The sequence below is a fragment of the Balaenoptera musculus genome, chromosome 12, assembly GCF_009873245.2.
Source record: "Balaenoptera musculus isolate JJ_BM4_2016_0621 chromosome 12, mBalMus1.pri.v3, whole genome shotgun sequence".
NCBI lineage: Eukaryota > Metazoa > Chordata > Mammalia > Artiodactyla > Balaenopteridae > Balaenoptera > Balaenoptera musculus.
In genome coordinates, this window is record NC_045796.1 from 223,630 (window position 1) to 294,321 (window position 70,692).

The 70,692-nt window shown below is 42.0% G+C and overlaps 3 protein-coding genes across 16 annotated transcripts; 2 read left to right on the forward strand and 1 right to left on the reverse strand.

The window, feature by feature from the left end:
• Nucleotides 1-15,894: 15,894 nt before the first annotated feature.
• PDCD2 (programmed cell death 2) lies at nucleotides 15,895-23,276 on the forward strand. Of its 2 annotated transcripts, XM_036872071.1 has the most exons (6): nucleotides 16,281-16,695; nucleotides 17,263-17,505; nucleotides 17,870-18,001; nucleotides 19,956-20,059; nucleotides 21,281-21,394; nucleotides 22,663-23,276. In XM_036872071.1, exons 1-6 carry the CDS (start codon nucleotides 16,413-16,415, stop codon nucleotides 22,819-22,821), a joined length of 1,035 nt encoding a protein of 344 aa, XP_036727966.1. In that variant the 5' UTR covers nucleotides 16,281-16,412; the 3' UTR covers nucleotides 22,822-23,276. The 2 variants fall into 2 exon arrangements, 1 of the variants encoding a protein (XP_036727966.1); XR_005022217.1 differs by lacking the exon at nucleotides 19,956-20,059 and having other exon boundaries at nucleotides 15,895-16,695; nucleotides 22,663-22,797.
• A 1,861-nt stretch (nucleotides 23,277-25,137) lies between these two features.
• Nucleotides 25,138-42,433, reverse strand: LOC118904973 (TATA-box binding protein). 13 transcript variants are annotated; one of them, XM_036871191.1, is made up of 11 exons: nucleotides 42,172-42,433; nucleotides 40,793-41,076; nucleotides 38,815-38,912; nucleotides 38,255-38,295; nucleotides 37,909-38,109; nucleotides 35,334-35,716; nucleotides 32,619-32,706; nucleotides 30,772-30,863; nucleotides 29,561-29,728; nucleotides 28,260-28,354; nucleotides 25,138-27,563 (listed from the first exon to the last, which is right to left on the reverse strand). In XM_036871191.1, exons 5-11 carry the CDS (start codon nucleotides 37,960-37,962, stop codon nucleotides 27,484-27,486), a joined length of 960 nt encoding a protein of 319 aa, XP_036727086.1. In that variant the 5' UTR covers nucleotides 37,963-38,109; nucleotides 38,255-38,295; nucleotides 38,815-38,912; nucleotides 40,793-41,076; nucleotides 42,172-42,433; the 3' UTR covers nucleotides 25,138-27,483. The 13 variants fall into 13 exon arrangements, with proteins under 13 accessions (XP_036727086.1, XP_036727087.1, XP_036727085.1 ...); XM_036871192.1 differs by having other exon boundaries at nucleotides 37,909-38,112; XM_036871190.1 differs by lacking the exon at nucleotides 38,255-38,295 and having other exon boundaries at nucleotides 38,846-38,912.
• Nucleotides 42,434-42,518: 85 nt separating this feature from the next.
• PSMB1 (proteasome 20S subunit beta 1) lies at nucleotides 42,519-60,111 on the forward strand. The gene is made up of 6 exons (XM_036871201.1): nucleotides 42,519-42,690; nucleotides 46,761-46,868; nucleotides 50,011-50,092; nucleotides 52,532-52,661; nucleotides 58,667-58,773; nucleotides 59,824-60,111. Exons 1-6 carry the CDS (start codon nucleotides 42,578-42,580, stop codon nucleotides 60,007-60,009), a joined length of 726 nt encoding a protein of 241 aa, XP_036727096.1. The 5' UTR covers nucleotides 42,519-42,577; the 3' UTR covers nucleotides 60,010-60,111.
• Nucleotides 60,112-70,692: the final 10,581 nt, after the last annotated feature.

Here is a 70,692-nt window from a genome sequence, read left to right on the forward strand (position 1 = left end):
CCACATTCTAGAGAGTTTTTATCATAAATGGATGTTAAATTTTTTAATAAGATTTATCCTCTCACTTTTGCTCATCTTAATCTTGTTCGTTCTTTTTTATTAAATTTATTTATTTATTTATATTTATTTTTGGCTGTGTTGGGTCTCCATTTCTGTGTGAGGGCTTTCTCTAGTTGAGGCAAGGGGGGGGCACTCTTCATCGCGATGCACAGGCCTCTCACTATTGCGGCCTCTCTTGTTGCTGAGCGCAGGCTCCAGATGCGCAGGCTCAGTAGTTGTGGCTCACGGGCCTAGTTGCTCCACGGCATGTGGGATCTTCCCAGGCCAGGGCTCGAACCCATGTCCTCTGCATTGGCAGGCAGATTCTCAACCACTGCACCACCAGGGAAGCCTAATGTTAAATTTTATCAGGAGTTTTTCCTGCATCTATTAAGATGATCATATGGACTACATTCTTCAATTTTTGATGTGGTTTATCACAGTGATCAACTTGTTGATATTGACAAAATTTTTTCTCCCTGGGATAAATCCCACTTAATCATATTGTATGGTCTCTTTAATGTATTGTTGGATTCCGTTTGCTGCTATTCCATTGAGGATTTTTGCATCTATGTTCATCAGTGATATTGGCCTGTATTTTCTTTTTTGGTATCTTCGTCTGGTTCTGGTATTACAGTGATAGTGGCCTCAAATAATGAGTCTGGAAGTGTCTCTTACTCTCCAGTTTTTTAGAAGAGTTTGAAAAGGATGGGTGTTTTCTCTTCTCTAAATGTTTCATAGAATTCACCTGTGAAGCCATCTGGTCCTGGACTTTTGTTTGTTGGAAGATTTGTAATCACAGTTTCAATTTCATTACTTGTGATAGGTCTGTTCAGATTTCCTATTTCTTCCTGGTTCAGTCTTGGAAGGTTATACCTTTCTAAGAATTTGTCCATTTCTTCCAGGTTGTCCATTTTATTGGCATGGAGTTGCTTGTAGTAGTCTCTTAGGATGCTTTGTATTTCTGTGGTGTCCATTGTAACTTCTCCTTTTTCATTTCTAATTTTATTGATTTGAGTCCTCTCCCTCTTTTTCTTGATGAGCGTGGTTAAAGGTTTATCAATTTTTTTTTATCTTCTCAAAGAACCAGCTTTTAGTTTCATTAAACTTTGTTATTGTTTCCTTTGCTTCAATTTCATTTATTTCTGCTCCGATCTTTATGGTTTCTTTCCTTCTGCTAACTTTGGGTTTTGTTTGTTCTTCTTTCTCTAGTTCCTTTAGGTGTAAACTCAGATTGTTTATTTGAGATTTTTTCTTGTTTCTTGAGGTAGGCTTGTATTGCTATAAACTTCTCTCTTAGAACTGCTTTTGATGCATCCCATAGGTTTTGGATCATTGTGTTTTCATTGTCATTTATCTCTAGGTATTTTTTGATTTTGTCTTTGATTTCTTCAGTGATCTCTTGGCTATACAGCAATGTATTGTTTAGCCTCCATGTGTTTGAGTTTTTTACGTTTTTTTCCTTGTAATTTATTTCTAATCTCATAGCGTCATGGTCGGAAAAGATGCTTGATATGATTTCAATTTTCTTAAATTTACCGAGACTTGATTTGCGACCCAGGATGTGATCTATCCTGGAGAATGTTCCGTGTGTACTTGAGAAGAAAGTGTAATCTGCTGTTTTCGGATGGAATGTCCTATAAATATCAATTAAGTCTCTTTTTTCCATTGTGTCATTTAAAGCTTGAATTTCCTTATTAATTTTCTGTCTGGATGATTGATCCATTGGTGTAAGTGAGGTGTTAAAATCCCCACTATTATTGTGTTACTGTTGATTTCCTCTTTTATAGCTTTTAGAATTTGCCTTATGTATTGAGGTGCTCCTATGTTGGGTGCATATATATATTTATAATTGTTATATCATCTTCTTGGGTTGATCCCTTGATCATTATGTAGTGTCCTTCCTTGTCTCTTGTAACATTCTTTATTTTAAGGTCTATTTTATCTGATATGAGTATTGATACTCCAGCTTTCTTTTGATTTCCATTTGCATGGAATATCTTTTTCCATCCCCTTATTTTCAGTCTCTATTTGTCCCTAGGTCTGAAGTGGGTCTCTTGTAGACAGCATATATATGAGTCTTGTTTTTGTATCCATTCAGCAAAACTGTGTCTTTCTGTTGGAGCATTTAATCCATTCACATTTAAGGTAATTATTAGTATATATGTTCCTACTACCATTTTCTTAACTGTTTTGCGTTTGTTTTTGTAGGTCCTTTTCTTCTCTTGTGTTTGCCACTTAGAAAAATTCCTTTACCAATTGTTGTAGAGCTGGTTTTGTGGTGCTGAATTCTCTTAGCTTTTGCTTGTCCTGTAAAGCTTTTGATTTCTCATTCGAATATGAATGAGATCCATGCTGGGTAGAGTAATCTTGGCTGTAGGTTCTTCCCTTTCATCCCTTTAAATATATTGTGCCACTCCCTTCTGGCTTGTAGAGTTTCTGCTGAGAAATCAGCTGTTAACCTTATGGGGGTTCCCTTGTATGTTATTTGTCATTTTTCCCTTGTTGCTGTCTTTTTTTTGGAATAAAAATTTTTATTAGTATACTTGCTATGCAATATTATATGAGTTACAGATATACAATATAGTGATTCACAATTTTTAAAGGTTATACTCCATTTATAGTTTTTATACAATATTGGCTATATTCTGTTGTATAATATATACTTATAGCTTCTTTTTTTTGAATTATAGAATTTTATTTATTTTTTTATACAGCAGGTTTTTATTAGTTATCCATTTTATGCATATTAGTGTATATATGTCAATCCCAATCTCCCAATTCATCACACCACCACCCCCTGCGCCACTTTCCCCCCTTCTTGTCCATATGTTTGTTCCCTACATCTGTATCTCTATTTCTACCCTTCAAACATGTTCATCTGTACCATTTCTCTAGGTTCCACATATATGCATTAATATACGATATTTGTTTTTCTCTTTCTGACTTACTTCGCTCTATATGACAGTCTCTAGATCCATCCATGTCTCTACAAATGACCCAATTTTGTTCCTTTTTATGGCTAATATTCCACTGTATATATGTACCAATCTTCTTTATCCATTCGTCTGTTGATGGGCATTTAGGTTGCTTCCATGACCTGGCTATTGTAAACAGTGCTGCAATGAACATTAGGGTGCATGTATCTTTTTGAATTATGGTTTTCCCTGGGTATATGACCAGTAGTGGGATTGCTGGCTCATATAGTAATTCTATTTTTAGTTTTTTAGGGGACCTCCATACTGTTCTGCATAGTGGGTGTATCAATTTACATTCCCACCAACAGTGCAAGAGGGTTCCCTTTTCTCCACACCCTCTCCAGCATTTGTTGTTTGTAGATTTTCTGATGATGCCCATTCTAACTGATGTGAGGTGATACCTCATTGTAGTTTTGATTTGCATTTCTCTAATAATTAGTGATGTTCAGCAGCTTTTCATGTACTTCTTGGCCATCTGTACGTCTTCTTTGGAGAAATGTCTATTTAGGTCTTCTCCCCACTTTTTCATTGGGTTGTTTGTTTTTCTTAATATTGAGGTGCAGGAGCTGTTTATATATTTTGGAGATTAATCCTTTGACCATTGATTCATTTGCAAGTATTTTCTCCCATTCTGAGGGTTATCTTTTCATCTTGTTTGTAGTTTCCTTTGCTTTGCAAAAGCTTTTAACTTTCATTAGATCCCATTTGTTTATTTTTGTTTTTATTTTCATTGCTCTAGGAGGTGGATCAAAAAAGATCTTGCTGTGATTTATGTCAAAAAGTGTTCTTCCTATGTTTTCCTCTAACAGTTTTATAGTGTCCCATCTTACATTTAGGTCTCTAATCCATTTTGAGTTTATTTTTGTGTGTGGTGTTAGGGAGTTTTCTAATTTCATTTTTTTACATGTAGCTGTCCAGTTTTCCCAGTACCACTTATTGAAGAGACTCTCTTTTCTACATTGTATATCCTTGCCTCCTTTGTCATAGATTAGTTGACCATAGGTGCATGGATTTATCTCTGGGCTTTCTATCCTCTTCCATTGATCTATATTTCTGTTTTGTGCCAGTACCATATTGTATTGATTACTGTGGCTTTCTAGTACAGTCTGAAATCAGAGAGTCTGATTCCTCCTGCTCCGTTTTTTTCCCCTCAAGACTATTTTAGCTATTTGGGGTCTTTTTTGTCTCCATACGAATTTTAAGATTTTTTGTTCTAGTTCTGTAAAAAATGCCAATGGTAATTTGATAGGGATTGCATTGAATCTGTAGATTGCTTTGGGTATTATAGTCATTTTCACAATATTGATTCTTCTAATCCAAGAATATGGTATATCTCTCCATCTGTTTGTATCATCTTTAATTTCTTTCTTCAGTGTCTTATAGTTTTCTGCATACAGGTCTTTTTTCTACCTAGGTAGGTTTATTGCTAGGTATTTTATTCTTTTTTTTGCAGTGGTAAATGGGAGTGTTTCCTTAATTTCTCTTTCAGGTTTATCATCATTAGTGTATAGGAATGCAAGAGATTTCTGTGCATTAATTTTGTATCCTGCAACTTTACCAAATTCTTTGATTAGCTCCAGTAGTTTTCTGGTGGCATCTTCAGGATTCTCTATGTATAGTATCATGTCATCTGCAAACTGTGACAGTTTTACTTCTTCTTTTCCGATTTCTATTCCTTTTATTTCTTTTTCTTCTCTGATTGCCATGGCTATGACTTCCAAAACTATGTTGAATAATAGTGGTGAGAGTGGACATCCTTGTCTTCTTCCTGATCTTAGAGGAAATGCTTTCAGTTTTTCACCATTGAGAATGATGTTTACTGTGGGTTTGTGGTATATGGCCTTATTATGTTGAGGTAGATTTCCTCTATGCCCACTTTCTGGAGAGTTGTTATCATAAATGGGTGTTGAATTTTGTCAAAAGCTTTTGCTGCATCTATTGAGATCATATGGTTTTTATTCTTCAATCTGTTAATATGGTGTATCACATTGATTGATTTGCATATATTGAATAATCCTTGTGTCCCTCGGATAAATCCCACTTGATCATGGTGTATGAACCTTTTAATGTATTTTTGGATTCTGTTTGCGAGTATTTTGTTGAGGATTTTTGCATCTATACTCATCAGTGACATTGGTCTTTAGTTTTTTGGGTTTTTTTTTTTTTTTTTTGGTAGTATCTTCGTCTTGTTTTGGTATCAGGGTGATGGTGGCCTCATAGAATGAGTTTGGGAGTGTTCCTTCCTCTGCAATTTTTTGGAAGAGTTTTGAGAAGGATAGGTGTTAGCTCTTCTCTAAATGTTTGATAGAATTCACCTGTGAAGCCATTGGGTCCTGGACTTTTGTTTGTTGGAAGATTTGTAATCACAGTTTCAATTTCATTACTTGTGATTGGCCTGTTCAGATTTTCTATTTCTTCCTGGTTCAGTCTTGGAAGGTTATACCTTTCTAAGAATTTGTCCATTTCTTCGAGTTTGTCCATTTTATTGGCATAGAGTTGCTTGTATTTCCGCAGTGTCTGTTGTAACTTCTCTTTTTTCATTTCCAAATTTATTGATTTGAGTGCTCTCCCTCTTTTTCTTGATGAGTCTGGCTAATGGTTTATCAATTTCGTTTATCTTCTCAAAGAACCAGCTTTTAGTTTTATTGATCTTTGCTATTGTTTTCTTTGTTTTTATTGCTATAAACTTCCCTCTTACAACTGCTTTTGCTGAATCCCATAAGTTTTGGATCGTTGTGTTTTCATTGTAATTTGTCTCTAGGTATTTTTTGATTTATTCAGTGAACTCTTGGTTATTTAGTAGTGTATTGTTTAGCCTCCATGTGTTTGTGTTTTTACATTTTTTTCCCTATAATTGATTTCTAATCTCATAGCTTTGTGGTCAGAAAAGATGCTTGATATGATTTCAATTTTCTTAAATTTACTGAGGCTTGATTTGCGACCCAAGATGTGATCTATCCTAGAGAATGTTCCATGTGCACTTGAGAAGAAAGTGTAATATGCTGTTTTCAGATGGAATGTCCTATAAATATCAATTAAATCTATCTGGTCTATTGTGTCATTTAAAGCTTGTGTGTCCTTATTAATTTTCTGTTTGGATGATCTGTCATTGGTGTAAGTGAGGTGTTAAAGTCCCCCACTACTATTGTGTTACTGTCGATTTCCTCTTTTATAGCTGTTAGCAGTTGCCTTATGTATTGAGGTGCTCTTATGTTGCATGCATATATATTTATAATTGTTATATCATCTTCTTGGATTGATCCCTTGATCATTATGTACTGTCCTTCCTTGTCTCTTGTAACATACTTTATTTTAAAGTCTATTTAATCTGATATGAGTATTGCTACTCCAGCTTTCTTTTGATTTCCATTTGCATAGAATATCTTTTTCCATCCCCTCACTTTCAGTCTGTATGTGTCCCTAGGTCTGAAGTGGGTCTCTTACAGAAAGCATATATATGGGTCTTGTTTTTGTGTCCATTCAGAGAGCCTGTGTCTTTGGTTGGATCATTTAATCCATTCACGTTTAAGGTGATTATCCATATGTATGTTCCTATTACCATTTTCTTAATTGTTATGGGTTTGTTTTTGTAGGTCATTTTTTTCTCTTGTGTTTCCCACTTAGAGAAGTTCCTTTAGCATTTGTTGTAGAGCTGGTTTGGTGGTGCTGAATTCTCTTAGCTTTTGCTTCTCTGTAAAGCTTTTGATTTCTCTGTCAAATCTGAATGAGATCCTTCCTGGGTAGAGTAATCTTAGTTGTAGGTTCTTCCCTTTCATCACTTTAAATATATCTTGCCACTCCCATCTGACTTGTAGAGTTTCTGTTGAGAAATCAGCTGTTAATCTTATGGGAGTTCCCTTGTATGTTATTTTATTTGTCGTTTTTCCCTTGTTGCTTTCAATAATTTTTTTTCTCTTTAATTTTTGTCAATTTGATACTATGTGTCTCGGCGTGTTTCTCCTTGGGTTTATCCTTCCTGGGACTCTCTGTGCTTCCTGGACTTGGGTGGCTATTTCCTTTCCCATGTTAGGGAAGTTTTCGACTATAATCTCTTCAAATATTTTCTCGGGTCCTTTGTCTCTCTCTTCTCCTTCTGGGACCCCTATAATGCGAATGTTGGTGTGTTTAGTGTTGTCCCAGAGGTCTCTTAGGCTGTCTTCTTTTTTTTTTCCATTATTTTTCCTTTATTCTGTTCCATGGCAGTGAATTCCACCATTTTGCCTTCCAAAGACAAAATGTCTTCTTTGTCTTCAGTTGTCCGTTCTTCTGCCTCAGTTATTCTGCTATTGATTCCTTCTTGTGTGTTTTTCATTTCAGTTATTGTATTCTTCATCTCTCTTAGTTTGTTCTTTAATTCTTCTAGGTGTTTGTTCTTTAATTTTTCTAACTCTTTGTTAAACATTTCTTGCATCTTCTCGATCTTTGCCTCCATTCTTATTCCGAGGTCCTGGATCATCTTCACTATCGTTATGCTGAATTTTTTTCCTGAAGGTTGCCTCTCTCCACTTCATCTAGGGTTTTATCTTGTTCCTTCATCTGGTACATAGTCCTCTGCCTTTTCATTTTGTCTATCTTTCTGTGAATGTGGTTCTTGTTCCACAGCCTGCATGATTGTAGTTCTTCTTGTTTCTCTCAACTCACCTTTTGGTCTGTGCATGAGTCATGGATCTTGGTGACTCACAGTGGATTATTGTGAGCTTCACTGTGTGCTGCTGACTCCAGTGAAGCTACTCTATCAGCTGTGATTTTATTGCTGAGAAAATTAACCTAACCCTGGTATCTTGTTTGTGGCTATTGACCTGGAAAATGCTTTCTTTTCTCAATATCTGTTAATGGAGCCATAAATATTAGAATGGAGTAATGATGATCCACATATTGTACTGATGCAAGGAAAAAATGTGGTTTTTGAGGTGTGCAATGGAATGAAACCTCCTGTGGACCCACCTGATGCTTTCACCACAGGACATCCTCTCAAGTCACAGATTCACAGGATGAATGGTGCACAAGGGTAGTCTGAAACTCAAGTTAGGAAACAACAAAACAATATAATAAGCACCCAGGATTGGTGAGAACCACATCACAGGAGAGATGATAGGGAAAGAAAGAAGGAAGGATGAGGGAAGCCTGACTCAGTCCCTCCCCAGTTGAAAGAACAGGCTTGCCCACATTCAAATTTACTTCAAGCTTGAGGGTAAAATCCACCCTTTATCTGTGGGAGCTCACAGCTCTATCCTCTGAAAGACTGAGGTCTTGGGGAGAAGGCAGAGCTGTGGTCTAGAAGAAGATGAGGCTGTGGGATCTTCTCCTCCGCCTGGTGACAGGTCCCCAAGGTGAGGGTCTCAGGTGTCAGACACAGGTCTATGGTGTTGGTTGTGACTGCAGGTGACTGACAGTGACTGATTCTCTTTGTTCACAGGTGTCCTGTCCCAGGTGCAGCTGCAGGAATTAGGACCCAGACTGGTGAAGCCCTCCCAGACCCTCTCCCTCACTTGTGCTGTCTCTGGATTCTGCATCACAACCAATGCATATGATTGGACCTGGATACGCCAGCTCCTAAGGAAGGAGCTAGAGTGGATGGGATGCATACATTTTGCTGGTGGCACAGCATATAACCCATAACTCATGAGTACCGTCTCCATCTCCAGGGACATATCCAGGAACAAGTTCTCCCTGCAGCTGAGCTCTGTGACCACCGAGGACACAGCCCTGTATAACTGTGCAAAAGATACACAATGAGGGTAAGTCAGTGTGAGCCCACACACAAACCTCCCTGCAGGGAGATAGGAGAGGGGATGTAGGGAGCGCTCAGGAACCACAATTGTGTGTTTTAGCTCCAGGAACATGTGCAGATATAAGTTAAGAGCTGGTTTCCTGTCAGGGTCTGCAACTTCCTATCCATGTAGCAGTTTTCCCTGTGGAACCTCTCTGGGCTCATGATTCTCTGCATAAATATTCAGTATCTCATAGAAGATTTGTTGGAATAAGAGAAAACTACTCTCACATGCACAAAAGGCAGAGTCAGTTACAGTCGCTGACTCCTGTCCCTAAATGTCAATCAATTATCAAATCTATGTTGAGTCAGCTGCATCTATAGAAGAGTCTCTGTGGAACTCAAAAATGCAGATCAGCAAACCCCAGTCCATCACCCCAGCTAGCCAGCAGGGAACAGCATAAAGTGCAGGCTGGGGTCAGGCAACAGAGGTGTTATAAGTCCGAAGCCATATAGGAAACATTGCTGGTGGCCATGCTATTTGTCATGACACCACACTCACAGCTTTAATAGTAGGTGACACCAAGAAACGGCACAAGGATCCCAACTGAAGCTAGGTATGGATGTCTCCTTTGATGATGAGACACACGCACACCCCAAAAGAATATGAGTGTTATCACCTCCATTATTAAGGTCTCTGTTGAGAGAATGTCAGGCCTTTCAGCAAGTCAGAAATGGCCTTATATAGAGAGGAGTGGGGACTGGTTCAGGGTTTTTACTGTGGTTCAGGAGTGGTGAAAAGCAAGGGCCCCTCTCTCTGAAGGGGCTCCTGTGGTTCCAATCTTCCACCAATATCAAAGGAGACAGAAGCTATGCTTTCCTACCAGATGTCCCATGTGTGAGCAGAATCAGTAGAGTGAGAAATGAGCCTTAAGGTTCAGCCATCAAACATCAACTATAGAGTATGACTACCTATTTCACTTCAAAACTAGAAAATGAGTAAAAAAAAAGAATAGATAAATGGGGGAGGGATCAAGATCCCTCACCTTCTCCCCACAGATACATCAAAGATACACCTACACGTGGATCGAATCTCACAGAACACCTACTGAACGTTGGCAGAAGACCTCAGACCTCCAAAAGGGCAAGAAAATTTCCATGTAACTGGGTAGGGCAAAAGGAAAAACAGAGAGAGAGAAATTAATCAGGACAGGTTCTGCACTGCTGGGAGGGAGCACTGAAAGAGGAAAGGTTTCCACACACTGGGAAGTCCTCCCACTGACAGGGACAGAGGGGGAGCTTTGGAGCCTTGGAGATGAGTGCAGCAAGAGGTGTGCAGAGGGCAAAGCAGATAGACACGTGCACAGACAATAGGTGCTGACTGGCATGCCCCAGCCTGAGACACTCTTCCGCTGGGGTGGGGGCTGGTTGCTGAGGCTTGGGCTTTGGAGGTTAGACCCTGTGGAGAGGACTGGGAGTGGCTGTGCGAAGACAGTTTGAAGGGTCTAGGGTGTGGTGCGCCACAACCGAGGGACTGCAGGAAAAAACCTGGGCCCGCCAGAGAGGCAGGATGCCATTGTTGGGAGGTGTGGGAGGAGAGGGGCTGGTCCACCAAAGTAACATCTTTCTCCGTGGCCTCTCAGCCATCAGGGCACTGCCTACATGAGCTACGGGAGCTGGCACTAGCCGCCGCCGGCATCTCGGACTACAGATGCAGTGCAGACCACTGCTACAAGTGTGTTTCCTGTGTGCAGGTGCAGCTCACTGCTCCCACCTTCCAGCGAGCATTTGCGGCCCAACAACACCAAGGGTCCCACAGCCCGGTGCCAACTGCTGCCCCCGCCTCCCTGGGAGTGCATGTGACCCACCACCACTGCCAAGGTTCCTGTGACCCAGTGCCAGCATTAACCCCCCACACCCTGGGGGTGAGCTCAATGCCCCACCACTGCTGAGGATCCCGCAACCCAGCACCAGCCACTGTCCCACCTCCCCAGGGGTGTGCACGGTACCCGCCGCCACTGCTGAGGGTCCATGAATCAGTGACAACCACTGCCCTCACTCCCCTGGGTTGTGTGCAATCTGCTACCTCTGCCAAGGGGCCCTCAGCCGTGAGCCAAGTGCTACCTCCACCTTCCTGGCAAAGTGCACACAGGCCAGCACATGCTGAGGAAAGAGACCATAAGCATCCAAACCAAGAACAACCCTCACGCCAAAAAAAATTAAACCCACACAAGCTACGTAGGGACGCTTCAGCATATAAATAGTCCTCCAAGACTACAGTAGATATTTGTTTCTCCTGAACTCACAGAGTAAGAGAAACATAAGCCTAACGAAGAAGCAGAAGAACCACTCTCAGTTAAAAGACCAAGAGAATTCCCCTGAAGGAACAAACAATGAAACAGACCTCTTCAGTCTAACAGACATCAAGTTCAAAAAGTCAGTAATGAAAATACTGAAGGCATTAAGAAAGGCTATTGACAGAAATGCAGATTACTGTAAAAAGGAACTAGAAACTACAAGGGGAAGCCAAGAAAAATTAGAAAATTCATTTGCCGAGATGAAAGCTGAGCTCAAAGCAATAAATAGCAGAATGAATAATGCAGAAGAAAGAATAAGTGACCTGGAAGATAGAATAATGGAAATTACCCAATCAAATCAGCAGACAAAAAGCCAAATGCAAAAAACAAAATGAAAGTAATATGGGATAATATAAGATGGGTCAATCTACACATAATAGGGATTCTAGAAGGAGAAGAAAGAGAAAAAGGGGTTGAACATGTATTTGAAGAATTTATGGCTGAAAATTTCCTAAACCTAAAGAACGAAACAGATATCCAGATACAGGAAGCACAGAGGTTCCCAAACAAGATGAACCCAAATGGACCTACACCAAGACATATTATAATAAAAAATGGCAAAAGTTAAAGAGAAGATTCTAAAGGCAGCAAGAGAAAAACAAAGAGTTAATTACAATAGAACCCCCATAAGGCTATCAGCTGATTTCCTACAGAAACTCTTCAGGACACAAGGGAATGGCAAAATATATTCAAAGTCTTTAAAGAGAAAAATCTGCAACCTAGAATAATCTACACAGAAAGGTTATCATTTAGAATAGGAGAAGATATAAAAAATTTCTCAGACAAGAAAAAAACAAAAACCAAATCCAAAAAAGAGGGGATATATGTATACATATAGCTGATTCACTTTGCTGAACAGTATAAACTAACACAATATTGTAAAGCAAATATACTCCAATAAAAATTTTTTTTAAAAAGGGACACCAGGGTCACAGGGCCTGCATGGCCCAGAGTGACCACTACGGGACACCGTCACCCCGACAATCCAGTATCTGCGCATCTCCTGAGTGTTGTCTTAGCAACTTCACTGGAGAACATTCTTTAAACTCCCACCACCCATCCAGGTTCAAGGGATCTATCACACTGCAAGTCAAGCTGAGAGGGGTGAATACCCTCCGCACTTTCATGTCTTGCAAGTTCCATTCTCTCTTTCCCTTGTTTTCATGTTAGTTCTGCACAAATGACTGTACACATTGCTCTTACTGGGATAAGGAACGTTCTCAGACATTAGCTCCAATGAATCCTCTTTATATCTCATTCTGCACAACCTCTCTGTAGGTTTAGTCCTCACTGGTCACTTCCATCTTCTTGAAATCACCCCTCAGGTGGTTTCTCCTGTCCTCTCTACTTAGCACGTCCTTTGATGTATCTTCCACATCTGCCTGACAATTAAATGTACAGTTTCTCAGGGATAAGTCTGCTTATCTAGGCTAAAAGACGCTACAGCAATTCACATTGTAAAGTCCAATCAAATGAATTAATCTTTGAGGTGAAACAGTACTTCATGCTTGGAAATGTTGGTCTCCTGGTCAGAGGGCAAAAGAAATCAGATTTCAGTGACATTAAGGATTCTAACACAGCTCTACCAGTTTTAGTGCCCTCTATGTTCATATCAGGCTTTTCCATCCTGTGGACAATAGAGGATGACCATTGTCTGATGAGTTTTTAGATAAAACATCAAAAAAAAGGATCCATTCAAGAAGATATTGATAAATTTGACTTTGTTAAAAAATTAAAAACATTTGTCCCACAAAAGATATCATTAAGGAAATGAAAAGACAAATGTAGATTGGGAAAATGTATTTCAAAATCATATATATGACAGAAGATGGTGTTCATAATGTGTTAAGAACTTTATATACTATGTGGGGAAGCCCTGGACCCTCTGACCACGGGGCCCAGCCCCAGGGACATGGGAGAGGGAGGCTGGGAGTGAGGGGTTTCCTGTCAGGGTTAAAGTTTACATTACTATGACCAAATGTATGCTATGAACCCTTTTCAATTTCCCACCCTGAACTCGAACTTCACAGATAGTAGTAGACAAAGACAGTAGATTAGTTAATCCTCTGCCATAATCATTTCAACCCTGGAAGAGGCTGGATTACACAGATGCACAGTCACTCTTTTTATTTTCAATGTTTTCTTTGTATAAGAGTGTGATTATTTCTGATGTGATTAGATTGGATCCTCTGCAATATGACATGAGCTGGCATAAGAGAGGACTTTGCCCAGGGTACCATAAATACAATAATAAAACTTCCAGCATCAGTAACCTATACCATGCCTCTGTTTGGAATGTAGTTACTCAAATTACAGTAAAATTGTAAATGGTTAAATTAAAAATATATATACTGGAAAGATCTGTTCTTTACATTGTGAGCATTTTTAAACCAATATAGACATCAAATAATTATTTGCATATGAAATTATGATTATAAAATTTTGACAGTTGTAGATATATAAATGTGCTGTGTTTCAGAAAATATCTGAACAAATGCTAAACCCTTTAATATCTATTTGAAAAACACATGAGATTTGAAATAGTCCACCATTTATTCTTATGCTTAGGAAGGAGATGCCTGGTTTTAAACTGATTTCAATGTATCTCTTAAACCAAGTGCTCCCCTAACCCAGATTCAAATACCGAGTGAGTTTGAAGGGAAGAGAACTCACAGGGGCCCAGAAAGATCACAGGGAGTGTAACCTCACTCCAACCCCACTTATAAGAACAGGGCTTCCCCACATGCAAAATTTCCTGCAAGCTCTAGGGTAAAATCCACCCTTGGGTAGTGGGGGCTCAAAGCTCGCTCCTCAGGCAAGGCTGAGGTCTCTGGGGAAGGCAGAGCTGTGGTCTAGAAGAAGATGCAGCTGTGGGGTCTTTTCCTCTGCCTGGTGACAGGTCCCCAAGGTGTGTGTCTCAGGTTCAGGGCAAGGGTCTATGGGGATGATTGTGGCTGCAGGTGACTAAGAGGGACTGATTCTCCTCGTCCCCAGGTGTCCTGTCTGACCTGACACTGCAGGAGTCTGGCCCAGGACTGGTGAAGCCCTCACAGACCCTGTCCCTCACCTGTGCTGTCTCCGGGGGCTCTGTAACCAGCAGTTACTACTGGAAGTGGATCTGCCCGCGCCCTGGGAAAGGGTTGGAGTGGATGGAGTACTGGACAGGAAGTACAAGCTACAACCCTGCTTTCCAAGGCCGAATCTCCATCACTGCTGACACGTCCAAGAACCAGTTCTCCCTGCAGCTGAGTTCTCTGACCACCGAGGACACAGCCGTGTATTACTGTGCAAGAGACAGTGAGAGGAAGTCAGTGTGAGCCCAGACACAAACCTCTCTGCAGGGAGACAGGAGGGGCTGGGCGGCAGGGGGAGCTCAGAGACTAGGCCCAGGAGCCGGTGCAGAGGGTGGCAGGGAAGGGGCTTTCCTTTGGGATCGAGAATTACCTCTCCAAAACATTCAGCTGCCCCAAGGGACATTTCATGTTTCTTCTGTCTCTGAATTCTCATATTCTCAGCACAGCCAACAAACAAGAAAGTTACATTGTCTATTTGCAGATGGGATATCATCAGTCACTAGGGATCTGTCCATCAAGTTCCTATATCTTATTTATTTTTCTTGACAAAGAGAACATCCAGAAGACTCTCAGCTTCCCTGTGATTCGAAAACATTTCCACAAAGGGAGGTACCAGCACATTTCATCAACCCTGTGTCCAAACCCAACTTCGACCCCCTCACGCACAGGTGGCCCACATGTAGGCCCTCCTGTCAGACAGGCACATATGACCTCAGGGGGTTATGATCAGTGCACCCCCAGGACCTCTGTCCACAGGGTCTCTCTACCCCCAGGATATGTTAACCTCCTGCTTCTGATTAACTGGGGTGGATGTTGAACCCACCCCAACATAACCCTCTGCCTTCTACCTTTTAAATTCTCCCTCTACCTGTCCTAGACCCTGAGCACCATGGGGTTAGGGTTAGGGTCAGGCTTAGGGTTAGGGTTAGGGTCAGGGTTAGGGTAGGGTTAGGGTTACGGTTTTAAAAAAGCACACAAGATCTCAGAAAACCAAGTAGTGTTTCCCTCTGTGAGGGGATTTTATGAGGTAAATCTCCATTTGAAAGGGTGTCTCCCTCCCTGACCAGGAATAGGGTGACTGAAGCTCAAGAAACTTTTACCTATGGAGAAGGCCTGGACTTAAATCTACATAACAAACATACCCTTGTTTACTATGCACTGCCCAATAACCTCCTTTAACTGGCTTCCCCCCTCTCCCAACACCTTTCTTTTTTTAACTGAAGATGGTATATAAGGGGGATTAGGTCATTTCCTGAGTTAGTTTTCCTGGTGCTGACCTGAAACAAACAGACAGCCAGCTATTTCTCCAGCAAATATGGGTTTATTCTCAGGATCGGGAGGAAATCACAACTTGGAGGGCTGCAACCACAGCAAGGCACATGCGCATCCCCATGAGTCAAGGGAAGGAGAACACCTCCGTAGAAAGGAAGAGGACACTGGAAAGCCTATAGCAAACAGAGTACACAACTTTTTACTGGCTGAGTCCTTGAGTCCTGGCTCAGTCCTTTCCTGAGGCCAGGAAATGAGAGTCTTTCTTCTTACTGTGGGGCTCTGCAATTGTGGTAACGCACGAGAGCTCTCCGTTCTGGTCTCCCAGTCCTATTTAATTGAGGTTTCTGCTTATTAATTTTTACAACACTAACCCCTAACTCTTAGCCCTTGGCCCAATCCCTAAACCCAAACCTAACTCCTAACCCTTAACTCTAGGCCCTAACCCCTAAGCTTATCCCTTCCCCATCATCCTAAACCCTCTCCCTAACTGCACCCTTCACGCCACGCTCCATCCCTTTCCCGGACCAACTGGGCCAATGACATTTCTGAATCCTTCAGCATCTCCACCCTGCCTCTCCCCGGCACCCTACAGCCCCACCTCCAGGGCTCAGTAGGCGACTGGGGTCATCCGCCCCTAGGTGAGCGGATATGTGCCCCCAGACCTAGAGCGCTCAACAGTGTCCGCAGGACGTGCCCAGGCCGTCAGGAAGTCAGAGAGCCCGCGCTCCGCTGCACGTAGCTCACCTAAACGCCCTCCTAGACCTCCACGAGACCCCCGAGGACTCAGGCGGCTTCGCACCCCTGCCCCAGCAACCAATCGGAAGTCAGGGACAACGAAGCGGGCCCACGCCGGGCCTCCCCATGGCCCCGCCCCCTCTCCACTGCCGTCCAATCCCTTCTGGCCCGCCGTCCACTGCGCTTCTGCGCCGACTTCCGCTTTCGGCAGCGAGGCGGCGGTCCGAGGGTCGTGCTGCCTGCGCCCATGGCAGCCGCGAGCGTCGGGCTGGCTGAGCTGGGTTTCGTGGAGGCGGCGCCGGCGTGGCGGCTGCGCAGCGAGCAGTTCCCCAGCAAGGTGGGCGGCCGGCCGGCGTGGCTGGGCGCAGCCGGGCTGCCGGGGCCCGCGGGGCTGGCCTGCGCGCAGTGCGGCCGCCCACTGGCCTTCCTGCTGCAGCTGTACGCGCCGCTCCCGGGCCGCGCCGACGCCTTCCACCGCGGTCTCTTCCTTTTCTGTTGCCGAACGCCACCGTGCTGCGCCGGCCTACGCGGTGAGCGGCCCGGGGCCCGGCTAGCGCGTGCGCGGTGAGCGGCCCGGGGCCCCGGTCGCGCGTGCGCGGCCTTGCTCGCGGTCAGGCCCCAGAAACCGTGCAGCCTCCTCTGCGCCCCTGCCGCGGGCCTCTGCCCTGTACCCCGCGAGCGTTTCCGGGGGTGGGGGGGCGTTCCAAGGGCTCGCGCCTTCTTCGCCCCCAGCTTTTTGTTAATCAGTCGGTAGTAGGTGTGGTACATGACGTTCAGATAATAGAACCTGTAATTTTTTTGGAAACCTGGGTTCCAACACGTTTCTCATATGTATGTAGTCTGACTTGATGTTACTTTTGTTACTAATTTGAACAAGCTCAAAGAGCCTGCTTAGTTGTATCGACTTTAAAAAGTTTCTCGTTTTCACTCTTTTTTCTTACTTTCCAGAAAATAAGCTCTTTGAAAGCAAAAACTTTATTCTGTTTTTCTTTTTAAAAAATGACTGTCTTTTCAGTCCTGTGTGAAGGCTCAAATATTTGAATTGCTGTGTTGTTTTATTTAGAACATGTATAACGTTTCTCCTTCTGTCTCCTTAGTTTTTAGGAATCAGTTGCCCAGGAGAAACGACTTCTACGCCTATGAGCCACCTTCTGAGGATCCCCCGCCAGAGACAGGGGAATCCGTGTGCCTCCAGCTCAAGTCTGGGGCTCATCTCTGCAGAGTCTGTGGCTGTTTAGGCCCCAAAACATGCTCCAGATGTCACAAGGCACATTACTGCAGTAAGGAGCATCAGACTCTCGACTGGAGAGTGGGACATAAGCAGGCTTGTACACAAGCAGGTCAGTCAATTCTGTTTTTATTTTTAAATCTCAGCTCAGTTTCATAGTGTCTATCAGGCCAAATCTTTCATTTTGAGGATAAACGTTAACATTAGAAAAGGTGTAATACCTTTCAAAGTTTTGGTTAACTAGTGACATAAACACCTTTATGAAGAAGGAACTGTGAGGTCTTGCCCGCTCACGTCCCAGCCTAGCTTTAGTGTAGTCATTTAATTTATGACCCATAATCTAAAATGCTGGAGCTACATATGTTAATTACTAGGGGAAACTGTTATGACATGGAATACGCTTCAGATGTAGGAAATTATTTGACCTTCCAAATTAAATGATTACAAATGATGCTAGTTACCTTACTTTGTTTCAGGTGATTTGGACAGTACAGTTCCAGACCACAGCTTCCTTTTTCCAGAATTTGAAATTGTAATAGAAACAGAAGATGAGATTATGCCTGAAGTTGTGGAAAAAGATGATGAATCAGAGATTATAGGTAGCATGGGTAAGGAATCAGTTTCAAAACTTATTCATTAAATATACACTACTATGTATAAAATAGATAACTAATGAGAACCTACTGTATAGCATAGGGAACTCAGTGCTCTGTGGTGAACTAAATAGGAAGGAAATCTAAAAAAGGGGATATATGTATAAGAAAAAAAGGAAAAAGGTGGGGGGAAGAATACTGAATCTAGTTGAAGCAGAGAGAAAGTAGAGGGTCCAGTGTCCCAACATTCCAGCCTCAAGGGACATGTTCTCACCCATTTCAGGGGACACTGAGGACCTGCCATGGAAACCTAGGGATTAGAGAACCAATTTGGAGACACCTGTCTTAGATCATTGCTAAGACAACGTTTTTCTTTTTAACTAACATATGAGAAGATTCAGTGCCAGATGTTTAAAAGCACCTAGGAAGAGGGGTGCTATGTTTGTTGGTGGGTAGCAGTGTTAGAGAGTGTGCTTTGGGGAAGAATTCACTAATGAAGGAGTCTGATAGAAAATTTCCAACAACAGGTGAGAGAGAACTCCCTGTATTGAGTGTCCAGTGAAATGAAACCACGCTCTATCTAATCTGGACAGTGCATGCCATTGACCCATGCTGTCTCTACTCCCTCAGACGTGGGGCCAATAAAGTAATAAGCAATAAAAGTGTAAAAAAAAGAAAAAAAAAACCTCTTTCATTAAGTGATTAAATATAATGCTTGAAAGGGAGGGCTCAATATGCCAAGAAGAGAAGCACTGATAGGAAAAGGCAACTCACTTGGGAGGCTGCAACCTATACTTTTCAAATATTGCCTCATTTGAAGATATCCTTTCTGTACTTCCCTCCTTGGCATATATAAGGTATGTTCTGGTTCCTGTAAAGATGTCAGAGGAAGTATCCAGGTGGTCAGTTGGGTGGGGCTGCACAGGATGCTGGAAACTTGGCAAGTTTATCTGGCTCCAGGATTTGTTTCTCTGATTGAGATGGTGGACATGAGAGTGCCTCGCAGTGTTTGGTGGGCAGCAGGGGCCCTTTTATCTGGCAAGTTTCAGGTACTTGATTTTGTCAGTTACCTCAAGGTTATCATACTCTGGAGCAGTGCCTGTGCTGAGGCTGAGCAGTAGCCAAAATTTATCCCACGCTTACTCTGTACCACGGGCCTTTTGTGCATGATCTTACTAAAATCTTGACATCAGAACAGTATGTTAGAAACTCTGCCCCATTTTGCAGTGAGGAATTTGGGGTTCTAGGTATAACTTGTTTGGTTGTATAACTGACTAAAGTTGTTAAGTTCTAGAACTGAAGTTTGAGCTCACATCTTATTGACTCCAAAACTTGAGCTCTTAACCACCACAAAATGTAGATTTCAGAATCTAAATTAAATTTTAGATTAGAATGTCAGCTTACTGGCTTACAGTTCCCATTCAGGGTATCAGAAATGTCTTCTAAGTTACAAAGACTCAATCCTGTTGGGGATGGCGGTGTTTCAGGTAGCTGAGATTCCAGAGGTGAGTGTGAAGGAGTGAGCTGGTAGGGTTAGGGCATGTGATAACTGGATGAGTGTAAGGGAAAGGAGAGATGAAACATGAAGAGATTGGAAATATGAGTCCAGGTGGGTGAAGGACACTAGTGATAAGCGGGGCTCGTGTTTTTGGGGTGCGCTTTCGTGTGCTGGGCACAGCAGTCCTCAGACTGGGACTTGGGGTCTGTTCTTTTAATTTGCAGTTTTAAAGAGAAGCTCTTACTAGGAGCTGGCATAGTAATAATGCTTCATGGAGTACCTGCAAAGTCAGATGGTCTTAAAGAAAAACATTAATGAATTAAAATAGGAAAGCCTGTGGAAACATCTGGCCTTCACTGTCTGATTTAACACTAAGTTGGTTGTTTAAAACTGGCCTCCCTCAGCATGTGTTTATTGTCAAGACATGGAGATTATTCCTGTTGCATAATAGTTATGTTGATAATTTTTTAGGTGAAGCACCTGAGGAAGAATTGGATTCCATGGCAAAACATGAATCTAGGGAAGATAGAATTTTCCAGAAGTTTAAAACCAAAATATCCCTTGAACCAGAACAGGTAAAATAGAATTCATATACAGCTCCTTCTGTTCTTTTCAGGTGGTGTTTTAGGGGTATAAACCCTGAGTAGGGAATTCCCTGGCAGTCCAGTGGTTAGGACTCTGCACTTCCATTGCTGGGGGCCCAGGTTCGATCCCTGGTTGGGGAACTAAGAAACCAACCTGCCACATTAGCACGAAGACCACTGTGGTTTTGTGAAAATAATAATGGGTTTTGCTGTTATGAAGAATTCTGGCTTCTTGAATTACATATCGACCTTCTGATGTAACTATCTACAGCGTGGGGGAAAAAAAAAAGAGTGGTTTTGAGGATTAAGGTACATTGTAGACTCACAGTAAGTATTCAGCAAATGTTTCCCTTTGCCGCTTTTCTTCCATTAACTTTATTCCCCTTAACTTCCCTCACCATAAATATAAATCACTAAAGAAGACAGCTAAATTTCCATAAGCCAGTCGCTAGAACAAATAAATATCCAGGGGCTTATAGGAAGAGTAGGTCTAGGTCCTAAATACTGAGAAGGTAGTTTTTAGCAACACATATGCTTTTAACAAGAAATATTGAGGAAAATCACTCATTTGTTATATAAGATGTTATTATAACAAAATTTACTTCTGTTTTATTTATCTAAACACTGTGGCTCACTTGGTATTTGTTCCTTTAAAAATTGTAAACTAAGGTTCCTTATATCTGTGTGAAGGTAAGCACAAACCCTGGGCTGCATTTTAGATTCACAACCTGGTAATGGGGAAATAGGATTATTGTTAGTCTCTTCACAAAATAGTCATAGGATTCAGATTCTAACCATATGGACATCTAAGAAAAATAATTTGGATATCCTGAATCAGATAAGCCGAAACAGTCCCTTTGATCAGGGGTCCCCAAACCCGGGGCCGAGGACTGGGACCGTAAAGCTTCATCTGCCACTCCGCATCGCTTGCATTAACGCCTGAACCACCCCCCTCCCCCTCCCCGTCCATGGAAAAATTGTCTTCCACGAAGTGAAACCTGTCCCTGGTGCCAAAAAGGTTGGGCACCGCTGCCTTTGATGACACTGAGAACGGTATTAATGGTGCCCAGTGGAGGGGCGCAGGGGGACAGACACTAAAGTGGTTTTCAGATGAGCGTTTCATCAATTGTAAGAGTGTGTACAGAGTTTCTCTAGATGATCCTCAGAGCACATGAGATGTTGGTGATTTAAACTGATCCTGATTGATTTTAGATTCTCAGATATGGCAGAGGGATTGCCCCCATCTGGATCTCTGGTGAAAATATCCCTCAAGAAAAGGAGATTCCAGATTGCCCCTGTGGTGCCAAGAGAATATTTGAATTCCAGGTATGACCTTAAATAAGTACTATTTCAGTATATAATTACCCTGATTTATAATTTTAAGCATTAAAAAACTTTGCCAAAGCAACATATGTGTATGGGTCCCTATGGTATTATGGAAGGTTCCCTATAATGAAAATTAGTAGTTTCCTGCCCCACCTTAGGGCTTGTTGCAAGGAGGGAATTATCTTTTACTGGTTATCTGGTAGTTATTTCTATCTTTAAATAGCATGCTTTTTCTGAGACTTATCAGTGTACTATTTTTTTAGACATTATCTGTTGACTGACTTCCGCAGTAGTGAGGATTTAAATGTAGTCATGCACACCATCTAGGCCATCGCCCACTTCCCAGTGTGGTTAGGGTTAGGGTTAGGGTCAATATTATTTTAGTGCTTCTATTGTTACCTTTATAATTTAAAATAATATACCTTTTTTACAGTCTTTGACTCTGTCCTTTGTGAGAGTGTTTCAGAACGCTTACTCTGTTTAGTCTTGGTTTGTAGATTTGTTAGGGGAACAAATTAATGTAATCATAAAGGTAAAAAATTTTTTCCCCGAAAGAAATTGTTAGCATCAAGATCCATTTGGGTTGTGCAGAAGTGCTCTTGAACTGTGGATTCACTAACCTTATAAAGCGATATTTGTTTCTTAGGATAAAAAAAGGATTTTTGATGACTGATCCAAAACTGATTGGTTCTTACTGCCAGAGCTCTGACGGACGCCCAAGATGAGCTGACGGTGGTTGTATAAGGCAATTTGATAACAGTAGTGGCAGTGCTGGCTCTTACTCTTTCCCATGAGACCACTGACTCATAAGACCCATTTCTAGTCTATACAAATACATCAATAGATTTCCTTTTTGTATTCTACTAGGTTAGTGTTTCTTCAGAGTCATAGTAACAGCATCTGCTATTCAGGTTGTAAATAACCCAAAATAAAAGTTGCCCAAATAGAAGCCTCATCCCTATTTTGTAGCATATTATTAATAAAAAAATAATTAGGTTAACAGCCAGGTCAAATAGATCAGCTGATCTTATACTTAGGAACTTCTTCCTCAAATGAAAAAGAAAGACACCAAATAGAGAGGGACTTTAAAGAAACATAGAGTTGCAGAGTATTTTTAGATTGTTAAATATGTTAACACCGTAATGTCTGTAATCTTGCTGTGGAGTGTGGAGATGGAGAGGCCAGGATCCCCAGGAAGGTCTGGTCTGTTGAAAGCACTGTGCTCCTCACCGCCGAGGAGCGCTCTGACTGTGCCATCCTTTTCCCAGGTCATGCCTCATCTGCTCAACTACCTGAAGGCCGACAGACTGGGCAGGAGTGTCGACTGGGGCGTCCTGGCCGTCTTCACCTGTGCTGAAAGCTGTGGCCTGGGCACTGGCTACACAGAGGAATTTGTTTGGAAGCAAGATATAACAGATGCCACCTAAAGACAATGGTGTAAAGCCTTAAAATACTCATCATCTCTTAGACCTTCCATTTCTAGGACTTTATCCTAAGGAAGTAATTATACCAGAGATACACAAAGATGTTGTTTTAGGTGTTGTTTACATTGTCTAAATATTAGACAGCAATGTCCAGTGGCAGGGAATTAAGTAAATTCTGGTGTATGTCCAGCAGGAGGCTACGCAGTCTTAATGATACAGACTTATATGCACATCAAGTAAGATAAAGATGCCAAGGTACCATTATAGATGGTATTCACAATATGCTATTTTTGTAAAAATATTTATACATGTGTATGTCCACCAAAAATATCTGGAACGATATGCACTAGATGTGAACTGGTTAACTGAACAGTGGGACTAAGTGACATGATCTTTTTATATGTATATTTCTTTCTATAATAAAAATGGGTTATGTGCCTAATTAAGTCAAACCATCACTCAGGCTTCCCTGGTGGCGCAGTGGTTGAGGATCCGCCTGCCAGTGCAGGGGACACGGGTTCAATCCCTGGTCCGGGAAGATCCCACATGCCACAGGGCAACTAAGCCTGTGTGTCCCAACTACTGAGCCTGTGCTCTAGAGCCCGCGCGCCTAGAGCCCGTGCTCCACAACAAGAGAAGCCACCGCAATGAGAAGCCCACGTACCGCAACAAAGAGTAGCCCCTGCTCTCCGCAACTAGAGAAAGCCGTGTACGGCAACAAAGAACCAAAGTAGCCAAAAAAAAAAAAACCATCACTCAGAGCATTTCGCCCCTAAAATTTGCAAAGTTAAAACAAGGAGAAAAATATTTGGGTAAAACCCCGAGACTTCCTAAGTTCAAAGAGAAGCTCTACTTCAAAACTCACCTTGGTCAGCCAGTGGCACTGCTTATAGACCAGAGACTGAAAGGTCTTTCTCCATCTCCCCATCTCATAGCACTGTCCACATGGCAAGTAAACCCAAATAAGGACAGGGAATCAGCCACTGGGTCAGCCTGAGGGAAGGCCCTGAGGTAGCTTTCAAGTGAGGGATATTGTTTCCGATGCCTCTGTTTACACAAGCGGTTCCTAAATCAATGCCATCAACCATGCTAAGGCTCCTTCCAGCCCCAAGTGATTTATACTTACCTTGCGATAATTCCCAATTCTCTTAGTGCTGGGCAGGCTTCACTGCTGCGAAGGCAAACCTAAAGAGACATTGCTGTTGATCACTGCTTGAAGACCAGCAACTAGTTCTCGTAACATCCCTGCTAACCCTGAAATGCACTGCCACCGTAAACATCTTTTTGGAGGTAATGTCACTTGGTAACATCACTGACTTGGCTATTTCACTATAGTTTTGTATCAGGAAATCCTGGTGTTTTAGTCCATATCCCGTGTGGGTGAATATGTATGTAATTTATATAAAGATACATAAAATACTGGACTAGCGGGGCCTTCATAGCCCAAACTATAAATAATTCAGAAGTTTGCCCAAGTAGGACAGCATCCTGACTGCTAAGGGCTTTTTAAGCAAATTGATTAGGGTCTATTTGGAGAGATCCCCAGATTATGTAGACATTCTTGCAGGCATGTTGGGAACCCGCCAAGCTATCCTTTAGGTGTGTATCCCTGCCAAGGTCTGGAGATGACAGCAAGTTCACAGGGCATTTCCATTTGGAGACAGACTTCCAGCACTGACTTGGCAACCATGTCCAAAAAAAGCAACTAGTTGAGACTAACTAAAACAAAAATAAGAAAGAAAATTTAGATAAATAAAAAAACAACTCAGTTGCCTCTAGATATGTCAAGACATTTAAAAACCTTCATGCCAACCATGAAATGATGGACACATCTCGCCCAGCAACTCCTCCTGCGGAGGACATCAATCACTACTGCCGACCCATGCATTGCTGCCCCCCAAACCTCTGCTTGGCCCAGATACTGCCTGACCAGGCAGCTCGCCCTACTGTAGAGAGCAGTGCATTCACCTGTCCTTTTTTATTTGATACATTATTGAATGCTGGTCTCATCCTTTGACAATTCAGAAATCATAGCAAAGAAAAAATGTTTCAGTGCTTTTGATATTCATATTAGTGGTAGTGTTCTGTTATTCTAACTAACTCATCATCCCACGTGCCTTTAAAAATTAAGGGTTCTCAGCGTAAAATACTTAATATAGAACTGACCAAATAAAAGCCCTGTAGTCTGAATCTGGATTGGATATATTAGTATGAACTCATGAGGTATTTTATCTTGAAAACTTTTAAAGGGAAGGAAGCAAGCACTTATCCTGCTATGTGAAAGAAGTATATCACTATATAAAAAAGTGTTCTAACAAATCATGAAAAAAATAATTAGAATTTTATCTTTTGCAACCCACTAATGAATTAGTGGATCAATCAGGAGATGACAATCAGACGTTAAATTCCTAACAAACACTACTTACAGTCTTTACAAAGGGATCAAGCCTTTAGATGCAGTCAGCCACCGGCACGAAATGCAGAGAACAGAGGAATACGCTGGCTGCACCTTCCTGAGTTTGCAAATAGCAAGACAGACTAAGAAACTACTAGCCAAACAGCCTATAAATTTCCTTAAATGAGATGGCAGGGGAGCTTAAGGAATAAAACAGACATAACAACATCAATTTATTAAAATGGAAGAGTGACCTATATTGGTGTTTAGGTAACCACTGTAAAAGGATAATGGCTATTGGGGTGGGTGGTGTGGCTGGACTGGAGCATACGGAGTAACAAGAATTCAGTAAAGTGACTGGAAATAAATCTCACCAATAATTTTAAAGTGTTATGAAAAATGCCATTAATAACAAACTAAAATACTTAGGAATTAACTTTTATGTAATGTAAAGCCCTATATGAAAAAAATTACGAAACTTTACTGAAGAACCTAAGAGAAGACTCACACGTGGGGAAACAATTCTTTCTTGAATAGAAGGAGATCATATTGGACTGATGTCTTTCCAATTCATCCATACATTACTGACATCACTAATGATTGGAAAATGCAAGAAAAGGGCCCTTCATACACCATGTTCTCTCTGGAGTGTAATCTGGTATGGATCTATCAAAACCTAGGATGTATAAATGCTCTTAATGCAGTGACTCCTCTTCTAGGCATGTTACTACAGAAATACCTGTACTTATCCACAAATACACATAAAAGGATGTTCCCTGCAGCACCTGTTTATAATAGTGAAACACCACAGATAACATAAATGACCATAATTACGGAAATGGTTAAATACATAAACTTGTGTAACCATCAGATTACACCATCAGATTATATCATGTGGCACCATCAGATTCCATTTCATGGCAGTATGTTTGTCATGGAAAAATGTGTATGATATAGTGACTAAAAAAAGGAAGCTATAAAATCAAACATATGCTTTACTATTTTTTCAATATGATAACAAAAGCACCCCCAAAGGAAAAAATCTGAACAGAAGAGGGCTGGGGAGGTACCCACCAATCCGGTACTTAACCTGGGGAAACAGACAGAAGGGAGAGGAAGGAAGAAACTTCCTGGTTGTATACCGCTGAGCCGTCTGAAAAAATATTTTTACAATTAAAAAGAAAAACACGCACCCGAACAATGAACCCCAAGAACTTACACATGCTCACCTGATATTCATGAGAAAAACAGATACACACCTCACCAGTCGGTGGACGACCCCAGCTCTAACACTGAAGGCCTTTGGCTTAGAGCCCGTGTTTGCCACTTACGGGCTCTGTAACCTTGGGCAGACCCTGAGCTGGGGCCTACCTTGCCCTACTTGTGAAAGAGGAACAAAACCTAACTGCAGCTTTTGTGAGAAGGCAACGTATCTGGGAAACGGGAGGTGCTCAATGTATGGGACGTAATAAACACGTTTTGTGAGCAACTTAAAATTTTCAGACAATTCTTCCATTTTCACTGCAACATACAATGAAATGTTGATTGAAACAAACAACAAGCAAGCAAGCAAGCAAACACACCGAAATGGTTTCAGGCATTGTATCTAAAATACGACTTTTTAAACAGTATGAGCACATGAATCTTACAAAGTTTCATTTATAACATCAATCTAACACTTTTATAAACAGCATTTATTGTACAGAGTACTCTGAAGGAAGAAAAATATGTACAGCCATTTGTTTTCATTAATACATTTCTATTCTGTCCTGCAATACTGAAAAGGCGGAATGTGGCACAAAAATAACCCATAGGAGTTACAAATTAGAAAACAACACTTTTAAAAAAGATTTTTACTTTTCTGGTAGAAATATAAAAACTGTGGTTTATGGGGAAGAAATTAAACAAAATAAAGTCCAATCGATTGTTGAGGTGGCTTTAACACTTAAAGTTTTGTCCCTTAAACCAACTTGTCAACAGCAGTAAGTGTTTAAAATCTAAATATAAATAAACGGGCAGCGCTGCCCAAATAGCAGCACAGTTCGAGCAACTTACAGTAACACTTCGGTGTTCTCTGTGTAGAAATAATACCCCCTTCCTGGCATCCCTATGGGGTACACATGCAGGAGAGCTTCACCTCGTGCTGCAACCTACAACCGGACATCCATCCTCTCATCACATGGGGCCGTCCACAACACCACTAAATGTACCAGAACTGATTTGTTTTAAAAAAACAAGTGGGTGGGGGAGGCAGGAGTACATGACAGCCATTACGTTGTCTTCCTGAAACCCTTTAGAATAGGGTAGATGTTCTCAAAGGCTTCATAAATTTCTGCTCTGACTTTAGCACCTATGAAGACAAGTTGGAGTAGAGAAGAGTCTGAAACGGCATTTGTTAACATAAAACCACAAGCACAATTCTCTCCACACCCAGTAAGACAGATGCATTAAAACATCAACGATGGACCCTTGTCATAATCCTATTTTTGTTTTTAAGGTGTTATTTTTTTAAGTTGGCTTTTTAAAAAAATTACAAAAGCAGCGCCCCAGGTGACTCCAGCTTCCTTCCCCACAGTCTGCCCATGTGACCGGTGTTGGTCTCTGGACTGGGTCAGAACCCAGCAGGGCAGCAGTGAGAGTGGCTGAATCTTATTCTCCCAGTCGCTGCCTTCAAACAAGCTCTTTTGAATCTTCCTTTGTTGTCGCAACATGATAATGGTGATGAACCCCAAAGTTTTAGACGATGGTACCCAACTTAAAACGCCATTTGTTATGCAATGTAATGCCCACCTCCCCCTTCCCCCCCAAGGTCAGGCTTCAGCTGAAGCACCAGCAGGGCTGTGCTCTGACTGCCCTCGGCTCACTCCCTCTGCTGGGTACGTTTCCCGTCAGAGTGTCAGGGTCAGGGGAAGAGGAAAAAAGGGCAAAGCTTCTTTATAAGTAACTAGTCAACTGTCCCGACAATGTGGTATTACTTCTTAGCACTGAGAAAATGCCATTCTTCACACTTTCAAAACTTCGAACAGTACTTCCTGTTGCAACTTACCTGTTAATACAACTTTTCCAGAAACAAAAATAAGGAGAACAATTCTCGGTTTGATCATTCTGTAGATTAAACCAGGAAATAACTCTGGCTCATAACTAGAAGGAAAATGGCAGAAACAGTTTAGAAATTAACAGCTGCTCATGCCTTTAGGAAAAATGGGGACCTGAACAAGGGAAAGTACTGGCTAAGCAGCACACTAATGAGGAGGTGAAGCCCAATTCTTAAGTAGCATCACAGGAGAGAGTACTCAAGGCCAGGGAGGCCAACTTGTAACTGGCACTTGAAGACCAACTAACTCTATTTCTAATGAATCTGGATTTCCGGACATAAGAACAAGAGCTTTATAAGTATGTTCTATAGTCTCCGACCTTTATCAAGTTTCATTCTGGACAAGTTTACACCAACATACAAGAGCCCAATAATCATTTATTTATAAGATCTGACAGTCACACAGTTTACCTTCTAATCATTCACATCTCATCTCCTTAAACTGAAATATCTCTAGCTGTTAACTTTGTTCAGGCAATTTAACCAAAGTGATAGAAAAGATACTAGTAGGAGACTGAATCTTTCCCTGACTATGCTGTCTGACTAAATGCACTATTGGTATGTTTTATTCTAATCCTAGTAATCTCATTTTCTTAGTTAGAGAGATTGAAAACAGTTAGGATGTGTGACTGTGTTTAACCTAGTGGAAAATTCAAGATAGGCTTCTCTGAGGAAGAGATGCTGGGGTGGATATGTGAAATGCCAGTGGGACTTTCCTAGGTGAAAAGTGAAATAAGAGTGTGCCAGGTATAAAAGTGGGACGTGCAAGGGCCCTGGTGCAATAAGGGCATGATAAGCCTTGGGGGTGCTACGAGCAGAGAGGCTGGAGAGGTGGGCAGGGACTACCTGCCTTGTAAGTCTTCGTCAGGAAGTAGCAGGGAAAATAAATGTTGCCTAGCACAAAAGATTCAAACAACTGGGGAAAAAACTGATACAAGAGGTTGTGGACTTTGTTCATGCATTTAAAATGTATTTAGTGAGCAATAAAATGATAAAACATACAGAAGGGGAATCAATTTCATCCCAGTAAAGGGGAGTTTTGGGTGTCGTTAAGTGAAATGACAGGGAAGTAGGAGGCTGGTGAGAATAACAGGTGTTACCAAAGACATCAGGAAGAAACTTCAACAATAAATGTACCTATATCATTTGTTCTTACATATTAATTAGTTTGCATATGTTTTATCATGAACAGTGTTTCAATAAATTATAAATTAATTGTTGCCAAAAGCAATCACAATCCATTTCAGACTCACCTACTGAACTGTTGGTGGGTAAGCACAAGGCCTTCTAACCTTATAGGGAACTTCACATCGCAGCTCCCCACCATGTTCTGAATCTTGAAGTCCAAGAACTTAGCTGGAAAACCCAACTTCTGTACAACCCTGGCATATTTTCTTGCTGCTAGTCTGGACTGTTCTTCACTAGGGAAAGAAAAAGTGAAATATTCATACTCAAAGACAGCTAAAATAGTTATTTAGATGAAAAACTTATAAAAAGCCCAAATTAGGAAAGATATTTTATAAAGTGTAAACTGGTCACCCCTTCCAATAAAGAAAAGCTCAACAGACATTAACAGTTTTATGTACAAAGTATTCCTGTGTCCTTGACAGAAAACTTAGGCCTACCAAAATGAATCCTTTCAATTCACCAAATTACTGATAGTCCTAGATTTTTTTTAAAAAAATATTTATTTATTTATTTGGCTGTGCCGGGTCTTAGTTGCAGCACACGGGATCTTCATTGTGGCACGCGGGATCGTTAGTTGCGGCATGTGGAATCTTTAGTTGTGGCATGCAAACTCTTAGTTGCCGCATGTGGGATTTAATTCCCTGACCAGGGATCGAACCCGGGCCGCCTGCATTGGGAGCGCAGAGTCTTAAGCCACTGGACTACCAGAGAAGTCCCGACAGCCCTAGATTTTACACATGTGAAACATAATATCATCATCACCATTATCATTAATATTATTGTAGTTGAGCTCACAAGTTTCTACTGAGATGAAAACTAACAAGCTTCATTTGGACAGGAAAATAATGATGAGACTTATACTCAAAGAATGCATACACTAATTCCTCTTTTATGTCAAGTCTTTCTTTATCCATTCCTAGAAGTCATCTCTTGGACAAAACTATGACTTAGCAGGGCAGGGCTCATGTAACAAAAGCAGAATGAAAGCAGTATCATCGTCGACAAAAGGCTCTCAAGTGCAGGGTCATGAATGACAAAAATGAGGCATGCATACATGCTGAATTGTATGGAAATAAGGTGATAGCATACACCCTAAACTAATGCCTGATTTTAAGAAAATGAAGTTACTGCTGTCTAAAAGTGATGAGAATCAACTATTTTAATAAGAAAGCAACAATAACATTTTATTAAAGTATTAGCCTAACACCTAGAAACCATGACACAGCCATTTCTTTCGTAACATACAGACCAGGACAATGAACTCCTTTAAACCCACCTCTTGGCTCCTGTGCACACCATCTTCCCAGAACTGAATATCAGTGCAGTGGTCCGGGGCTCTCTTATTCTCATGATTACAGCAGCAAACCGCTAAAACAGCCAGAGACAATAGTTAATGATGTCATGCCAGACTGCTGACTTCTGTCAGGAGAACTAGACAATGAGAAAGAACACCCCAAATAGGAAGAAGGACCTGGTACTTAGACAGTTATCAAGATATCTGTCATGTGTTTCCATACAGGACTCCCTCACATCACCATGTGCCACACATCTTTTGCATACGGAGCAAACACATAAGCTGTGACTGCTAAGGCGGTTGGACCGAGATCTCTGTGTTCTGTCATACACATCCCAACAACTGAAGACAAGGAATATTTGCAAAATATTTTTCTTTAACTATACATTTTGTTTTATTAATTTTTTTTAGGCAAATCTACTGAAAAACCTTTTCCACCTCCAGAAGGAATTAATAAATCAGATTACAAGCATATCAACGCATAGTGATGTTACCTCCTGTTTCCAATACTTTTAGAAACTGAATTGGTGGATTGGCATTTATATAAATGCAATGGCCTCAGTGATTAGGTTACATGATATAAAGCAAAAAATTAGTTTCAAAATAACTGAAATTTTAATATCTGCTATCCAATTACACATGAAAAAATTCGTATTATTTCTAATCAAGATCACTCTTTGACAAATTAGATTGCTTTCACAATTTTAGTTTAAAAACTACTATATGTCTTCTCTCTGATTTTACCACCATGTAAAAATGTTAGCATTATATTCTAGTTTATACAAGTCCCAGGAAATGCCTAATTATTTTGCATTTCCTAAATTCCCTCTACTGGTTTTATTGCTTGGATAACTAATATCATTTCATTAGAAAAAATTATGTAAAATCATGTATTCAACTTAATAAAATTCTGACAAAAGATTCTTATAATGCTACACTCATATGGATTTGCCATATGCATTAGGCTGTTATTTTTTTTTGTTTAATAAATTTATTTATTTTATTTATTTATTTTTGGCTGCGTTGGGTCTTCATTGCTGTGCACGGGCTTTCTCTAGTTGTGGCAAGCGGGGGCTACTCTTCCTTGCAGTGCGCGGGCTTCTCACTGCGGTGGCTTCTCATGTTGCAGAGCACGGGCTCTAGGCGTGCGGGCCTCAGTAGTTGTGGCTCACGGGCTCTACAGCGCAGGCTCAGTAGCTGTGGTGCACGGGCTTAGGTGCTCCGCGGCATGTGGGATCTTCCCAGAGCAGGGGTCGAACCCATGTCCCCCGTACTGGCAGGGGGATTCTTAACCACTGCGCCACCAGGGAAGCCCTAGGCTATTATCTTAAAATCAGAAAACTTGTAGGTATTTTTCCCTTAATCTTTTTATTATAACAAAATCGGCAGTTATACAAAGGTAGAAAATATAATAAACTTCTTGTACTTATTATCCAACTTTAACAATTATTAACTTTTGGCTAATCTTGTTTCATCCATATGCCCCTTTCCCAATTCTCCAACTGGATTATTCTGAAGTAAATTCCAGGTAGCATGGCATTCTATTCTATATAGTTTTCAAAACATAAATGGGATCATACTATATATTTTGTTCTGTAACTTCACATGATCCCCTCACAATGGATATGTCAAACTTTATCTTGTGGACTGCTTTATTCCTAAAGTCTCTTACTTGGCAGCTATTCAATAAAAATGCTGCATATTTTGCTTTAAATCCTTGTTTTGCTGGTGTCAACAAACTTAAACACAACATATTCTTTTTGATCTAGAGACCTTTGGAAGAAAATTCTGTATTATTATAGTCTGAAATACATTAAAATTGTTCTGACCTTGGGATTATATTCAGCATTCCGGGCACGAAGTGCAATGGTCTTTAGGTCAAGTTTACAACCAAGATTCACTGTGGATACAATATTTCTGTAAGAAATTAGAAAAGAAAACATGATTATTTACTGTTAGTGTTAGATGATTACCTAGAAATCGTATTCTTTCATTAGAACTAATTTAATGAAATTTAATGAGATTAAATTAGTTTAATTTAAACTATCTTAATTTTTTAAATTAAAATTTTAAAAAATTGCTGACATTAAGTGTTTAAACAAGTACCAAACACCATGCCAACATTTTACAAAGATAATCTCACTTAATACTTACAATGCACTATGAAGTAATAACTATTAATACTGCCATTTTCAGATGAAGAAGCTGAGGCTTAAATGGGGGTAACTTGCTCTGTATACACATGGCTCCTAAGTGAGGTATGACTTTCCCACTTCTCTCAAAATAAGTATCTTTTGGAAGAACAGAAGTTCAATTATCTTTGACAAAGGAAGAAAACCAGTGTTTTCCTCTGATTGACCCTCAGTAAGTCAGGAAAAACAAACATCACCATTTATTATCTGGGTCCAATGAACACTTTTCATTTTTTAATATTCTTAAATAATTTTATAAATAACTTGTAAATTAGTTGTAACATCCCTCTCTTGTGAATACTGATCCCAGATTGCAAATACATCTCCAACTCTTCCAGCTCATGGCTGCTTCTGGGTCTTTTTTTGCACTGTCAAAATGCAATACCTTTGAAAACCTGATGCTCATAATTAGGTTGAAAAGAGGTTAGGTGTCTTCTTAATACACAACTGTAATGCCAGTTAGGATGATCAACTCAACGTTCTCATTTCTACATCACCTATTTCCTTCCAATCAATTTTACATACACAAGTTCACAGAACTTTCTTATAATCTATTTTATTTCTGTAGAATTGGTAGTAACATCCCTACTTCCTTTTCTGATTTTAGTAATTTGAGTCTTCCCTTTTTTTGTTAGTCTAACTAAATGTTTGTTGATTTTTTTCAAAGAACCAACCTTTTGTTTCACTGATTTTCTCTATTGTTTTTCTTTTCTCTATTTCATTTCTCTCTGCCCTAATCTTTACTATTTCCTTCCTTCTGCTAGCTTTAGGGTTAGTTTGTTCTTTTTTTAGTTGTAATGTTAAGTTATTGATTTGAAATATTTCTTGTTTTTTAATGTGATCATTTATAGGTATAAATTTCACCCATAGCACCACATTTGCTGCATCCCATATGTTTTAGTATGTTGCATTTTTGTTTTCATTTGTCTATAAGTATTTTCTAACTGCCCCTGTGATCTTCAATCCATTGGCTGTTTAAAAGTGTGTTATTTGGACTTCCCTGGTGGCGCAGTGGTTAAGAATCCGCCTGCCAATGCAGGGGACACGGGTTTGAGCCCTCGTCTGGGAAGATCCCACATGCCGCGGAGCAACTAAGCCCATGCACCACGACTACTGAGCCTGCGCTCTAGAGCCCACGAGCCACAACTACTGAGCCCACGCACCGCAATGAAGAGTAGCCCCTGCTCGCTGCAACTAGAGAAAGTGCGCGCGCGCAGCAACGAAAACCCAACGCAGCCAAAAATAAAAATAAATAAATAAGTTTATAACAAAAATAAATTAAAAAAATAAAAGTATGTTATTTAATTTCTACAATCTTGTGAATTTTCTGGGACGCTTTGTGGAATACCAGAAATATTACGGTGTTGGCAAGAAACAAACACCCCATCTGAACTGGGTAGAATTTACGATTTAAACCAAAGGTGCAAATTAAATGCACACAGGAGCCAGGTAAGTGTGCAGGACAATAGGGTATGGTGTTTATAGAGGTGAGCTAACAAGTGCTTATCTTTCTAAAATCATTAAGATTAAAATTATTTTGTTTTTTAAATTGTTTCAGATCAAACAAACACCCAAGGCAAGATTTAGGTCACTGGATAACAGTCAGGATCCATGGCTAAACACTACTTAGTTCTAAAAATGATCAGGAATGACTTACAAGAAAACTGGGTGACACAGTTGTTACAAATAACCCCTGATGTGGCCATAAACTTCCTAAAGGCAAAAGCTATATACTTCTCAGTGACAGATATTTAACAATATTTGTTTGTTTTTCAGGAAGGATAAATTTTCCCTACCCGTCCCCTACCCCCCAGTTCTGTTATATATAGGATCTAATTCAATTAGATAGAAAAATACATTTAGGACAAGAACAGCCATCCTCAGCTTGTGGAAAGGGCACAGTTCTTCAAAAATTTACATGCAGCCCTTACAATAACCAATGAAGGAAAACAAGGACCACTATGAACTATAATGATTCTGCGACTAAGTTATTAATCTTCCCAAAGATTAAAAATATCACAAGGGAAGGAGACTACATAAAGCTTCATTTGGTAAATCAGCTACAGCAAAATGTCTACAATAACAATAATGCAATCCAAATTGGACTTCATTGGCCCAAGCATATAAGCACAGCTACTAAATTTCTCAAGATGTTATGAGAGCCTTTTACTGGGGGCACTGACTCACTAAGACAGCTTTCCTTTTCTTTCTCAAGTGAGAGATAAAGCGCGTTTGGATGCATGGTCACCATTAGTGCCACACAAATCAATCAATCCATCTGAGAACAAAGAACAGCAGCACAGCTCCAGGGGACCCTCCAGGGCAGGGAAAGGACGTCCAACAAGTACTCACTGCAGCTGCGGCACAATCCCAGAGCTCTCCGAGGCAGGCGTGGCGGGGGTAATGGGGGTCATGGGCGTCATGGGGGAGGGATACAGCGGAGTGGTGCCCGGCAAGGGCGCGGTCGTAAGAGTCTGTGAGTGGAAGAGCTGTGGTGTCTGGCCGGAGGCCCCCTGGGTTGCCTGCTGGGACGTCGACTGCTGAACGGCTGCCACTGCCGCCTGCTGCTGCTGCTGCTGCTGCTGCTGCTGCTGCTGTTGCTGCTGCTGCTGCTGCTGCCTCTGCTGCTCTTCCAACACAGACAGACTGTTGCTGCTCTGAATAGGCTGCGGAGTCAGTCCTGTGCCATACGGCATCATCGGACTAAAGATAGGGATTCCAGGAGTCATGGCACCCTGTGGGAAGTTAGGAGAGCAATGGGTTAGGCTGGCTGCTGTGAGTGTCTGCACGACTTGGCTGGTAGAACAGCAGGTGAGATTTGCAAAGACAGGCCCCTTCCGAGTACAAATGGGGTTATTTCGCAGTAATGAGGAGGAACTTGCTATTCTTACACACATCACTTTCTTCTTCAGCATAACACAGTAGCTAAGAGCTTAGGATGTGGACGTAGACCTGGGTGTGAAATCCAACTCTGCTACTTACAACACGTGAGAATTTAAGGAAGCTCCTTAACCCTTCAGGCTCTACAGGATAACAATGCTCTAAGACTTAGAAAAAATCGAGAACTTCTACTCTTTGAAAGATACCATTCAGAAAATTAAAACTTTGGACTTCCCTGGTGGTCCAGTGGTTAAGAACCTGTCTCGTAATACAGGGGACGCCGGTTCGATCCCTGGTCAGGGAACTAAGATCCCACAGGCTGCGGGGCAACTAAGCCCATGCACCACAACTAGAGAGCCCGAGTGCCGCAACTACAGAGCCCATGTGCTCTGGATCCTGTGCACCACAATGAGAGAGAAGTCCGTGCACCACAACTAGAGAGAAGCCCACGCGCCGCAACGAAAGATCCCATGTGGCACAACTAAGACCCTACGCAGCCAAAAAAATAAAATAAATAAATATTTTTTTAAAAAAGAATTAAAAATTAAGCCAAAGACTACGAGAAAACATCTACCATACATATATCTGAGACAGAACTTGTATCCAGACTACAAAAAAACAATCAAAATTCAATAAAAGATGAAAAAATAGACCAATAAAGAATGGGCAAAAGATGTGAAGGACATTTTACACATGAAGATCTGTAAATAGCTAATAAGCACTTGACAAGACGTTCAAGATCATAAGTCAACAGGAAAATGCTTGTACTTCTAGAATGGCTGAAGTAAAAACCCAAGTGCTGGTGAGAATGTGGAGCAACTAGAACTCTCACAGGTCGCTGGCAGAGCTTCAGAACACACTTTCTTATAAAGTTAAACACGCACTTACACAATGACCCAGCAATCCCACTCCTGAGTACTCACCCAAGAGAAACAAAAACACAGCAGACATGGAGAATGTACACAAACGTACAGCACCTTTATTCATAATGGCCCCAACCTGGAAACAACCCTAATGTCAGCAACTGGAAAATGGACAAACTGTGGTACACCCATACAACAGAGTGCTACTTGGTGATAAAAAGGAACTTGCTGATATACAGAGAAGACAGACACAAAAAAAGCATATACTGGTATGATGCCATTTGCATGATATTCTAGAGTACGCAAAACTATCTCTAACTCTGGAAAGCAGATCAGTAGTTGCCTGGAGCTAGGGGAGTGACTGCAAGGGGGCAGGAAGGGATTTTTAGGGTGATTGAAATGTTCCGTAACTTTCACAGGTGCATACACTTATCAAAACACATACTTAAAATGGGTGTTTTTGGACTTCCCTGGTGGCACAGTGCATAAGAATCCACCTGCCAATGCAGGGGAAACAGGTTCGATCCCTGGTCTGGGAAGATCCCACATGCCACGGAGTAGTGAAGCCCGTGCACCACAACTACTGAGCCTGTGCTCTAGGGCCCACGTGCCACAACTACTGAAGCCCACACACCTAGAGCCCATGCTCTGCAACAAGAGAAGCCACCACAAGAAGAAGCCCGCTCACCGCAACTAGAGAAAGCCCGCGTGCAGCAACGAAGATCCAACGGAGCCAAAAACAAAATTAAATCTTAAAAAAAAAAGAGTGTTTTTATTTAAGTATGTAAACTACATTTCAACAGAAGTTACTTAAAAAATTTAAAAGTAGCTACATTATTTGGAACCTTAAACATAAAAATGAAAAGATAAAACTAGAAAATAATTTGGCTAGAGTTATCTCCAAAATCAAACACACTATAATCACTCGGACCACTTTCATAAGTGTTTATCAAAAGATTAAGTTTTATAGACAAATACACATTTTAGCTTCCAAACAAACTCCCCAAATCAAAGACTATCATGCCTATTTAAAGCCTAATAGAACTTCTCAATGAAATAAAGGAGGCTTAAAAAATATAAATCCATTTTCAACAACAGATGGTTAAATTCCCTTGCTTCCCTTTTACACTGTCTCTAACAATGCAGATTCTGTCCTACGTGTACCCTCCCTCCAGTTGTGTTACCTGAGGGGAGGCCAGGCCCTGGGCATAGGGTGGGAGGCTGTTGTTCTGATCCATGAGGTTCGCTTTCTTCTCGGCAAATCAAAAACCTTTGGACTGGGAATCACCGCGGCACTCAGTCTTCTCCTAGAGCATCCCCAGCACACTCTTAGCGACTTCCGCAACTCTCTGGGTTATCTTCATGCACACCAAGAAACAGGGACGCTGCTTTGAAAAAAGTTTGAAGTTTAACGTAAGAATACAGGTAAGCTATACAGTCTTACAAACCAGTTTCATGGTTAAACAAAAAACAAACAAACAAAGAATGAAAAAAACCAACGAAACTATTTTGGAATATATTTCTTTTTACCTTACAAAGCTGAAATCTTATTCCTTCCACATTTCCTGTGACTGCATGCAAAATTACCAACAGGACAAAAAATTGGTTTTTTATGTGTTTAATTTATAGTCTTATAATGTTAAAAATTAAGATACATAATCAACATTAAAAACTTTTGGGGAAAAACACCCAGGGAAAACAAATTCCTAAGGAACCTGTCACATCTGAGTAGAAATATTTATTATGCACTGTATACACAGCGCTATTAGGCTAAATTCAAGTTTTAAAATATTCCATTCAGCATTCTATCCTCTACAATGTCTTGGGCATTAAGTTTAATAAATTTTGAATTGGATCCAATACACTTTAGTGTGCTCATTTATTGAACAACTACTTTAAATAAAACACTGTGATAGAAACCGTACAGACATAAAAATAAGCATCATGTTTTTATATATGTAATAACTTTACTTCTTCAGAACACATATATACAAACTATGCCTGTATCTGGCTTTCCTCAAATCATCTCTTTACTGGCTACACGTTTGAAATTTCTTTTAGTCAAAAGAACCGAGTGACTGATGAACTACCTCTTATTGTTTAGTTCAGATGGACTCCTACCGTGCTCAGGGCTGCTGTGGGAACTGACCGATTCAAACAGGACCGATTAACACCTCAAGAACAGCATCTAATTATCACACAGTAAGCACAGGATAAATGTTAGCTATTGTTATTAGATTTCAGTTTAAACATTACCATCTAATAAGATATTCTCACACAGAACTTACAGATCTTAAAGTTACAAGTTATACGTCAAAGACACACATGTAACTCAAGCACGTACTGGTACAAAATAGGCACTCAGAAAGAATCTGATAATGACTTTGAAAGGACAAAGGACTCCAAAGACTATATATCCTACATATTCATCAATGGAAAACAGACCAAAAAAAAGAGAAAACTCTGCTTCAGAAAACATCAGACATTTAAGAAAATTATGCTCTTTCGGACACTGTTATCCTCTTACAAGAACAGAACTGCTGCAAATATAAAAATGAAGAGGCATTTGATCCCTGGCATCAAAGAGTTCAATTTGAAGGGTTTGTAAATAATCACTGCAAAACTTAAGTGCTATAATAGCAGATATGCACTATGCTAAGCCCCGTGAGTGAAGAAATCAGCAATATATGTCTTTGTAATCTCTGTACTTAGTACAGGGCCTGGCATATAGTATGTGATCATGAATGAATGCATACATGCCACACAAGACAATATAACTGCCAAGTGTTCTGAAGAGTATGTTCATAAAGCAGGGACCATACGGCCTGGGTCTAGCAAGGAGAGAAGGAATTTACATCCAGCATTTCAGGCAGAAGAAAGATCAAGCAGAAAGAGACAAACACTGAAAGAGCATGCAGTATGCAAGCAACAAATTTAGCATGACTGCATGGAATGTTCCTGCAGGGGATGAGACAGCAAATATAAGTGGGGTCACATTATCAGGATTTTAAGTCATTATTACATAAGCAATACGAGCAGTGACAAGGTTTTGCAGTGCACCATGAGTAGATCTACTCTGGCAAGACTGTGGATGAATTCCAAGAGATAAAACTGGAGGCTGGAAGTTCGGTTTAAGACTCACTGCTGTGGTTCAGGCAAGAGCTAATGAGGGCAGGATGTAAACCACTCATTAATATGACTACAGATTATCCAGAAACTGGTGGCTCCAGACCCCTTTTTACAAACTAAGTCTAGAGAAGAAATCTGAGGAACTAGGTTGAGGCCTCATGTTACCATTTTCAGAGCTCATCTCTCATTCCCAGTGATGGAACTGACCACCTTTCCTCCCCTGTGTCATTAAAACCGCACAAGTACTACCGCACTACTTTATCCTCACAAAAGAGAGTTGTTTGCAGAATCTCCTCATTTTTTAGTCAAATTCGATAGTTTTTGGAGATAATCACTGATGAGGGAAAAGACTCAATTAATTCTGCATAGCCTTCTAGTGACTGCATATGTCAGTCAAGCATAACCTTTTCGGAGACGCCTACCTGGAGTTTTAAACGAGAAAACCACACAGTCCAGGGCCTAGACAGGGAGACCTTGTAAGGAAAGTGGTGTGTATTTGTATCTTACGCTCTAGTGGCCTCTGACAAAACGTTAAAAAGTCTCAAGCGCAACTTTATTATAAAACCACCACTGCTGGTAGCAAAACAGGTGGGCACAGGCCAGGGTGAATCTGCCTTTCAATATCGAGAAAAATTAACGGATGGCAGGACATAAAGACTCCGCGTCTTGGAAGAGCGGGGCTGTCCTGCCCCAGGCCCCTCCCAGCACCCTGCACCCCACGCTCGTACAATGGGAAGCCGCTTTCGAACCACGGCAGAGGAAGGCACCCGGCGGCGTCGGCAGCCGGTACAGGCCGAAGCTGCGGCAGCACGAGCAGGAGGAACAGCCCCCGCGCGGTCTCCCCATCCATTCCGCGCCTCCTCCCACCATCACCCCAGGGCCCCGCTGCAGTGGTCACCTCTACACGAAACCTCAGAGAAAAGCTAAAAGGGCTGTTACCTGGAGTCACTGCAGAGACAACTACCGGTCGGCGAACACGAAGCTTAGCCGCAAACGGCCAAGGCGCCCGCTACGGCGACCCTTCCCGACCCTACAGAACTCCTGGCGCGCGTTGTTAACGTCACTTCCGCCAGTTCCGCCCTCGGCTTCGGCCGGCTACCCGCCGTGGAGCGCCGGCCATGGGAAGAGTGGGCGTTGCGTCACTTCCTGTGATTTGCTGGGTATTCGGCTTAAGGGAAACAAGGGGCGGGGCGGAGCTCTTCTGCCTTCCGGGCGAGGCCACCCTGCCAGAGTATTTTACGATTGGTTGTTGCTGGATATAGTAGGCAAGACATTGATTTTTAAATGTTGGCTGTTTAAACCCACTAGCGGTGTGACATTTAGCAAGTTACCAGACCTCTCCACCTCAGTTTCTTCGTCTGTAGGATGGAGTAATAATAGCACGTGTCCTCTAAGGATTGTGAGATGGATTAAGGAAATGCATGAACAGTGCCTGGCACATGGTAAGCATGTTAGCTAGTCTCAAACATGTAGAATGATAAACAAACAAACAAACAAAAAAACACCTGGTTTACAAATTCGATTATATTTTAATTCTGCTGCTACCATCTTATGCAGTATTTTCACATTGGTCACAAAGAGACTATAGGTAGTTGGACCCCAGAGTACCTCTCCTATGGCTCATTTAGGCATAATTACATGTTGTAATGCTTGTTAATTTGCTTCCTTTGTACTTAATATAATCAATGAGGTTGTGAGCCCCTTAAGGATAGGAAATGTTTTACAGAATTTTTGTGTCCAGGACAGTACCTGAATAAGTACAATACTTCTCTGTCCATAACCATCAAAGAAAATCCTTTGTTTACAGTAAAGTATGGGGAAAGTTTTAATTAAAAAAGTACTTTTCAAAAATCTTTTCTGCTTCCAGAATTGCATGTATATATCAGACAGTCCATTCGATATTAGCCAGCTGCTTGCTTGCTTTTTTACATAACATTTTTAAATTGTAAAATATAATATTCATATAAAGAAGTACATAAACCCATGTACAGATTAACAGACGGTATTAAATCAAGTAAAGACAACCGGTACTGCCGGCTCCACGACCCCCTACCCGTCCCCAGCCACACAGGCCCTTCCTACCCACTGTGTACCCCTAAGGTATATAGTATGTATTCTTTCGCTCAACGTCGGAAGACTCATCCATGTTGATGTGCCTTCGCTCTAGCTGAAGTAGGTTAATTTTTTTGCTGTGACACACCCCTCAGTTGCTTTATCCATTCTGCAGTTTATGGACATTTAGCTCATTTCCACTTTGGGGCCATTAAGAACAATGTTTTATGAACATTCTTACACGTCTTTCTGGCTAGGGTACATACCTCGGCGTGAAACTGCTGGGTCATGATGCGTGTGTATTTTCAACTATGCCGAGTAATGCCAATCCCTGTTCGAAATATGGCTGTACCAATTTACGCTCCAGTAGAGTCTTCGAGCTTCCGTTGCTCCATACTTTTGCCAATTTCTTTGTAAGGTCAGACTTTAAAATTTTTATCCATCAGGAGTGATTTCGAATGTTTCCTTGGGAGAGAAAGCCTTTACCTCGCTGTCAGCTCTCTTGCAAGAGCGGGCGCCGGCTACTCACTGGAAGGCTACCGCGCTTGCCTCTAGGACCAATGACCGGCGTGAGACCGAGCGGCCGGAGGCAGCGCCGCGGAAGCCGGAAGTGGCGCTATTTCCGGTAGGGGCCGCCATCTCGCCGTGAGACAGCAGGAGCGGAGCCTCGGGATGTTGTCCTCGGTAGCCGCGTACTCGGGCCCGGGCAGAGACCTGGCCGTGGAGCCTCACAGCGCCGCGGGCCCTTTGCAGCTGCGCTTTTCGCCCTACGCTTTCAACGGAGGGTAAAGCCCGGAGAGCCGCCGCTTCCTCCTTCTCCCCCCATGTCCCTGCCTAAGGCTGTCGGCATGGCTACCCGGCTTTGCCCCGCCAGCCGCAGGCCTCCCTCTCCGTGGTTACTCGGTTCGATCTTGTTCCTCAGGGCTTCACCTTACAGGCCAGTCACTGGGTCTCGATGTGGACGGGCAGGTTTGCGTGGACAGGAGGTAGAAGTTGGTATCTGGGCTCTGCTCTGGAAGAGCTTTAAAAATGGACCGAACCTTTCCTTACTATCTCAATGGGTTTCTCGCGCCAGCAGGCAAGGGGCAGGTTGAGCATCTGAGATGAAAGAGTTAGGGTTGATTGGCCGTGTCGTTAGATGTAGTTGTGTCTGTAGCTAAATCAAACTACTTCATCATTTTCTGTTATGTTAAATAGCGGGTAGGATTAGTCGGCCAGACTTAGTTTCATAGATAAGTGTTTATTTTTAAGGGTTAGCGTAAGTTCAGGAAAAAAAATACTCAGAAGGGGGACCTTTGAATATTGTATTCTTGCATGTTGCATTCAAGTTGTCTTTTTTTTTTATTAGTTACCATCTTTATCTTAAATAATACTTTTCCTTGATAGTACACTAACAGAATCAGGGTTGTGGAAAAACACTGTTTAGGACTCCTAACAATGAAGAGCTGTATATTTAAGCACTGATTATAGTTTACCAGCCAAACTTTGTATTTTAAAATATCCCCACCCAATTGGAACAAACAGATGGTCCTTTAAGGCAACCAGGTTAATTAATCAGGTCCTTATGGATTTGAAATTTTAATGCAGATTTTTGCGGTATGTTGCAAACAGGGTGGAAGGCCATGATTTTAGCCTTGTTTCTGCTACTAAAGAGCAGTGTGGTCTTTGGGTACCCCTCAACTTCTTGAACCCAGATTACCTTGTCTTTCTTAGCTACTCATATTTTGGCGCGGGGGCTGGGGGAGAATCAAAAGAGAAGCATTTTGTAAATTGAAAGCAGTTATCTTTTTTAATCCTCATGATGACTGAGTGTTAGATGGTATATGCCTCAATTTTACAAATGAGCCTGGGCCCTTAGAAGTTAAATTTTTTTAGTCACAGAGCTGGTGTGAAGTTGAGCCCCAGGATTTGAATCCATAGCTGTGTTGCCATGGAGTTTATGTATGCTTTTATTATTGCACTTCTAAATATTTCCTATGACAACTAATGAAGTAATTATACTACAAAATGCGTTAATAGACCCATTTCATGAGGCAGTTGCAGATTCTATATAAGACTTATAAGGTATTCAGTGTTCATTATTCACTTTTTAACCTTTGTAATCCAATTACTGCCCTAAAGTTAGTTGCTATGGCGTTCTCATTATTGAATTACCTTTTCTCAGTCTTCGTTCTTTTTCTTTAATATTTACTCCTGCTGGCTCTTGGGCAGCCTTTGCTTCTACAAAATAAGACTTAGTCCTGTGTCTTTTTCTATTCTGACTAAATGTGGTTAAACTCCAGTTGATGAGCCTCCACATTTGTCACTGAGTGCTCTCATGTGTTTCATTTATGGGAAGATATTCCCAAATCTGTTTCTCCAGTTGTACCTTTCATGAGCCCCTCGATTCTGGCTTCTTAAATACAACTTTGCACCCGGATTTTCTGCCCTCACCATAACTTAAGATATTAAAACAAAAAGCAAACTAATTATTCCTCTCAATCACTTCTTATTTACACTGCTTATAATTAGGCCATCATGCTGCTTGTCAGAGTTTAAAATCTTGGATGTCAAAATTGGCTCTTCCAGCTTCTAACACATTTTGGTAGTTACAGAAACCTGTACAGTTCGTGTGTTTATGTTTTTTGGATTTACCTGTTTCTTCCTGTTTACGTTGCTACCTTCCTACTGCATTAGTCTTACTGAAAGAGTTTCCATCCTGTTTCACATATAGTGTTATTGTCACAGTAGTCTTCTTAAAACTCCACTTTGCAAATGGAACTTTTCTCATTCTGCTCGTATAACCTTTGGTTCCTCACAAAAATTCCGAGATCTGTGCTTTTCCATGTGAGATCTGCTGCTGTTGGATCTGTCCATGACATAAGCCTTATGCCACTCCACTTGTATACACAAAAAGGGACACCTGAATAAGTTGTTTGAATGTTCTATTTGAATTATACCAGTTTTCCTTTATTCACTGTTCATGTTATGTGCAATACCATCCTTTTCTACTTGGGACTTTTAGTGCCATCCCACCTCAGTAAGAATAATGGCCTAAGTTTTCTGAGCGCTTATGTTCTGTGAGGCACAGTGCAGGTGCTTTATGTGGGTCATGCCGTCTAACTCTCACAGCCACCCTTTAACACAGCAGCTGCTGATATCATCAACTTGAACTTGGATGATTTGTCCAAGGTCACAGAGCTGTTAAGTGGCAGGGACGGGTTTTGGGTAACTCCAGAGCCCAGGTTCTCAGTGATCATACTCTGCTGTCTCATGCTTATGCCACAAGGATCATAGCTAACACTTTCTGGAGGACCAGTTATGTGTCAGGCACTGGTATGAGGGGTTAACAATTATTAACTCATTTAATCCTCTAACACCCAAATAAGGTAGCTACTGTTATGATCTCTGATACACATGAGGACACTGAGGCCTTGAGAAGTTAAGCAACTTACCCACCGTCTCATTACCTGCTAAGCAGGAGAGCCAGACTTAGAACCCAGACAGTCTGCTTTTAGAATTCATGCTCTAGGCCTCCACTAAACTGCTATCATGAGCCACACAGCCACTAAGGGAAAAGTTTTTTCTTTGTTGGTCCATTTTCCAACAGATATTTGGGTGTCTTCCTGAGTGCAAGACATTATATAAAGACTTGGATATAAAGAAATGAAAAACATTAAGCCTTTGGACTTTTCTGGAGGTCCAGTGGTTAAGACTGTGCACTTCCAATGCAGGGGGCAGGGGTTCCATCCCTGGTGAGGGAACTAAGATCTCACATGCCGCTTGCCGTGGCCAAAAAATAAAAAATACAAAATTAATTTTACGGGGGTCAGGGGTGGTGGTGTGATGAATTGGGAGATTGGGATTGACGTATACACTGATGTGTATAAAATGGTTGACTAATAAGAACCTGCTGTATAAAAAAATAAATAAAATTAAATTAAAAAAATAAAAAGTGGGATAGGTTCTTAAAATGAGCAAAAAATATATGTATATATTTATACATACGTGCTTATGACTTTTATGTGCAAGAGAATATAAATTTTTAAAAAAGAGAAAACAAAATAAATTTAAAAGAAAAGAAAAACACTAAGCCTCTCTTCCCTGAGCTCGGATAGCTTGTGTTGTAGCGCCACTGTCTACACCTAACTGCCCTTCCACCCCCCGGCGGGCAGGGCCATGGCCTTTGGCTGTTTTATAGTATCGGTAGATGTTAATTTTTTTTTTTTTTAATTTTTTTTTGGATTTTTTTGATGTATTTCCTATCAAATTCTAATTAAAGATCTTTTTTTTTAAATTAATTAATTAATTTATTTTTGCTGTGTTGGGTCTTCGTTTCTACGCTAGGGCTTTCTCTAGCCGCGGCAAGTGGGGGCCACTCTTCATCGCGGTGCGCGGGCCTCTCACTATCACGGCCTCTCTTGTTGCAGAGCACAGGCTCCAGACGCGCAGGCTCAGTAGTCGTGGCTCACGGGCCTAGTTGCTCCGCGGCATGTGGGATCTTCCCAGCCAGGGCTTGAACCCGTGTCCCCTGCATTGGCAGGCAGATTCTCAACCACTGCGCCACCAGGGAAGCCCGATGTTAATTTTTTGATGATGGTGATAAGTTAGTGATTTTTTTCTGTTACCTTCTGCTAAGGAACCTGTAGCCCTGATTTAGGTTTGTGTTTTTTACGGAGTACTTAATATTTTTTTCCCAGATGACTTGTAGCCAGGGATCCTTTCCCCTGATCTTTCCTCTTCCGTCTGAATCCTGCACTTGCTTACATCTAGTATATTTTATCCCAATATATGCTGTGGAGCATTCTCATTTTGGGAAAGGTGTTATTACCATCCAGAAGAATTCATTAATTTTTTGTCTTTCTTTTCCCCTCAGTACTGTATTGGCAATTGCAGGAGAAGATTTTTCAATTGTTGCTTCTGACACCCGACTGAGTGAGGGGTTTTCAATTCACACACGGGACAGCCCCAAATGTTACAAATTGTAAGTAAATATTTCTAAGGACATGTTCTCAGCATCTTGTGATTCAATACTGCAGGAGATTTAACTTCTAAATGACTTGTTTCATGAATTTTTAAATTGCCTGTTTGGAGCTTAGCTTGCATTTTTGTTAGGAAATTGTTTTCTAATAATTCAGTATGTAGTCTTCATGATATTTGCCATATCTAGGTACCAACAGTGTTTTTGGTAACTTAAATATTTTTTACCTCAACGTCTTATGAAAATTTCAAATATACGACAAAGGTAGCATAATTTTGTAGTGAACACTCATATACTATCACCTAGATCTTATCAGTATTTTATTATTATTACTTTAACATACATATTTTCATCTTTCTATGCATCCATTAATATGTTGAATTTTTTTTTTAATCTGCACCTTAAAAAAGAAAATAACCTGAAACATTCAATTTAACCATATCGTAAGCAGTTATATCCATGGTTCACAGTTTTAATGGGGTGCTTATATTTTTTCTAAAACATAGGAAAGTCATGTGTATGGGGGAAGAAAGTCTGCATAAATTACCTAAATGCATCTTGCGTGTTAGCAGTGTTTGTATTTAACGTTTTTAGACACAGTTAAAAGTGGTGGTTACGCCTGCGTTGGTCCACAAGATCGTCTTAACCTTGAATTGTAGCAGGGGTGGACTGATGAGGTTCGGGTCCTCTGGGTGGGCCTTGTGGTGCTGCAGGGCGTGAGCTGGCCCACATCTTAACCTAAAGAACAGTGAACATGTCTTCATCTTCCCAGTTCCCTTTCTGTCCACTTCTGTCTTTTGATACCCCTTTCTCTTCTCCGATTTGTAGTGCACCCATGCTATAATTTTTTTCTAAGTTGTAACTTTTGTAATTTGAAAGTAGTAACGTCATAAATAAAATTTAAATACGTAATTTTATATATATTATCCTTGTGCAAGATTCTGCTCATCTTTGTAATGTTCTGTTTTAGTTTGTGTGCTGCCTAAGTGAATACCCATTTTTTTTTTAATGAAATTCTTCAGGTATATAGAGACAGAACATTAATGACTTCCTGTGTTTCTGTCATGCATTTTTTTTAAAATTTATTTATTTTATTTATTTATTTTTGGCTGTGTTGGGTCTTCATTGCTGTGGGCTCTCTCTAGTTGTGGTGAGCGGGGGCTACTCTTCCTTGTGGTGTGCGGGCTTCTCATTGCAGTGGCTTCTCTTGTTCTGGAGCACGGGCTCTAGAGCGCAGGCTCAGTAGTTGTGGCGCGCGGGCTCAGTAGTTGTGGCGCACGGGCTTAGTTGCTCCATGGCATGTGGGATCTTCCCAGACCAGGGCTTGAACCCGTGTCCCTTGCATTGGCAGGCGGATTCTTAACTACTGTGCCACCAGGGAAGCCCTGTCATGCATCTTTTGCACTAGACCATACATGCAGTTGAATTGCCTGCGTGCCCCTGATCCCATGCCCTTTGGGGCTGACCTAGAGCCAAGTCTGCCTCTTCCTCACCTGTTTGAGACTTACATTTCCTCTTTATTCTTTGCATAAAAACGCCTCTTCATTTATGTACCTGGATATTTGGCAAAATCATTTGGAAGCTCAGATTTTGTTCTACCCTCTTGGTACTGTCAACTCTTCTCAGTAGTATAGGCAGTGAAGCCTTATGGTATATTGGGGGTCTTTGGCTCAGTGCAGTGAGGTTGGTTATAGGGGTAGATCAGGAAATGCGGGTGATGCCCCTGGAGGTGCCAGTGGTCTCCCCAGCTGGACAAGTACGTTTTGTATGAGTCATCCTTATATTTCTGAAAGGAAGGGTGTCATGTGGCCTCTGCTGATTATTTCTTGATGAGATTGGTTTGTGTTTCCTTATACATGTCAAGACTTGGGAATTAATTTTTGAGACATAGATGTACCAAAATTTTATCAGTTTCCCTCTGGTGGGCATTTGGGTTGTTTTTGTTTGTTTTGTTTTGGAGAGCCATTAAAATAATATGTATACTTACACACAAGTGAACCTAGAGTATATCTTTGCAAACTTGCATAAGTTTATTGACTGGATGAATTTCTAGCAGTGGAATTATTGAGTGAAAATGGTGTGCATTTAAATTTCTACTAGATACTGTCAAACGAGCCTTCTAAAAACTTGCATCAGTGTATACTCTTTGCCAGTATCTTGAGAGTACACATTTCCCACAACGTCACCAGCATTAGGCATTATTAGTCTAATAGGTTTAAATCATCTCTTATTTAGATTTGAATTTCTGATTGGCGTGGAGGTTCTTTTATATGTTTATGGTGACTTGTGTCTCTTTTTATGTGACTTTCATATAAGTTACCCATCTTTCCATTGTGTTTTTTTTAAATTGAGATATAATTGACATATAATAGTTTCAGGTATGCAACATAATGATTCTGTATTTGTATATATTGCAAAATGATCACAATTAGTCTGGTTAATATCTGTTACCACACATAGTTATGACATTTGTTTCCTTGTGATGAGAACTTCTAAGATCTACTCTCTCAGCAACTTTTAAATATGCAGCACAGGCTTATTAACTGTGGTCACCATGCTGTGTGTCACATCCCCATGAGCCATTGTGCTGTTAATGCTTTTCATATTTTTAGGGACCCTTTGTAGAGTAAGGAAATTAAAGTTAGACTTTGGTTGTATGTACTACACATATATTTTCTTGTTCTTTTTTTTTTCTTTTTGGCTATGCCGAGTGGCTTATGGGATCTCAGTTCCCCGACCAGGGATTGAACCTGGGCAACGGCGCTCTCGGTTCTTTTTTTTTTTTTTTTAAACTTTGTTCATTGTATTTTTATAGAAGTTTTAATTTTTTATGTAATCAAATTTATAAAGCTTTTCTGTGTGGACATTGGGTTATATCATATGTAAATTGGCTGCCCTCAACCTAAGGTTGTAAAAAAATTCATATTTTCCTTAGTCCATTCATAGTTTCATTTATTCTTTTGAGTGAGATGTTGGGGTACAGGACCTCCCCCTCACCTCCCCCCAAAAAGAGCTAACTAAATAGTTGTCCCATTACCATTTGGTGAATAATGGGAATGGGAGTTTTCAATTTAAAATTACACAAGACATGTTTTCCTTTACTGTCAAACCAACTCAGTTTCCTGAAATGTGGTTTTTTTTACAGAACAGACAAAACAGTCATTGGATGTAGCGGTTTTCATGGAGACTGTCTTACCCTGACAAAGATTATTGAAGCAAGACTAAAGGTAGATGCTTTTGTATATGTCTACACTATTGAAAGCTAATAACAGTTCTTTAGATTCTTTTAAGCGTACATCATGACTTGCTCAGAATAGCTGGAGAAGAACTAGTTCAGCAGGTGAAACTATAACCTACCCTGGAAATGAAATGATACTCTTAATGCAGCAGCATCAAAGTAGCATAATGTGAAACTACAGCAAGTCCCTTTTGTTAAAATACATGTACAGTATGAAGTAAAGGATTATCTACCTTTTTTGAGGCACACTGGGAGGGGTTTCTTCTGAAGATACTCTTCCCTCAGAAATGAAACAAATCTGTTTCTGCAGAGGAGGCAAGCTTTCAGACCGAAGCCTGGTCTGGAGTACTGTCAGCTGACGTGCTCTCTTCATAGCACTGCACTGTTGGCAGGAGCAGGGGAAGAAGGAACAAACCAGCCGTTGGCGCTGGAGGCACGACCCACGCCATTATCATCACCTACCCACGCCATTGTCACCTACCCCTCAACAGGCTTTCGTTGGTCGCTAGCTGAGGAAGGAGATTTGACACAAGGTGGATGAGGGTGGAGGAGACGAAGAAAAGGGTGGTATTTGGAAGAAGTAAGAGAACGAGACAGACTAACCTGTTTTACAGTTTTTAAAGGGCTGACACTGCCTGCATGTCTTTCGTGGGAGCTGGGGAGGCATAGAAAACAAAGGAATGCTGACTCGATGAAAGCAAAGGCCCGTCTGGATTTTCATTATCGCCCGTGTGCATTAGCAGTGTTTGCTGCAAATAGTTTCAGGGAGAATAGGATAGGTGTAATTTGGACTGTACTAAAATGGATTTTATCTGTAATAATAACCAGTAACTACTCTCTTCTTAGTTGGTAACAGTATAGGGTTAGAGTAGGACTCTCAATCACCATGTGTCAATATTCAGAAATGTAGCTCTGTTTCTTAATCAGTTATAGCCTGCTGACATTTTTTAAACTGCTGATATTTACAGTGTCAATATTATATGCTGTTAATTTTCTTATTTAATTTTGTAGGCTATGTGTCGTAATTTTTAATTTAGTATTTGGTAAGTCCAGCTGGTACATGAAAAAGTTAGTCGGGTTGGTCGCGTTCTGTTTTGCCTATTTGTGAATAACCCTTAAGATTATGAGTGATGTCACTGGAGTATGTAATGAATTTGTTTAACTGATACTTGCTTTCTGAATGTGTAGAAGTGATTTCATTCAGCATTTATCAATTGTTAACATTTATTTAAAACCTATTTATATTGAAAGCTTTAGTGACTTATATTTATTGATGTATTTGTATGATTCCTAATGCATATTTTATAAATGGCATTTAGAGGACAAAAATAAACATGACATGTAGAGTAATGTTTTGTTAATAAAATAAAACAAGCAACAGTGAGTTCAACTCAATGTACAGTCCTTGAAATTTTTCTTTCATATATTATTGTGTAGATGGTGAGGTGAATAAATGTTGGTGCTTGGTTTTGAAATGAAATGAAATCAAGAATTTTCTTTATAACCGTGGGAAAAATGTTTCTATACACCGATTTATCCAAGTAGCTCGTTTCTCATCTTTCTTCAGTATTTGTCATTGTTTGATTTTATAGTACTTCTTAGGTTTCTCTCTAGAGATGTTTGCTATGTAGCTGACAAATTGCTGAACTTAAATTTATTTTATTGGATAATTTGGGATTCCCCAGGATGTAGTAAATCTAAGATTGGAAATCACTGTATAAGATGCTATTTTGGATACTTCTGTTCTCCATGGTAGATACTCTAAGGATCAAGACCACTGTACTGTATTCACACACAGTTGGGGTGCTGCCCTCATATCTCACAGGTATCTACTCTGCAAAGAGAGGGACTTATATCTGAGTCTGATCAGGAGTTAGCATAGCAAATATCTTCAACTTTATGAGCCATGTGATTTCTGTGGCAACTGTTCAACTCCGCCCTTGTGCAAAAGCAGACATAGACAATGTGTAATGAATGAACGAGACTGTGTTCCAATAAAACTTTATAGAAACAAGCGGTGGGCTGGATTTGGCCCATGGACTTTCGTGACCACTGTCTGTTTGCAGAGTGGAGAGCTGGATTTGGAACACCCTCTCCAGGTCGCCTCATATGCTCTGTTTGTGTATATTTGCTCTAGAGTTAGCAGTGCCTGGGATGAGGATGGCATGGAAAGTAGTCTTTAAACCAAAGAGCTGAGGGCAAACTTAGCATTCTTTCCCATAGAAGTGTTTGTAGCCCCCAAAAATGATAGGACATAATAAAGTATTATTTTATTTTAGTAGTATTGTGTTGTTTGATCATGAAAGAAACAGACATCCTTCCCCACTTCACCAAGATAGGCTTTCATTCTTTTCAATTTACTGTTCATTGTTCTAGTCTTTAATATATTCTGCCTCTACATGCCTGTTATTTTTGTTAATAATTGCAGATGTATAAACATTCCAATAATAAGACCATGACGACAGGGGCGATTGCTGCAATGCTGTCTACGATCCTGTATTCTAGGCGCTTTTTTCCCTACTATGTGTACAACATCATCGGGGGACTCGATGAAGAAGGTAGGATGTTTTCTTTCTGGATGATGAATGGGGTGGCATGTCTTAGATGTGTGTGTTTCCAACCAGAGTTGAAAAGAACCAGATACCCTCTTCCCAGCAACTTCATTTTCTCATAATTAAAGCAGTGAAGAAACTGAAGCTAAAAGGGAAATAAATGATTATCCAGAGACACACAGCAAGTGGTGTATTAAGTGAATGTTGGGCAGTCAGTTGTTTTACTATTTTCTCAAGATCTTGCATGAATTTGATAGTATATTTAGCATTTTAATCTTACAGAAAGAAACCTGACTTGGAGAAGCTTGACCTAAGTATGATTCTAAGTAAGACAAACATACTTGACTTCAAAAGGTTTTTTTGAAAGTAATGTGTTAAAGAAGTGCATTTCCACCAGTGTTTTTGGATCATTTTTAAAATCCCTCTTTGATTTTCTGTCAGAGTCGTACCAGGAGGGCCAGGGAAAATCAACGTTGTTACTTGACATTTCCATGCTGTTTTTGATCCAAAGCATGGATCAAAGGGCAGCAGTGTTTTTCACCAGGTCTGATTTGAATTGACTTTTAGTTGCTTCCAGAAATCAAATACAATCTCCCAGGACAGATCTGTGCTGCCTTTTAGAGTAGTCCATTGTAAAAAGAAGTTACAGAAATGTCTTGGGTATCATTGAAACGAGTCTACCTTTCTGAGAGGGAAGGTTTCTGGGTAGGATGGAGTCAGGTTCTTCTCATCTCCTCTCTAGTTTTTCCTCCTGTCCGTTTCTGTTCCGTAGGTTTTTTCTTTGTTCTCCCTCTCTCTCTCTCTCTCTCACCTCTGCCCCTGTATGTGACCTCTGGGAGCATTCTCATCATTTTACCTACCATGGTTTATATGAGGACAAATTAGGTTGACACAGTTTTTTTCAGGCTTTCAAACTTGCTTGAAAACTAAGAGAAAATATAAAGCACAGAAATGGTACATAGAAATTAATTACACTTAACCTGGGCAATTAAATTCTAGCCACAGGTTAGCTTGCCTAACCCAGCATGCTGGGCACTTCTGGTGCCTTTTTTGACTTAGTTATGTCTGCCTTGAATGTCAGGTCAATAAGTTCAGATTTTAGCAATATTAGTAACAGCTGCCGTTGAATCTCAGCAGCCGGACAATGTCCTTTGAGCCTTCCTGAGCATCAGGCTGATGGGAGAAAGCTCATGTGTGCTGAACGGCAGAGCTAAGGTTTGGATCTGTCTGACTTCAGAGCCCTGTGCTTTGATTTCCACGTGATTACACTCTTGCTTGTTTTGGTGGTATTCTCAGGCATTTCTAACCTTTTTTATCCCCCCTCTAATCTTGTCTGGTTTGATTTGATTTTTATTCTTCAGAGGAATTTATGTGTGTAGTAAAGCCGTCCTTTGCCTTCTTTTTCTGTTTCCCAGGACAGTCTCCAGCTCTTTCACCCGTGCTTTCCTCTTGCTTGGTTTACTTCCTTGTTTGGTGGTGTGCATCTCTAGAGAAGTTTCTGAAGAAAGGAATCAGGAGACCTTTTCGAGTCTTTTCTGTATCCTAGTGATGTGAGAGGTCACAGCGAGGCTCCTCGTCCAGAGTCTTTTCTCATGTCCTTTGTCTCCTCTGCCTTCTTCTTGCCTCTCCTCCTCCTCTCCCAGCCCTGCCTTCTCCACAGCCGCCTGGGCTGTGATCCCATAGGTCCTCATTTTTTCCCCGGCATGTTGTCCACCTGTTTATTTTTTTGTTCTGCTCTGAAGATTTCCTCAACTTCAGTGCCTCATTCTTTACTGAGCTTTCTATTTTTGCCATCATTAATTTCCAAGAGCTTTTTCTTATTTGTTAGCTCCTTTATTTTTATTTTAAGTATCCTGTTACTGCTAGATTTTTTTTTGTACTTCCTTTGAAGTTTTCCTGTGTTCTCTACATTTTATCCAATTGCTTTTTTTTAATGCATAATTTGATAAGTTTGGAATATGTATACACCCACTGAGACAATTTATTCCTTTTTTAAAAAATTATTTATTTGTTTTTACTTTTGGCTGTGTTGGGTCTTCGTTGCTGCGCGCAGGCTTTCTCTAGTTGTGGCGAGCGGGGGCTACTCTTCATCGCGGTGCGCGGGCTTCTCATCGTCGGGGCTTCTCTTGTTGCAGAGCACGGGCTCTAGGTGCACAGGCTTCAGTAGCTGTAGCACTCGGGCTCAGTAGTTGTGGCTCGCGGGTTCTAGAGCGCAGGCTCAGTAGTTGTGGCGCATGGGCTTAGTTGCTCCGCGGCATGTGGGAAGAGATCTTCCCGGGCCAGGGATTGAACCCCTGTCCCCTTCATTAGCAGGCAGATTCTTAACTACTGCGCCACCAGGGAATCCCTCAGATTGCTTTCTTCATCTTGTTTATTTTTGGCTGCTGCTTTCTACGTTGGAGGCTTCCTTCAAATTTCTTTTGAATTTTGGCCGTCCATTTGTACTGAAGAATGATAATCAAAATCTGGTCATAAAGGTCTGCACTGAAGGAGCACATCAGCTCTCCATTTAACACTTCTGTTTTTGTACCTGCCTTTTACCTTGTCCGTGCTTAAACCTGGTGCCTCCAAGTCCAGAGCCTCTGCTGAAGTTTTGAGATTTTTTTTTTTTTTGGCTGTGTTGGGTCTTCGTTGTTGTGCGCAGGCTTTCTCTAGTTGCGGCGAGCGGGGGCTACTCTTTGTTGCGGTGTGCGGGCTTCTCATTGTGGTGGCTTCTCTTGTGGCGGAGCACGGGCTCTAGGTGCGTGGGCTTCAGTAGCTGTGGCTCGTGGGCTCTAGAGCGCAGGCTCAGTAGTTGTGGCGCATGGGCTTAGTTGCTCCACGGCATGTGGGATCTTCCCGGACCAGGGCTTGAACCCGTGTCCCCTGCATTGGCAGGTGGATTCTTAACCACTGAGCCACCAGGGAAGTCCCTGTTTTGAGATTTTATTTCCTGTCTTTTGTGTTGGTGGAAGTGGGGCTCTGTTCCTATGGAGACCCTCAGGACACTGGGTCAACAGCTGACTTCAGGACACAGTCAACAGCTATCTACTTTGACCTCTGTGCCCTTACCTCTCCAGTTGCAATCATGCCCTCTTTTAAAAAATTTTCCCCAAGTTAATGAGGGCTTTAGTTTTTCTGTAATGAAAACAATAATGCTTATAGAAGTCAAATAGTACTGGGAGATACAAAAATAAAAGTAGTAATCCCCCAAAGCCTGTCCCTAGAGATAATTACTATTCAACTTCTAGCGAACATGCTTTTAGATATCTTGGTATGCATACGTGTACACTACATAAGTAGGATGTAGTTTATACGTTTTTCTGGGACTGTACAGTGGCTGTATTATCGCTGAGGTAGTTTTATGCTGGTGGATGAAGACATGCATATCATTTCAAGGCTGACATACGGGATGGAGCTGCACCGTAGTTTTTCCCCACCAGTCCCCTGAGGGTCATGTAGGTTGTTTCCAGTTTTCTTAATATAAACAATATGACAACTCCTGTACATACAATTTTGTGTACTTCTCCGACCCTGCTTATCTCCCTGGAAAAAATTACTAGAAGTCGAGCTTCCGGGTCAGAGAATATCTATATGTTTTGCATTCTGCTGGCACCATGGGCTGGGCCTTAAGAAAGAGTCCTCCTGCACTCTTCCAGCAGCAGTGTGAGTACCTTCTTTTATTTTGGGGGTTTTTTTGGTTCTGTTTTTGCATCCTAACCAGTATCAGAATTTTAACACATTCTGTGTCTTTGCCTAGTAAATACTTTGTTGTTTTAATTTATATGTATTTTTTGTTTATAGAGGTTGGGTGTCTTCGTGTTTATTGCCCTTTTCATTTCTTCTTTGGAGACTGACCCATGTGTTAATCTTTGCTCATTCCCTTATTCGCGGGTTAGTCTTTTTCTTACTGATTTATAAGAACAACTGTGTTAACCCTTTGTAATGTATGTGGTAGATACTGTGCAAGAGTGTTCTTGGTCTCTGCCCTTTTGGGATGTGTCTTTAGCTACACAGAAGTTCCTGAGTTTCATCCAAATCTGTCAATCTTTTCTTTATGGTATTGAGTGTCTTAACTTTGTTAGAAATGCCTTCCCCACCAAAGGCTTACCTGTGTTTTTTTCTAGGACTTGTCTGGTTTTATTTTATTTTTTACTTTGAAATCATTGCACTTTTTAAGAATTATTTTGATGAGGAAAATCACTTTATACCTACAGTCAAGACAGCCTTCTGCACTCATGTTACAGATGTCTCTTGCTTTTTCTAAGGGAGTCTTTGAAGCTGTGGTCTTGGGTACATTCCACTCTTTCGTTTTCCTCAAAGCTGTTGTGTGTGGTTTTCTGAGATTGGTTTGCCTTTGGGTAAATCTTTTGAGCCTCATTTTACTTGTGGCCTATTGGCCTCATGAGCGATACGGTTGTTCTTTCAGCTTTATACCTCAGAGCGCTTCTTTATGTGCTGAAGTTAGTGGCCTTGCTCACTGTGACCTTGTTTCTTGTTCTAAGCTTGCTCCCAGCAGAGCACTTCTCCAGGTTCTTTCAGGTGCTGCCTCCTCAGCCGGGTTAGGGTTACGGTTATATCTCCGTAATTCTGCTGTGGGAAAAATACACACAGCTAACGTTGGCAGTTGTCCATGGTAGGAAGAATATTGTCCTTATCTCGCATCTCCCAGGGTAACTACTGGAGTGTTTCAGTTATGGCATAATGTGTTTTAAAAATCAGTTGTGTCACTTTTAAGTCATACCTTATAAATGATCCGTGATTTCTCACACTCAGAACAGAGTTGTTTTTAAAAGGCCTTTTTAAAAATTAGTGACATGTATTCTTTGTAATAAACTCAGTACCAAAGCATATAAAGTGATTCGCTTCTTTTCTTGTCTGTAATCCCACAAAGATGGATAACTACAGTTTACTTATTAATCTCTCCATACGTTTTTGTGTGTATATATAAATGTGTGTACAGTTTACTTAAGGCCTTTAAACAAAAATAGGACTGTACTCTGCATACCACAGAGCTCTTTATTTTACATTGTCCTACGGATGTGTCCCACAGACCTGTCTTCCTCTTCGTAGTCTGCACATTGCTATCTTGACATATCATTTTCTGCTAATGGATTTGGTTGCTTGTAAGTTTTTGCTCTGTAAGAGATACAGAAATGATCTTGTACATATTGCTTTGTGTGTTTATGTAAGCATTACTTGTAGGTAAATCTTAATTCTGTAAGTGAAATTACTACTGGGTCATAGGGTACGTACTTTTTCTCTCTACTCTTCGCTGCGGTGCACGGGCTTCTCATTGCGGTGGCGTCTCTTGTTGCGGAGCACGGCCTCTAGGTGCGCGGGCTTCAGTAGTTGTGGCTCGCGGGCTCTAGAGCGCAGGCTCAGTAGTTGTGGCGCACGGGCTTAGTTGCTCCGCAGCATGTGGGATCTTCCCGGAGCAGGGATTGAACCCGTGTCCCCTGCATTGGCAGGCGGATTCTTAACCATTGCGCCAGGGAATTCCAGGGAAGTCCCTGAAATTTCTTCTTAACTAAATTGATGTTTTTATGGTGCTGATGCTAAAGAGTGTGCTTACTGTTAGTTTAAAAATACACAGTAAGTTTCCATGCTTCTCCCATGCAGCACCAGGAAGACCTGACACTTGTGTCTGTACTGCAACTACACCAGTTAGCTTTTTAGGAATGTTGTGAGGAGTTTGGTGCAGAACTTAGAGCAGGACCTGTGATTGTTAACTAGTGAACCTGTGAGACCACATACATAGTGGGAGCCACGGCGTGGTATTCGGTGATGGTGGCTTGAAGAGAGCATGAAGCCCCTGGTGGCAAACGCCATAGCAGACAGGAGTGGGCAGGTGGGTCTCCGATTGCGTTCTGAGGGGAGGGGAGGGGAGGGGAGGAGCAGACTGCACTTCTTCTGAAATTTTAGCCAAGTTGATAGTCCATTTTGTATCACATTTTGATTAGATTTATTTTTACCACGATTTGGGAATGTGGTCAAGATGCATCCTTACGGAGACTGTTTTCTTCTTTAAGGGAAGGGAGCTGTGTACAGCTTTGATCCGGTGGGGTCCTACCAGAGAGACTCCTTCAAGGCTGGAGGCTCAGCCAGTGCCATGCTGCAGCCCCTGCTTGACAACCAGGTAATAAGACTGCGTCCAGGGGTGGTGGCATTAACACGAAGTGCCTTCCTCTGCATTCTCTTCATTAGCTTAGGGGAGCGCAGAAGTCAACGCTTTCTTGTGATTCACTGCTGAGCTTGCTTGGCTGATGTGCCCCACCCAACCTTCTTGTCTCTGTTCTACTGGTTCTCCTGCCGCCACTCACTTCCATGGCTCCAGCTTCTTCCCTGTTTTCATGACTTCGAAGGCGCTTCTGTCTACAATGGTTGGTCCATGTTTTTTGTTCTCCTCTTGCCATTTTTACCTGAAATCATGAAAATGCATTTCTCCCCCAATCTCACCATTTCTGTGTCACCTCATTTTTTATTCTAATTTCCAAGTATATCTTTAATTTGCCCCCTTTTCTGTTAGTGCTGGCTGCATTCAGGCTTGCATGGCATCTTGCCTGGATCATTGTGTTTATTTCCTAACATCCTTTTTGCCTCCAAGCTTACTTCCCTATTTCATCCTCCTTGCTTATCTAAAATGTGTTATGTAATATGTAGTTACTTCTGCTTATTGCTTATCTGCCTCATCTCCTGTCACTCCGTATTCCACTCAGATCCTTGAAATGATGTGCCTTCCCATCTCCATCCCTTTGGAGATACCACAGCCTCCGTCTGGAACGTTACTCCATCCTTTAACTCGTTTATCCTTTAGCACTCCTCTACTCAGATGTATTTTCTGCTGAAGCTTTCTTTTCTTCTCCCGGGAGATTCAGTTGTGACAGCTTGGGGCTCTCCTGGCTCTGTTTTCTTCTTAGTTTCAGCACATTCTGTAACGATAGTTTGCTTACATATGTTCACCCCTCTACTGTATGCTTTTCAAGAGCAGTGGCTTTGTCTCAGTGGATATTTGTCAGGTGTTAGGTATGTGTAATTCAGCCAGGTCTGGAAATATTTCAGTTGAGGGACATTTGAAGTTTGTGTGATGTGTTCATTTTGAACCCTGAGACATGTGAAAGCCTTGGGGGAGACTGGACTGCCTTTGTATGGTCACATGATGCCTCATCCAAGTTTTCTGTCCCACCAGGTTGGTTTTAAGAACATGCAGAATGTGGAGCATGTCCCACTGTCCTTGGACAGAGCCATGCGGCTCGTGAAAGACGTCTTCATTTCTGCCGCCGAGAGGGACGTGTACACTGGGGATGCACTCAGGATCTGCATCGTGACCAAGGAGGGCATCAAGGAGGAGACTGTGCCCCTGCGGAAGGACTGAGTTCTGTGCCGTTGTCCTTGATCAGTTCAGAACTGGTTAAGTTTGTACCTGGGGACTGTTGGACCGATCTGTTTTATTAAAGAATAAAACCCCAAGCACTTATTTTGTTATGACTTGTTTTCTTCCAGGACAGAACTAGGAAGTAGAATTTCTTTTTCCTTCCATTTTCTTCATTCTTCCTGTATTTTTCTGTCCTCCAGAGCTGTTTTGTATTTTAAGGATACAAAATCTTTTAGCTTTCATCTATCTGGAAAAGTTCACTGTTTTGATCAGCTTATCGTCTTACAGTAGTCAGCCCATCTCATGAAGAGAGTGTTTGTTTGGAATTTATTTAGTCCACCCAGCTTGCCTTGAAGGGCAGATTACCTTTAAACCATCTCAATTTTATTAAGACATTAATGGATGTAAATACAATATGTTAAAATTTATCATCCCTGGGATTGTTAAACAGTCTGGAATGGCTGTTTTGGAGGAAAATCTTTAAATCAACCAGAATAGAAGAAAATTGTAAAAGCAGATAGCCCTGTAAACGGGCTTTAGCCAGAAATCTGGAATAATTTTTATAAACACTTTGGGAATGTTAAAATTGATACCTAAATTTCGATAGAGTTTTTGTTTTAGAGCTATTAAGTGCATTTTGACTCCATCAAAATGCGATGGAGTCAACATTGGATTTGGAGTAATTTTCTTGATGTCGAACAAGTCAAATTTTGTGCTACATAGGGGTGTGATTTGCCTCGCGGCCAATTTTACTGTTGGCCTTACATGAAGAATTTAAATGATCAAAACCCCGTAGAGGATACATATTTTAAAATTTGCTCGAGAAGTATTTGTTGAATACTCTGTCACAGGCACCAAGGATGCAATGGTGACATCTCATTCGTTTCTCTTACAGCATCACAACTGGAAACTAGACTACCCCACTCAAAGTACACATTTGTCTTTATTATACCAGTTATCCAGAGACAGACACAGAATCAGTAGGATACAGCCGGAGATTTATTACTGGTCACTGGCTCACACGGTTATGGAGGCTGAGGAGTCCCGTTCCCTGTGGCCTGCAGCCTTGAGACCCGGGAGAGGTGGGGGGTATGGGTTCCAGTTAGAGTCTGAAGGCCTGAGACCCGGAGAGCCAACGGGGTGAGATCCTGTCCCCAAGGACGAGGGACGACGGCAGTCCCAGCGCAACAGGGAGGGAGAGCAATTGGATGATGCCCACCCAAACTGGGGAGGGCAACAGCCTCCTTACTCGGTCCAGTTCAAATGCTGATCTCACCCAGCAACCCTCACAGACACCTAGAAATAATGTTTAGCCAAGTATCTCGGTACCCTGTCATCCAGTCAACTTGACATTAAATTAACCGTTACATAAGCTACAGGTGTATTTTACTTTTTGTTTCAAAGGATTTTCTGTTGATTTGGGATTCAGTTTTTCACTGCTTAAAATTATATATATTGTGTATATATATATGTTTCTATAAGGTCCTCACCTCCCAAGTTTTCTAGGACCATTTTTCCCCCCACCCTCAGGTACAAATTATTTTAGCATAATATTCCTCTAGACCGTGAACATGGTCTCATTTGAAGGTCTTGTCCAGAATGTGCTAGATATGGACCCTTCTGGAGCTCCCTCTGACTCCAGTTTGAGTGGCTTTTATAGGTCATTCAATCTCAAGTGCTCACCTTAAAAAGGCAGCCTTTTAGCACTTAGATAGATTGGAGGTGCCAGTCTTTAAGGTCCTGATTAGAAAGCTGCCATTATGTTGTGACTTTTTGCTTTATAGATGAGCTACATTCCTGCCTGTAGCACAGAATTGAAAGAATCTGATAATATTAGAAATTGTTGGGGGAAAGGAGCACTTACTCTTTGGAGGTATTAGCCATGGCTTTGGTTTACATACACTGAATTGGAATGCTGTGTAGATGTTTGTTTTTTCTTTAATTATCAGAGAAGAAATGCTTTTTTGCAGTCTGCTCGACAGGGCTGCCCAATGGGGTAGCGCCGGCTCAGAGCTGAGCCTGTGACGGGCAGGGGCTACTCTTGTGCCTCTGAGTTTCACACGCAGCCACATTGCCCGCTCTAATTGCAAAGACAAATCAGGCTGTGAGACAGTGACTCTGCAAGCCTACTTGAGAGGAACATGAACCACTTAGTAGGAAAATGGTCTTTATTACTAAAATGTCTCAATGATTACCCTGATGGGTTTTCCCCCTGCTTTTCTGTACCTGTTAACCTAGGAGAGCCCTTCAGTAACGTCTTCTGACTCCAGGGTCTACCATTCCCTCTGTTTGTGACTTTCAAGGTGTGACTAGTGGGTCCCCTATATCAGAATTATGTAGAGCGCTTGTTAAAAATGAATTCCTGGGGCTTCCCTGGTGGCGCAGTGGTTGAGAATCTGCCTGCCAATGCAGGGGGCACGGGTTCGAGCCCTGGTCTGGGAGGATCCCACATGCCGCGGAGCAACTAGGCCCTTGAGCCACAACTACTGAGCCTGCGCGTCTGGAGCCTGTGCTCCGCAACAAGAGAGGCCACGATAGTGAGAGGCCCGCACACCGCGATGAAGAGTGGACCCCGCTTGCCACAACTAGAGAAAACCCTCGCACAGAAACGAAGACCCAACACAGCCAAAAGTGAATAAATAAATTTTTAAAAATAAATAACAAATGTTCAAGTACAATTGGTGTCTTTCAAAAAAAAAAAAAAAGAATTCCTGGCCCACCCCAGACACATTGTCCTGGTTTCTGGACTAGGCCATGAAAACTTGCATTAGGAAACAAATACCCAATGTGAAAACTCCCGTAACAACTCTTCAGGCAGGCCCAGTCGGAGGAACAACCCTTAGGAGACATACAACGAAGGACTGATTACAGGTTTGACCTCGTGCCGTTACGAGGGGTCGGTTAGATGTGCGTGTGCTTGGTGCTGGGGCCCAGGGCACCGCGCAGCCTAGGCTGGTGGGAAGGGACAGTGGGTGTGAAGGGAACACACGGCCAGTCTGGAAACTATGAACTGGGGCGTGAGGACATTCTCAGCAGCCCCACTACCTCCAGAGATGGCTACAAGGGGCTGGGCTAAACCCTCACCCGGCACAGCAGCCGGGAGAAGCTAGAGGGAGGCCGGCGGGAGCGGAAGGCACCACCACGCCCACCAGATGGGCACAAAAGGAAGACGGGTGCTGCCTCATCTCACCAGCCAGCCCGCTTCCTGAGTCGGCAGCAGCAGGCCACACCTAAACGTGGGAAGGACATTCAGGTTCCCACCCCACAGAGGAGGAGGCAACTATGTCCATGGGCGATTTGGACCGCGGGCAGCCCGAAGGCTTGGAGAGCTGGGGTACAAGAACCTCCTGCTACCGTCTGCCAGAGGGTATGAGAGAGTTGTCTGTTAACATCCGGGGCCGGGTTACTCTCTTGGACGGGGAGGGGCTCACGGTGTGTCTGTAGTGACTCTGGGCACGTCCAGCCGAGGAAGAGGCCCTGACCACCACGGCCACCATCACCCTCTCTGAGCAGGTGCCCAGCGTCTCTGTCCTGAAGTCATCTGCTCTCCTCTAGCATGAGATTAGCTGCCCATGTGGCTCTCCCTGGTCTGAGTGCCTCCTTGGAGTGTGTAATCATCTTTGAAAAATGTTTTTTCTGTAATAGGAAAATCTTTTCCAAAAACAGCCTGGGAAAACAACAAGCAACAAAAACCCAACATGGGGTATGAACTGATATCCACAGGGCTGACTTAGAAAGTATAGGTGACCTGGAGTGTGGTCTCACACACTGTCCTCAAGCAGACCCACAACCTGTGCCTCTTCTGCAGTGAGATGCTGCTGGAAGGGCCCTGCCGGAAGCTGTGGGTTTGGAGGAGGAGTTGGCTGCGGTCCAGGGAGGCCATCGGACCCTCACTCTTAATGGAAGTCAGATCTGTGGGCCACTCTCCCCGAGGCCACTTGATGGCAGTGTTGTCTCATCTGGCTGGCCATCCTGCAGCTGGGGACCTGGTGTTCGGTAAGGAAGCATGTTGCTGGCCCAAGTTCTCCCAGCGCAGACTGCTGAGCTCCTGTGAGAGCCCTGAGCCTGGTGGTAAATCCTGTTTGGTAACCTGGAAGGAGGGTTGCCTTGCTATGTGCTAAATCCCCCTCACCCTCATATCAAAGTGGAAAGGACAGGAGATGAATGCAGAAAAATTGGTAGTAATCGATACTGGCAGAGATAAACCGAAAAGTTGGGAGGTAGTTATCTATACTGGAGGTCCTGTGTATGTGTATGGGTGGGAGGGGAGAGAGGGAGAAAGAGAAAGGAGGGGAGAAAGCATCAGAACACAGAATTTCTTTGGAAATGGGGAAATTTACGGGGTTTGCTCAGGTAGCTGACTGGTGGTAGAACGGAAATTAAGACTCAGTATTCGTTTTATGCTACTGGGCTCTCTCTCTGGGGTTTCTTTGTTTTCTGCTACCAGTAAATCCTTTTACTTCTTGTACTTCAGTATGTTCCTTTCAAATGAACTGTGATGTTATGATGCTCTAAGGACCCAAGGCTACAAATGCCACTGAGATTCGTGGGTGAAGATTTTGTGTAGGCGCTCATGGTAGAAAATATCCACAAAGTCATGAGCACAATCTCCATTTAATGAAGTTCTAAATCCCAGTGAGTGGGCTGCTTACTTCAAGTAGTAACTACACCCCCAAGAAAATGCAAGAAAAGACTTGCTTTTCTTGCATTTAACTTAATGCCTTTTGATTTAATAGGAGTTGGCCTCTACTGATTTCCTGTGCCACTGGCAAGGGAGACATGTGTTTTCCTTATATATCACAGGTAATTTTGCCTTTCTTCTCTTTTGCTCAGAAGAGAAATCTGGTAACCCCGAGGCTGACCTGCCCTAACTGGAAAAAGTTCAAAAAGGAAAAAGGAAAGCTTGCCATTATAATGACCACATTTTCTAAGCCAAAGTTTGAAACATGCTGTAATATACGGTCTGACCAAAAACTTCAATTCAAGGCTGTCTTTCAAATATTAACACTTGTAATAGACCTGTTAAGAGTACCTATTTAGTTTTGTTTTTCTTTCCTAACATTTATTTTTAACTATTTCAAAACCTGCACCTGGATTCTGTTTTCTTCCCGTTCTGATAATCTCATCAACTTTTTGAATTGACTGTTGAGAACCATGAGGCTGGCCTAGAGGCCGAAGACACGGCTGGTCCGTTTGTGGCGATGTTGCTGGTTTTCCTCTTCACTTAAGATGCTAAGAACGTCCACCTACAAACCTGAAATGTTGGCTAGCATCTCAGGAGGTCATCTTGGACTGTACAAACTCTGTTATCACTGCTTCCTGGGAGGGGTGCTGTGTACGAATCTCTGGAAGCTTGTAGGCTTGGGGAAGGCCTCCAGGAGAACTGCCAACCATCCTGCTCCTGGACTCTGAGGCTCTGAAAGCCTTAAGTGTCATAGAACACTCCCCGTTTGTAGGATCCTTGTGAAACTTCTCAGAGGGAAGGGGAAGGTGTGAACAGGGAGAAAGACACAGGGTCAGGGACAGGAGGCCCTGGGTAATGTCAGAGAGCCAGGGTGGTTGGTCATATTCCTTTCTGCAGGCTCTGAAAAGAGTATGAACCATGTGAGCTGGGACTTGAGAACAAAGAAAAGCCAGGGGTTTGAGGATCTTGGGGATGAGTTTGCAAGGCTCATTTGTTCCCCGAAATACCAGCTGAGCACCATCTCCGTGGCAGGCCTGGGGCGCAGCACTGACAGACACCAGTCCTCTGGAGAAGCTCATCTTATGTTGGGGGAAGGGACACAGTCAACACAGAGGAATATAGGTTCTAGAGGGAGCAGAGCAGGAGGGAGGCTGTGCTGGCGACTCTTCCTGAGAAAGAAGCCAAGCGCTTAGTGTTGTGCGTCAGCGGGAGGCTGGGATCCGAACGCGAAGGTCATGTGTTGAAGCCTCAGCTTCTTCCTGTGCGGTGTTCCTGGTTCCCTTTGAGAAAAGCCCTGGAACTCGGCCCATGTGGGCTGTTGCTGGTGGGGGTCCTGACGTGCAGCACATCTAGGTAAATAAAAACCTCATCCAGACGCTGTTTCTGTTTTAAGTTCCTTATAAACCAACCATTGGGAATGATTGAGCAATTTATGAAATACTGACTTCCTAGGAACTCTGCAGCCCTTAAAAGTAGTGCCCGTGAAGCCCTTGTGGTAACACTGCAGAATATTAGGGCAGAACATTACATGAAATCCACAGAATGAAAATTGTCTGTGCGCCATGACCATAGGTATGTGAAAACATGAATATAATAATGCAGAAGAAAAAACATCCAAATTAATACAGTGGAGTGGCCCAAGATGGGTGGTTTTCCTTATTTTATAGACCTCCATAATGATATTTTGTCATTAAAAAAAAGTTTTAGGTAAAGTTTTGTAAATTCAGAATTCTACATTTAATAACTCCTCTTCCATTTTTGCCAACCTCCTCAAAATATTTTATTTTGAGTGTGGATGCAATCTAGTAATCAACTTAATGAGAAAAATCTAACTGGTAATTTGGTTTGAGTTGGTAAAAAATTAGGTTGCTTGACAGAGTATCTCACTTTTAACCAGCCACGCTGACATCAAGAGATATACCTGATCATTTCCTAATTGTTAACTAATAAAAACTATTGTTTTCATGGTGCTATTTTCATAAGCCACAAATATTTTGGGGGTGGGTAGATGGGGCAAGCATGGGGCTAGCGGCAGAGCGCGTGCCTGCGGTATTTCAGGAGTGGTAGGCAGTTAGGCAACGGCATGGCCAGACTACTAGTCTTGTTTATCTGTCGAATTATGAAACTGGAACCCTAACCTTTTTAGAAAGAGGTGCACAAAGTCTCTGGGTTGTCTGGAGAAAATCACAGAGAATTCTTACTTCCCTCAGGCTTCATGAAGGTGAAAGGAGTTTTAACCTTTAGCAAACATTACAAAATTCTAACAAAGAAAATGATATTGAAGGGTGTAGAGTTTCCCTCAAAAAGACACGCTAATAAATGCTTAGAGGCAATATGTCCCCCACAAAAAAATTAAAGAATAACTCCAGGGAAAATCACCAATGCCTTTTTTATTCCATTGGAACTTTGGAGTAACGTCAAATATCAACACTTCAAAAACAAGAAAAAAACACATTTTTTCTTACAGTTTTCACAAATTGGAGGGAAACAATTACTGGTCAAAACTTATCAGGAAGTTTGGTGTAGTTTTGGGGGGCATTTTAACTTCTCTTCTCCCCTTGATAAATTTGTATTGTCCCGTATCCCTCGTAATTCTATGAGAAAAATATGTGTGTGATTTTACGCTGGAGAAGACTTTAATATGAGATCTTCATTTGCTCAAAATTTACAGCCAGTTTTGAGCCCTCCTGATACTTCAGTGCCTCCTGTTCTGTATCTTCTATTAAATAGAAGAAAGAAATCTTCTATTTGATTCTAAAGCATCTATTTGATGTGAAGAAATCAGATGAAATCCTATAACTTCATCCATAAATATTTCAACCCTCTAAAAGATAATGATATTTTAAAATATAATCACAATTTCATAATCATACTTTAAAAGATTAACTCTAATTTCTCAACGAAATATCCAGTCTATATTCAAATTTTCTCGATTGTCTCACAAATGTCTATTTACTGTCCATTCAAATCTGGAGCCAAATAAATCAATCTCTCTCTTCAATCTTCCTCTCCCTCGCCAATCTCTCTCTCTCTGTATTAATCTCTTTCAATCTCTTGAAACTCAAAGGTCAAAGAAGCCAGGTGCTTTGTACTGCAGAGTTTCCCACTTTCTGGATATTGCTGATTATATTCCTGTAGTTTCTGTACTTGTCTTTTCCTATAAATTGGTAGTTAGATTTAGAAGCTTGATCAGATTCAGTTCAATTTTTCATCAACAGAGCAATCTAAGTTTATGTCTTACCATTGCTTAGATCGGCAAATTTGACCTGTTTCTATTAGTCAAACAATAATCCACTGTGATGTGACACATATCTAAGTACCATTGGTTGTTTTAGTTTATGCCGCTATAAGATAAACTTCAGTTTCTAAAAAAGCCACAACATTCTTTCAATCATAGTTTCCAAACTCAGACAGGGCAGGGCTTCAAACTTCCCGCTTGTGCAGGTCAGATGGTCCTTTCCCCCTGCCCTGGGGTGGGGGCACCTGGCCTCTGCTTGAGCATCTCCAGGGATGGGGGCTCGTCCACCCAGCCCATCCCCGGGGCCACGTAGGAAGCTCCCCCACAAGGTCTCAGCTTCTCCTCCAGGGCAGTGCGTTTTCTTCCAAGGTTTTTGGTTTTTTGTTTTTAAACGGGGTTTCTATCATGTTACCCTGCTCTGTGTTAATAATGTAAATATCGCTCGCTTTCTGAAGTAACACACCTTCCAGACTATCCCGCCCCCTAACTGAGGGAGTTCTGCTTGCTCTTGCGAATCCTCTTACAGTTCAGCCCCTGTATTCAACACTCTATCTCCTATGCCTGCTTGTGGTCAACACCTCTGTTCATATTTTATTCTAGGGATAATAGTAAGAATGCGTTGCTATTAGTTTTATTGTCACCTCTGCCTTTATCTTTATTGTTCCCGGTGGGACTGTTTTTGGGAGAGGGACTCAGGGAACCTACCAGCCGAGTGTCTGTTCCAGCTCAGTTCAGCTCCAGATGGCTCCTCTGGGCACCGGGGCAGAGGGTCTGTGTGACTGGTGCCTCTTCTGGGAGGCCCAGGTTGTCAGGTTCCCTTTTAGAAACTTCAGAGTCAAGCTTTTCGCAGTGACGACTCCTCGTGCGCCAGCTGCCCTGCCCGCTCCCTGCCTGCCGGGCTCAGACCCCTGATGGCCTTAAAGGGAGAGTCAGAGGGTGGGCTGCACAGGCGCAGCTTCTCTCTGAAAGCGCCGAGGGAACAGTTTGTGGGAGCGAGAGGGTGCCTCCCAGAGCTTGGCCTCAAAATAGCCTGGTCGGCTTGAGCTTCCCTTAACAGCCGGCCATGAATCAATCATCCACAAGCTATGTAAAGCCTTTGTAAACCTATTTATATTTACGTCTGGGCCACTCTGAAGAATTGAATCCAAACGATGATTCCTGAGCATATTCTCTCTCATTTTCCTTAAACTAAAACTATCTTTAAGTTTCAAGGGTGTCCTCTTGCCTCTATGACCTGGAATTGGGTGGCGTGTGACATGTCACATCCACTTGTGAATGTGCCGTGCGGAGGTCCAGCTGCATCTATGATACCAATTCATTGTCACTGTCACCTTCAGATGGAATACTGTTGCCCAAGTGACATCAGTTTCTGGGCGGAAACTAAGTGCCTTGCCTTTTGGAGTAGATTCCCTCTCAAGGAATTGTCCAGAAAAGGAGACACTTATTTATCTCAGCTTCCTCCATGACTCCATTCCAAAATCAGCTTCTATAGGGACAGTACTCCTTGCAAATGTGGCAGATGGTCAGGGCAAGATCACAGCTCTTCTCCTTCCTTTACAGCTGTGACAAATGTACGTGCCAGGAGGTTGAATTAAGGGAAGTTACAGATAGGAAGCAAATTTACGTGGATTTCCACCCAGAAAGAGTCGGAGCTGGGCTCATTCAGCAGCCAAGACAGACTTGGATGCCAAGAGGAAGCCAGGGTGTGCCATGAGCCCCGGGGTGTTTACAAGATGCCAGCTTAGAGGGGGCGTCCAGGGACGATATTTTGGAAAATCTAACATGAATTGGACATTAATGTGAAATAAGGCCCAAGAAGAGGCTCCGCTTTCTCTGTGTTTGCAGGGTGACTGGGCAGCGGTGCAGTGGATGGCTCTGTGCTCGGGGCCGCACTGCGCTCTGCCCACCCCCCACCGGCACCGGAGCGGCTCTGCAGACCAACGTGGCGCAGCCGAGCCGCACCAGCGCCCTCAGGTCCTGGCCTGTCTTCCCGCCGTCCCTTTCCAGTGCCGACAAACTGCTTGCTGTGGGCCAAAGACACTTGCAGAGTCGGTGGCTGCCGGCCCCGGGGCCCAATTCCCTCACTTCCCAGCCATGCGGCCTCAGACGTCCTCACCTGTGAAATGCGTGCAACGTTAGGAGGCGCGGAAGAAGTGACGCGTGTGAGTGCTCAGCCCGGACCCCGATGCGCAGCAAGTCCTCAGTGAACGGCAGTTATTTTCTTTAAGCCTCAGGCTGTTCCCGTTCTCTGGAGGGCCCACAACCGAACCCCCTTCTATCTGCCTGGAAACTATTTCTTTTTTTTCTTTTTGGCTGTGTCGGGTCTTCGTTGCTGTTCACGGGCTTTCTCTAGTTGCGGCGAGCAGAGGCTACTCTTCGTTGTGGTGCGTGGGCTTCTCATTGCGGTGGCTTCTCTTGTTGTGGAGCATGGGCTCTAGGCGTGTGGGCTCAGTAGTTGTGGCTCACGGGCTCTAGGCGCACAGGCTCAGTAGCTGTGGTGCATGGGCTCAGTAGTTGTGGCTCGTGGGCTCAGTTTCTCTGCAGCATGTGGGATCTTCCCAGACCAGGGCTCGAACCCATGTCCCCTGCACTGGCAGGCGGATTCTTAACCACTGCGCCACCAGGGAAGCCCTACTTGGAAACTCTTATTTGTCCTTCTTCTCCTTCAAGTCCCAGCTCAGGGGTGCCTCTGGGAAGCCGCCCCTGACCCACCTCTGCCTCCTCTTCCTTCCCTGCCTCGTCCCCGCTCCTCTCTCCTCCT

Bases quoted from the DNA above. Each gene is read 5' to 3' on its own strand.
- PSMB1 (XM_036871201.1), top strand. From the start codon at position 42,578: ATGTTGTCCTCGGTAGCCGCGTACTCGGGCCCGGGCAGAGACCTGGCC. The intron at 42,691-46,760 runs GTAAAGCCCGGA...TTTTCCCCTCAG, and splicing joins CCCTACGCTTTCAACGGAGG to TACTGTATTGGCAATTGCAG. The intron at 58,774-59,823 runs GTAATAAGACTG...CTGTCCCACCAG, and splicing joins AGCCCCTGCTTGACAACCAG to GTTGGTTTTAAGAACATGCA.
- PDCD2 (XM_036872071.1), top strand. From the start codon at position 16,413: ATGGCAGCCGCGAGCGTCGGGCTGGCTGAGCTGGGTTTCGTGGAGGCG. The intron at 18,002-19,955 runs GTAAGGAATCAG...ATAATTTTTTAG, and splicing joins AGAGATTATAGGTAGCATGG to GTGAAGCACCTGAGGAAGAA. The intron at 21,395-22,662 runs GTATGACCTTAA...TCCTTTTCCCAG, and splicing joins AGAGAATATTTGAATTCCAG to GTCATGCCTCATCTGCTCAA.
- LOC118904973 (XM_036871199.1), bottom strand. From the start codon at position 37,962: ATGGATCAGAACAACAGCCTCCCACCCTATGCCCAGGGCCTGGCCTCC. The intron at 35,717-37,908 runs GTAACACAACTG...AACTTCCCACAG, and splicing joins AGGGCCTGGCCTCCCCTCAG to GGTGCCATGACTCCTGGAAT. The intron at 30,864-32,618 runs GTCAGAACAATT...TGGCTGTTTTAG, and splicing joins ATGCTGAATATAATCCCAAG to CGGTTTGCTGCTGTAATCAT.